The sequence below is a fragment of the Benincasa hispida genome, chromosome 5 (assembly GCF_027475165.1).
Source record: "Benincasa hispida cultivar pf3 chromosome 5, pf3_genome.v1.1, whole genome shotgun sequence".
Lineage (NCBI taxonomy): Eukaryota > Viridiplantae > Streptophyta > Magnoliopsida > Cucurbitales > Cucurbitaceae > Benincasa > Benincasa hispida.
Window position 1 is genome coordinate 68,021,480 of NC_143482.1, and position 72,089 is coordinate 68,093,568.

Sequence of the window (72,089 nt, forward strand, 5' to 3'; positions counted from 1 at the left end):
AAGCATCCCTTTTCTTCTTCATGGCTTGAGCTCGGGAACATCTGAAGAAGATTCTACTCTACCAGTGACATCAAACCCAGGTATTCATTCAACAGTTCCACCTCCAACCAACATCTCTATATCTTCTCCATCGTTTACCCCACCTACTACTCAACGCATCCCTCCCCCTGCTCGAAATCCATTTTACCCTCCTCAATATGGCCCTCCACCACCGCCCCTTCACCCTCAGTATGTCGGCTTTCCCACCCATCATTCTTTTCCAATTCAGGTACCGATTAATTTGTTTTCCACACTCCCATCCCCACAATCTCCCATAGCAAACTTCTCTCATATGTCCCAATCCCTTACTGTCAAACTAAATGATTCAAACTATCTTCTCTGGAAAAACCAGCTTCTTAACTTAACTATGGGCTATGGCCTTGAAAGTTTCATTGACGGAACCTATCCCCAGCCACTTAAATACCTCGATCCTCAGTAGACACATATTAACCCTCATTTTTCTTATTGGCAGAAGTACAATCGCACTATCATGAGCTGGTTTTACTCATTTTTCAATGAAGATAAAATGGGTGAAATTGTTGGGTACGAATCAGCATTGGAGATTTGGGAAGCACTTCGAACAGTTTATGAGTCGTCTTCAACAGCTCAGATTATGGGACTGCGATCTCAACTTCAGAAAATAAGAAAGGATGGCATCAATGATCTCAGTATCTCGTTAAGATTAAAGACATTGTAGATAAATTTGCTGCCATTGGAGAACCTCTATCTTACCGTGATCATCTTGCATATATTCTCGAAGGTCTCGGAAATGAGTAAAACCCTTATGTGACTTCCATTCAGAATAGAACTGACCACCCCTCCATCGCTGATGTCTGCAGCCTGCTCATCGCATATGACTCTCGGTTGGAAACACAATCTGCCTTGGATCAACTTCAACAAATCCAAGCCAATGTTGCTCATCTCTCTCTATAACCTCGACACCCTCACTAGCCACAAAATACCAGATCATCCTTCAGACCTCCTCCATCTCTTCCGGGTATTCTCCCTAATTCTCCTTTCTTTGCTTTGAATGCTACTGATCATACTTTTCCTAGATCCCCTGCCCAAGCTCAACGACACCCCCCCTCCTCCCCATCAATCATCACACTCCTCCAATAGGCCTCAATGTCAAATCTGCAATAAACTTGGCCATACAACCCTATCCTGTTACAATATTGATAACCCCAAATACAGAAATATTCACCCTCCCCAAGCTCATTTTTCTCAAACTACACGAACCCCAAATCAGCCTTTATCCTATGTCATTGCTTCCCAGATCCAAAATCCAATCATCCAGATTAAGGTTAATATATGGACTTCAGAGCTACTCATCATATGACCCTGACCTGTCCAACATCCAACAACCTACTCCATATTATGGTGGTGAACAAGTTGTGATAGGAAATGGTAAGTTTTTCTATGACTCATTTGTTGTGAAGGATCTTCAAACTAAGAGTCCACTCCTCTAGGGCACACTTGATCGTGGCCTATAAAAGCTCTCTGTCACTCCACCTGCTCCAAGCTCATCCACATCCTCCTCTCATCCAACTGCCTTCATCTTAGCACTTACAGACTTTTCCTTGTGGCATCGTCGCTTAGGACACCCCTCTACTCCAATAGTTCAGTCCATTATGTCTAAATGCAAACTGAAGTACAAAAATAATACAAATGTATCAGTATGCAAGTGTTGCCAAATGGCCAAGAGCCATCGTTTACCTTTCCATTCTTCAACTTCTCGTCCACCCTCTCCTTTTGATATTGTTTATACTGATGTATGGGGTTCTTCCCTTATCAATTCAGTAAATGGAGACAAATATTTCTTATTGTTTATTGATGCTTTCTCGCCATTCACTTGGATGTACACCATAAAACTAAAATAAGATGTTCTCCCCTGTTTCATCAAGTTTCAAAAAATGGTATCCAATCAGTTTTCCACCACTATAAAATCAATCCAAACTGATGAAGAGGAGAGTTCAAAGCTCTCTCACCTATTCTAGACAAACTTGGCATACTCCACTGTTTATCTTGTCCCTATACCCCTCAACAAAGTGGTACTGTTGAATGAAAGAACAAACATGTAGTTGAAGTCGGATTAGCCATGCTTGTCCATTCCTCTGTTCCACATACTTTCTGGCCCTTTACCTTCCACACAGCCACATACCTTATCAATCGGCTATCCACACCTCTCCTTGCAAACAAATCTCCCTATGAAACCTTATACAATAAACCTCCTAATTACCCGCTTCTTAAAGTATTTGGCTGTACCTGTTTTCCCTTTCTTCGGCCATTTAATGACCATAAACTTCAATACCGGTCTCATGAATGCACCTTCTTAGGCTATACCTCTTTGCACAAGGGATATCTCTGTCGTCATCCCACAATAGGTCGCATATATGTTTCTAGGCATGTAATATTCAATGAAACTGCTTTTCCTTTCCTAGATAACTCTCAACCAATCACTCCTTCTTCTCCTGTCATTTCCATTCCTATTCCCATCAGTCCTCTCTGCCCTTCCTCCCTAAATCAGTCTACTGCCAATTCTCAAAGCAACATTGTTCATCACCATGATTCCCTCCATTTATCTTCTTCCATTCCATCTCCATCCTCCTAGCCTATGCCAACCAGCCAACCTACTGCCTATCTCCTTCAATCACCTGAATCCTCAACCAGTCCACCAATTTCCATCATTCCCTCTCCTTCACCACCACTCAACTCTGCCCTCCCAACTCACTCTGCTTCACCACACCTTACCATTCCCAACACTTTAGACCCACCACAATCCCTCCCTCTCACAACCAATAACCATCCCATGATTACACGATAAAAAATGGGCATCTTTAAACCAAAGGCCTGGTTATCCGTTGTCATTGACTTGGACAAAACAGACCCAAGATCATACAAGGAAACACTTCTTCATCCAAGATGGAAGCAAGCTATGCTTAAGGAATATGAGGTGCTCATACGAAATAATACATGGTCTCTCACATCTCTGCCCCAGGATCGCAAGGTAATTGGCAGTAAGTGGGTGTTCAGACTCAAACAGACTCCATCAGGTGAGATTACTGGTTTCAAGGCCCGCTTGATTGCTCAAGGTTTCAGCCAAGATTATGGCATTGATTACTTTGAAACTTTCAGTCCAGTGCTCAAGCCTACTACCATCTGGCTTGTGCTATCCATTGCTTTATCTCACAATTGGGCCATTCGACAGCTTGACGTACACAATGCCTTTCTTAATGGTGACTTATCTGAAGAAGTGTATATCAAGAAACCACCTGGTTTTATAATTCACCAACATCCTAATCATGTCCTGCTTCTACATAAGGCCTTGTATGGTCTCAAACAGAGTCCTCGAGCATGGTTTTCAAAGCTCAATGCTTGTCTGATGCAGTGAGGCTTCTCAAATGCGAAATCTGATACGCTCATGTTCATTTTTTGCAATTTACACACTTTAATCATCTTTCTCATTTAAGTTGATGACATCATTGTAACTGGCAATAGTTCTGTAACCACCCAACACTTTATTACTTGTTTAAACACTCACTTTGCACTTAAAGATCTTGGTGATCTATCCTTTTTCCTTGGTATTCAGGTAGCTCGCTCATTAGACCATTTACACTTATCTCAGTCCAAGTACATCTACAACCTATTTGATCAACTCACTGACTGCAAGCCCATTCACTCTCCAATGGCCATTGGCACCACATTGTCCCTTACTGATGGACAATTATTGGACAACCCCTTTGAATACAGAAGCTTAGTAGGAGCCCTCCAATATTGTACGCTGACCAGACCAGACATCAGTTTCAGTGTCAATAAGCTCTGTCAGTTTATGCATGCCCCAACCGCTTCACATCTTCAAGCAGCAAAACACCTCTTCGCTACCTCAAAGGCACGAAAAATCATGGTATTCTTCTAACTAAATCATCTGTTTTGGCCTTAACTTGTTACACCGATGCCGATTGGGCCAGCTGCCCGGATGATAGAAAAAGCAAAGTGGGTTTTGTGTCTTCTTTGGTTCCAGCCTCATCTCATGGAGCTCCTCCAAGCAAAAGGTAACCTCTCGATCCAGTGCTAAAACAAAATATTGTGGTCTATCCAATGCTACCGTTGAGGTCCTCTGGATCCAATCGGTCCTAACTGAAATTGGCATTAACCGCATTTCCACTCCTCTGCTACTCTGTGACAACCTCAGTGCCACATACATGGCCGTCAATCCTGTGCTTCACAACCGGACGGAACATCTTGAGATTGGTCTTCATTTTCTCAGAGAAAAGGTTGCATCCAAATAGCTTTCAGTCAGATTTCTTCCCTCCGAAGATTAACTTATCGACATCATGACAAAAGCTTTACCAAGTCCTCGTTTTCTTAGTCTGAAGACCAAGTTTACAGTTGCGGAATCTCCTCGTTCGCTTGCGGGGGATGATAAAAGGGACGTCCAACGCTTGCTGTTAAAACAAATATTCTTCTCGTTTTTCCTCTGTTTTTATTCAGGATTTCGTTTTCCACTATTTGGTTGTTATTTTCATCTTTCTCTCTCATGGTTATTATGTTTAACCAATGTTATTGTGCCAAGTGGCACTATATGCTTTAATAAATAGCTACTACACAATGGGTACTATGTATCATAGAGGGCCTATCGTTTAGCAAAATTATTTCTTCTCTTCTGTCGTTTAGTCTCCCATCTCCATCGTCTCCGTCTCTTTATCGTCTACATCATCTTCATCTCTAATTTATCTGATCTATCATTTATCTGTTTTACTTATTTGTTTTAAATTTCTTCATCTCTAATTTCTTATAAATTTTTGTGCTTCTTCGTCTTCTTCTTTGGTTCGATCCACGATGCTATGATAATTCTTTCTATAGATGTATAGAGCTTGAAATTTTGTGATTTGTATACCAATTCTTTTGCGGTTCGTGAAAGTCATTAAAAGGTTAATACCAAAATTGCTATGTGACCTTTGGTTGTAGTTTACTCAAACTTTAAATTGTTATGTGGCAGGTGTAAACACATTCAATTGGACCCCTCCTTTGGAAAAGAATAACTAAATTGAACCTTTTTTAGTATAAATTTAATGTGAGTTCTAAGCTTTTTTTACTTTACTTGTGTGTTGTGACGACAATGTACTCTCTAATAAAATGCACTACAAGAAGAAAAATGAATTTTTTATGAAACAAAAGGAAAGATAAATTAAGAAAATATTTTGGTATTTTTTAGAAATTTATGGCAGTTTTGTAAGCCACCTATTTACGACTATGATTTATCGTATTAAATAAAAATAATTAATTTTTACAAGAAAATAATGGAATTATTTGTACTTCACTTGTGGCCATGGCCTCATATGTTTTTTTTAACTGGCCATTCTTTTTGCAGCTTTGCATCAAGGTAAATTTTACTTTTCGTCTATCACACGTGATCATGCGTATTACTTCTACTCCAAGCTGTAAATTTCCAGTTCTTCATTGTTCATTATATCTTATGAACTATAGTATATATGTATATATTATAGGAGAATGAATTGCATTTTTGCAGCCTTGGTTAAATAAAATGATTTCAGTGATAAACTTTTCATTACTCCAAATTGAATCATACAACTCAGATAAATTGATTGACATTACTACGATATATGGGGCTTTTCCTAATAAAATAGGTCACATTTTTAACATTTTTAATATTGTCGTTAATGTCTACATTTCTATTCAATAAAAAATTTTTAACTCATCTTTATGGTTAGATAACATGAGGTTTCATCTCAAATTGATTGACAATAGAAGAGAAATCCCAAAAAAGAGTCTAATTTGACTAAGTAGATATTGATTACGAATAAGATAATTATCATGTAGTCATCGTCAACTTAACATAGCTTAATTGATTAAAGCATTATAGCTTTAAAAACAAAGAGTTTTAGATTTTATTTAATTAATTAATTAATTAATTTATTTTTTTGAAGTTTTTAAAACTAGCTCAAACATTTTAAAAAAACATATATCAAGACAGAAATGTAAATGCAAGTAATTTCTAAAATTTAAATTTAAAAAACTAAAAAAAAACTATCACATGCCCTAACTTTCTCATCTTTGTAACATGGGTATAGCTTACGCAAATAGTTCAAAGTGATGATAGTTCAATTAATATAGATCATGTTCGATTTCGAGGTCAAATATTTGTTTCTCCACTTTACAACTTACTAAAAAAAGAAACTTATTTTCAGATTTTGTGTTGGATTTCATTGCGCTTTCTAAATTGCGGACTTGGTACAAAAACCCAAAACCAAAAAGGCCTTCCAAAGTAAAGCCCATGAAGAGATGGGACGAAAGCCGAGCCCAACTAAGGCCCATTAACTTTTCACAAGAATGGTCGCCGGGAAAATTGCCGTCGGCGGCTACGGAGTTCGCCACTCTACAGTCTATGGAGTTTTCGGAGAATGATTCCAGTTCCACGAATCTCTTCCGGTACGTTTTCTTGTTCATTTTAGTTAATGTGAAAAGAAAGGGAAACAATACAAGAATTAATCGTGTTCTCTGTTGCTCTATTGTTTCCAATAGGAACTCCAGATAAAGAAGTTTAGAAATACTTTCCGCAAAATCTGAGTTTCATCTTTTACTCTCCACAATCTCTCTGATTAATTGGATTAGCAATTCAACAATCTCATTATGCGAAAATCTATATATAGAGATTTCCCTGCACAGATTATGAGCACATTTCGATTTGAAAAGTTCCAGAAATCAAATTATCTTTAGTTAGGGGATCAGGATAGTTTTACAGAGAACAGAAGTATGAGTGTGCTATAGTTATGACTATGAGGTGACGCACTTCGCATCGACGGAGATGTTTTCGAGTGCTATGTTATCTTAAATGTCATTTACTTCTGATTGTTAGATGAATGTCATCGTCCATTCCGTATTTGATGTGCAGCTCAAAAGTTAGGAAAATGATGTGCGGTACCGACGTTCCAGTTACAGCCTTCACTTTCAGGAATGTATTATTACCTATATCTAAATGTGACCAATTTTCTCTACAGTGGAAGTGGAAGGTGGTGGAAAATTTGTCTGCCCAAAAATAGTAATAATCATGATGATAATAATCGAGAGCAGAGAAGATGTTATGTAATTAGCTGTTTAACTCGTGCTTTATTATTGTCTTGACTGGTATGTCTATTAATTCAATAAATGCATGAGTAATATTTTTACAAATTTGGATATTATTTGGGCAATTGATGCGACTTCCATTTTAGAAAGAAACGTTGCACCCACATATATGGCTCCTGAGTCCTGCCTCACATGTTTTCTATGGAGGATCATAATCTAAGCATTGCGTATTAAGCTGTTATGAAATTATCAGTTTAATATTGTTCTTCTCTTTGCGTAATGAATCTCTTTTGTGAAGTGATTTTAAAATACATGGTTAGTAGGCTTAAATTGAACAGTGACTTCTAAAAAAATTTAAATACTCAAGCAAAGTATTGAAATGTAACATATGATATCCATCTCAATGTAGCACTAGGGAATATAATATGGAGGACACGGAAGAAACGTAATATACTTAACAGAAACTGCAGGGCTTGCTACCTTAGACATAATGCACTTACAAATATGGTAAATTTATTCTGCTTCAGGTTCTAGGCTTGAATCTACCCTCGTTAGCCATCTGGAAAACCTGGGCCTGTGCTGCTGCTGCTTTGTTTGAGCTTAGTGCCGATACAAAACTGTCACGGACTTGATTGGTTGTGAAGGGGTACCTGTTGTTCACCATGGAGTTCAGGAAAGCCGCAGCTCCTTCTCGGTAAAGTGCTCCTAGGCCATCAGTTCGTGTGTTTGAGAGTGCTTGTGGTATGCTGAGAGTAGCTCCAAAGCCTGGAGCGTTTGTTATACCAAAAGCACTGCCCATTGTTCCCCACCAGCCTAACAACCCCCATATTATTCCTGGGTGCGTCCTCCAATAGCTGAAAATACACGATGATAGAAGGTTATTATCATTATTCGAAATGTGAAGGTATGCTCTTTCTTTCACTAACACAGTGAAAAAAGTATAGCATATATAATTGTAATTACTTACTTGCATGTGCCAGTGAAGGGAGAATTGGGATCTGGAACAAAAGGAGGTGCTGATGTGATTGGTGGGGTTCCGTAGAATGGTGTACCAGAAGTTGGAGGGTTGTAGTACCCACTACCACCTGAAGGAGGAGTTGTTGGAATTGATGGTGTCGGATCAAAAGTTGGAGGGCTACTGTATCCACTACCGCCTGATGGAGGAGTTGATGGAGTTGATGGGGTAGGATCATAAGTTGGAGGGCTATAATATCCACCACCACCTGAAGGAGTTGACGGAGTTGATGGGGTTGGAGTAGGATCATAAGTTGGAGGGCTATAGTATCCACCACCACCCGAAGGAGTCGATGGAGTCGATGGGGTTGGAGTGGGATCATTAGTTGGAGGACTGTAGTATCCACCACCTGAAGGAGTAGATGGAGTTGATGGGGTTGGAGTTGATGGAGTTGGAGTAGATGGAGTTGGAGTGGGATCGTAAGATGGAGGACTGTAGTATCCGCCACCCGAAGGAGTAGATGGAGTTGATGGAGTTGATGGGGTTGGAGTTGATGGAGTTGATGGAGTTGGAGTGGGATCGTAAGAGGGAGGGCTGTAGTATCCCCCACCACCGGAAGGAGGATTCGAAGGAGTTAATGGGGTTGGAGTGGGATCATGAGTCGGAGGGCTGTAGTACCCACCACCACCAGAGGGAGGATTCGATGGGGTTGGATTATATGTAGGAGGGTTGTGGTATCCGCCATCACCGGAAGGAGGCTTCGATGGAGTTGATGGGGTTGGATCATGTGTAGGAGGGTTGTAGTATCCACCACCACCAGAAGGAGGTTTCGATGGAGTAGGAGTGTGTGGTGGGTTCCCGCACTTCCCTGGTTTTGGGTTGTGTTTCTTACCACCATGCCCATGAGAGGGTGGTTTTCCTCCATGGCTGCCTCCCGAACCACGAGGTGGTGGAGTTCCATAAGGTGGACTCCCTTGTGAACCTACAAAGAGGAAGATACTGGATGAGTTAAAAAAAAAGGTTAACATTTGTCACTGATTTGAATAGTTCTTGCTACTTTTTGACACCAGCACGTACTTTAGATCCTTCCATCCACTTAAAAGATATAGATTTACAAATTTCAATGTGGGTAAGTGGTCAGGAATATCTCAACGCTATAAAATATTTTGGAACTGCGGAATGCGAGGGAATGTGTGTGTATATGTCGTGGGTGATAGAGAAACCTGAGGGGGGGCTTCCTGCATGTGGGTCTGGAGTGTAATATGTTTTCTGATCTTCGTTGCTCGCAGACGTCAAAGGGATGGCCTTGTTTTGAGAAACCAACCCAACAATGAGAGTCCATAGAAGGAGAGAAGCTAGTCTTCTTTCCATTATGTTCATATCCGTATGTTTTACTAAGAAGGGAGAAAAAGGAGGATGATGGATTATTGTTGATGAAAATGCATGAGAAGACTAAACGATGCATATAAAAGACGAAGTGAGGTAGAGAGTGTAGTAAATATTTGCAGGTAGAAGGTTATGTGGTTAGTTGATGCGTTCAGGTGCATTTATTTGCTTATTTACTTCTTGCATTGCTCGCATTAATGTTTGAACATTGGAGTCGACAATGCATATGAATTCAAATAAATTTTTCTGACAGTCTCAAGGTAAACTCTCCCTTTCATTACTTCTCTCTCAATCTTCCCCCGGACACGTTGCGGTCTGTCATTAGCCCATTAGGATATGCCTTTTTCTCTCTCTCTTTTTTATTTGTTAAACAACATGTAAAGTTAAATTTCAAGCTTCAAACTTCTTAGTAAAAAAATACACGCCTTAACCATTTGGTGGGTATGCTCAATGCTCATCCTTATTACGATTTACGTAGTAGCAACTAATTTCATGGATCACATTTTCTCTTTTAATTGCTAACAAGCATCTTATATGATTTATGAGTAGATATGTGAAGTAATACAAATGCAACATCTAGAGTCTGCGCCGTGCATCCCACACGGGGGATGCGCATGCCATGGAAATGCTATCAGCTCGTGATCCGATGAGGAGCAACTACTCTTAGTTGCTGGTGCTGCCTTATTCAGATATTCAGGCAGCGCAATAGATATTTTCATAGGAAAATTGGGAATTAAAATCCATGTGTATATGCATGGCTTTCTGGCAATTTAGGTCCCACTGCTCTAACAATCCCATTATTTTTTCCTCCCTCCTTATCTTATTAGTTACTACATTTACTTAACTGTCGCCAATGATAGCTGGAATCCTGTGAAATATAGTGTTCCGAGCTGGAATGACTTATTTAATCTCTATTAATGAAGGATCTGATACCATCCTGGCACCCATATCTCAAGCCTTGAACAAGCTGCTCAAACTGTAGCTCCCCTCCCTTGGCCTTATTTTTTCGCCTCCTCTAATGTACGACAAGTTTGATTTCTGGTTAAAACATGAATTTTGCTTATTTATACTTGAAGTTTATTGTCGGTAGGAAAAAAGAAAACTTTCCTTCATACTGGAAAAGATAGCTGTTGTTTTCATAGTGGGTCTATTTATTTATTAAATTTAGTGTAAATAAAAACATAGAAATTGACAGCATGAATAGGAGTTTAATAGTAGAGGGATTTGATAATGTCTCTTAAATATTTGTAAATGTAGTCTATAAGGAGTCTAAGATTTTTTTTTAGTTGAGAGCATATGTCTTAATTGGTTAAGCATTTAAGTTTGTCATTAGCGATTATTTGTAGCTAAAGAAAAGTAGGTCTTCATGGGTTGAGTTAGGTTGAATTGAAAGGCTTTTTAGACCTAACTCAATTGTTTGGGTTCTAAATTTCTTCAACTCAAATAACCCTTATTAAAAAATGAACACAACCCAATCCAATCATGAAATATTTGGTTAATTGGATAATCGTTTAAGTTTGTCATTAGCAACCATTTGTAGCTAAAAAAAAGTCGTGGTACTCATGTGTTGGGTTGAAGGACTTTTTAAACATTTCTTCAACCTAAATAACCTTTGTTAAAAAATGAATCCAACCCAATCCAACCATGAAATATTTGGGTTGGGTTGGTTCGGGTTAGCCGGATAATTTATTTAAAATTTTGTTTTAAAAAGAAACAAAACATAAATATGTAAAAATCTAATTTAGATATTTTAATATATTGAATTAAGATTAACAACTCAATCTCAATTTATATAATAAAATTTTTCTTTCCTAAGTATAAAAAAAAAAACTATTTTGAAGAGTTGTTGAAGAATAAATTATTCAAAAAATATTGAAATTAAATAAAATTAAAATAAATATATATAAATAATTGTATTATAAGTAACAAAAAAATTATTTTTAAAGTTAATAATAAGTTTGAGTTGGTTTGGATTGATTTGGATTATATTAGGTGAACTCATGAACCAACTCAAACCATAAAATTTTTATTTATTTGAATTCAACTCAACCTAAGTGAGTTGATAACCCAACTCAAATTGCACGGATTGGGTTGGGTTGATTGGTTTGATTGGTTTTTTTGGTCGATTTTTTGAACATCCAAAAGTTTGCCATATCTTTTCCGATTGCTACTAGTTGACCTAGATTCTGAAGGAAACGGATCTTAATTAACGAGGGATGGGACCACGAAATTGAGTGTATTATTCAATTTCAGCGCCACATTTGGACATGCATTACATTCATCATCTTCATTTGGGTCGTTGATTCTTTTCCATTATGGTTCAGATCAATTATGAAACAAAAACAAGATTATGTTGGTACGGGGGAAATCCAAATTGGTCGTAGGACTCGATCAATTATTGTCTTTTGATGGTTCCCTGGCTTGATTACCATATAAAGCGTAAGATCTTAACCATTTACATTTTCTTTATGAGCTCTTAATTGCTTTCGTTTTCAATCAACATGCTAAAGACCAAACAAATATATACCTAAACTGCAATAGCTAGAACCAAGAAAATGGAAGATTTGGAAGTTATGCTTATGCGTTATGTGTCTACTTGTGGGAATGATTTTTTAGTTATGAATTACTGTAGAACTTAACCTTGTCACCAGGGCTCTTTTGTGGCGAGTAGAAGTGGACGTGTCCACTAAAATTTATATCCCCACAGGGAATTAGGTGAGAGCCGCTCGAATGCGACAGGAGAGAAGTAAAGAAGGATAGACCTGAGTTGTCATTATTATGATTCTGAGAGAGATTAATCGATTTTCAGGCCTGTATTTGACTTGTTTTCTGGGATAGGAATGAAGAGGAGGACTTGAGGGGAAAACATCAATAAAAATTGAAGGTTAATAGTTGTCGATAAGAACTATGAAAAGAGAGCATATAAATACATTTTGTGTTGTACAGCTTGGCACTGCATGGTTAATTAATTTTTAAAAGTTTTATAGCTGCGGTCTTCCACACAAACTTGAAAGTTTAGAACCCATTATTATTATTATTATTATTTTGAAGATACTAAAGAAAAAAAATGGGATCAGGAGGCATACCGAAACATCTCAATTAGGTTGGTACCTTCTTAGCGCCCTCATCACATCGCAGACCCAATAGCACAAGCTTCATTGCCGATAAAAAAAATATATACATTCGAGTTTGTATCAAGGAGGCTAGAGGAAAGTCTTTCAATTTAGAGCAATGGAAGCAATATCATAATTAAAAAAAAAAAAAAAAAAAAAAGATTTTGAGCACCAAGAGGCCAGTCAGACAAACAACAAAATCCCACACGTGTCTCCAAATGCGCAATGTTGTTAAAAATTCGATGCTTGTTCCATATGCTCCAAGGAATGGTTCTAATCAGATACACCTGAGGATGTTTTCTGTGACATGAGGGGAAGTGGAACAGTTTGCTTCAAATAATCATCAAGCTGTGGTAAATAAAGGAAGTAGCAGCAGACTAAGCATCCTTCACAGACATGTTAGTTTTAGTGGATAAAGCAAAAAAAACGAGGCAATTTATCATAAAGTTGGCCATCAGAATTTCAATGGTTATACCAAAATAATGTATCAGCCCCATTTGAGATCTTCTAGTTTATATTTCTCATCATCTCAGCTTGGTACTTGGATATGTTGAACTAGGGGACTTTGGCACTAACAAATTTGCATTTACTTGGGACAAAGCCAAGGTTTATTTTGTCATATTTGTTGTCAATAAGAGCTTTCCAGAGGCTATTCTTTTCAGTGTGATACCTCCATATCCACTTGCTTAATAATGTCTCGTTAGTGATCTTAACTTTATCGATACCAAGGCCTCCTTTTTCTTTTGGAAGGGTGACAATGTCCCATCTCACTAGATGTGATCCTCCAGATTTATTAGCTCCCTCCCATAAGAAATTTCTCATAAGTTTTTCAACCTTCTTATAGACCGTAGCGGGAGCTTTAAAAGTGGAAAGCAAATAGGTGGGAAGATTACTCAAAACAGATTGGATAAGAGTTAGGCGACCACTCTTCGATATAAATGAGTACCGCCAAGAAACAAGTTTCTTCTCAATTTTCTCAACCATTGGGTCCCAAAACAATCCCAATTTTGGGTTGGCACCCAAAGGCATCCCAAGGTAATTCATAGCAATATTTGATGAGGGGCATTCTCAATGGAAACAGCCTACAGCCTAGAACAAAAAGGAGGGGAGGGGGAGACTGATTTCTACAAGTCGACTTTTAGGCCAAAAGCTTGTTCGAACGCTTTGATGATGTAAAAGAGATTTTGGAGCTTTTCTCCCTCGGTCTCTAAAAATAAAAGTATGCCATTTGCAAATAGAAAGTGCGAAATGTGTAGATTGCTATTGTCCAAAGTGAAACTTTTAATCAAGTATTTCTATTGAGCTTCAATAATGAGGCTAGTAAGATAGTCCATGGCAATGACAAATAGAAAAAGAGATAATGGATCTCTCTGTCGGATGCCCTTGGTCGCTTGGATAAAGCCTCTAGGCCTGCCATTAATCATGATAGAATAATTAACCAAAGATATGCATGCATGAATCCAACCAATCCAGCGGTTATTGAAGCCTTTTAGTCTTAAGACTAAGTAGAAAGTTCTAGCTGATCTTATCGAACGCTTTCTCAATGCCAAGTTTGATAATAAAGCCCTTACGCTTACTACATTTCCAATAACCAACAATTTTATTTACAATCAATATAGGATCTGTAATCTGCCTTCCATGGACAAAAATAGCTTGATTAGTTGCAATATTAGGGAGAACCAACTTTAAACGCTCTGCAAGGACTTTTGCAATAATTTTATAGAGGTTGTGATAGAAACCAAATCGTTTAGAAGAATTTTATTGATAATTCGTTGATATTCACTACACAATCGTTGCTACTTCACTATACGATTGTCTACTCGATGAGCTAGACGATAAGCAACACGTTTACAAATCTCCTTACAATCAAACTCCAACTCTAGCTTCCTCCCACATGCGAGAGTTTAGCTTCCCTTATTCCAAAATGTTTTGATTACTAAAAGTCCCTCTCATTTCCCACTTCCCTCTCCTTTTAAACAAAAACCTTATTCTAACTGAATTGAAGTTCACTAGTTGTGGTCCCCAACCCCCTAACTGCCGCAACTCCCTCTTTTTCCAAATTATCCTTATTCTTCCTTCTTTGACACTGCAATACAATCGGAGGCCTAATATTACCTCCCTCCATCACCTTTACCTTGTCCTCAAGGTAAAATTTGGAAACTGTCATTGGAGATCATCCAACACCTCCCAAGTAGCCTCGTGCTCTAGCAACCCTTTCCATTTCACCAAAACCTTACGCCCCTGCTGAGACGAGTGAGGTCGATAACCCAATACCTCATCTAGTTTAGTCACCCACTTATGATTCTCATTTACCAAAGGATCCACTGATGGATTCCATTCTTGCTGCCCCACCACCATTTTAACTGCAAAACATGAAAGACTGGATGGATTGATATAGTCAGTGGAAACTCTAATTTATAAGCAACCAATCCCACCCTCTCAATAACTTGCTATGACCCATAATACTTAGGAGACAGTTTGACATACCTCTTTTGTCTTACTGAAATTTGGTAATAAGGATGCAATTTCAACCATACCCAATCTCCTCCTTGAAACTCCACATCCCTCCGCTTATTGTCTGCATACTTCTTCATTTTATCTTGGGCTACCCGTAAATGCTCCTTGAGAATGTGCAAAGCTTCATCCTTATGTCGCAGCTATTGGTCTTTTGATCCTAAAGAAAACAAAGTGTTTGTATCGAAAAATGCTACTTTTCTTGAAGAAGACCACATAAGGGAGCATAAACTCAGAAGTAAGATTGTGTTGAATGAAATTTTCAAAGAAATTACTAATCTTCAACAAGAGTTGTTGAAGAATCGAGTACCTCCAAAAGAGAAGTCTAGTGGGTCAAATCCACCTCAAGTGTTGAGGGAACCTCGACGTAGTGGGAGGGTTGCGAACTCACCTATTCGCTATATGGGTTTAATAGAAATCTTTACTATGGTAGCTGATGGTGAAGTTGATGATCCATTGTCTTATAAGAAGGCAATGGAAGATATTGACAAAGATGGGTGGATCAAAGCGATGGATCTCGAAATAGAGTCTATGTACTTCAATTTCGTATGGGATCTTGTAGATCAACCTGATGAGATTAAACCTATAGTAAAATAGGGTGTTGATTGGAAGGTGCAAACCTTCAAGGTTAGACTAGTGGCAAAGGGTTATACCCAGGTTGAGGGAGTTGACTGTGAGGAGACTTTCTCACCTGTTGCCATGCTTAAGTCTATCCGAATCCTTCTGTCGATTGCCTTATATTATGACTATGAGATTTGGCAGATGGACATTAAGACTGCCTTTCTGAATAGTAATCTTGAGGAGACCATTTACTTGGAACTCTGAGGGATTCATAACCTAAGGTCATGTTTCCAAGTTTAATCGATCCATTTATGGACAAAAGCAAGCTTCTCGATCTTGGAACATAAGATTTGATACTGCGATCAAATCTTATGGCTTTGCTCAAAACGTTGATGAGCCTTGTGTATACAAGATGATCATCAACAGTTCAATAGTTTTTCTAGTGTTATATATAGATGATATTCTACTCATTGAGAATTATGTAGGTTTACTGACTGAAGTTAAGAACTGGCTAGCGACCCACTTCCAAATGAAAATTTTGGGAGAGGCTAAGTTTATTCTGGGTATTCAGATCTTTAGAGATTGAAAGAATAAAATGCTAGCTCTATCTCAAGTATGTATATTGATAAGATGCTTGTCAAATATTCAATGCAAAACTCCAAGAGGGGTTTATTACCTTTCAGACATGGAGTGATATTGTCTAAAGAACAGTGTCCTAAGACACCTCAAGAGGTTGAGGAGATGAGGCAGATACCCAATGCATCGGCTGTGGGCAGCTTGATGTATGCGATATTGTGTACTAGATTGCGATGTTGTGTACTAGACCTGACATCTGCTATACAGTGGGGTTAATCAGTAGATATTAATCTAATCTAGAATAGATTACTGGACTACCGTTAAAAACATCCTCAAATGATACACGGACTCTGATTTTCAGACTGATAAGAATTCTAGTAAATCCACACCATGATCAGTTTTCACTCTGAACATAGGGACAATAGTATGGAGAAGCACCAAGTAAGGATGCATCGTTGACTCCACCATGGAGGCTGAGTATGTAGCAGTTTTTTAAGTTGTTAAGGAAACTGTTTGGCTTAGGAAATTCTTGACTGATCTGAAAGTTGTTCTATACATGTCAAAGCTCATTACATTTTATTGTGATAATAGAAGTCACAAGTGTGGAAAGCATGTAGAGCGAAAGTATCATCTCATCCGAGAGATTGTGCATCGAGGAGACGTACTATTGCACAGATAGCTTCGAAGCACAATATTGTTGATCCGTTTACAAAGGCCTTTACTGCTAAGGTGTTTGAGGGTCACCTGCAGAGTATAGGTCTATAGGACAGGCCACGTCTAGACTAGGGCAAGTGGCAGATTTATACTGGGCACGTGTTATGCCCTAGTTTATTATTTGTGTACTTTGTATTTTGACTATATTGTATAGCTCTAGTTCTAGTGGGAGATTGTTGGGGTTGATGCCCTAAATCTCGTAGAGTTCTATAGTTTGTAAATGTATTGAACAAACACATTGTCTATTTAATAAATATATGATATTTTATTTGCATTAACCACAAACCAATAAACTAACATCCAATATTATCTTGTAACTTAAACATGTATGTAGAGACATACAGGTGGATCATGTTTAAGTGATAACCTAAATGTTCTATAGTAGATGGATAAGGTTAGATACCTTATCTTGATGACACTACGAATATGACTCACTTTGTAGATGTTACAATTTTTGTGAAGTACTAAAAATGATTTGATCCTGATCATTCATGTATAGACATGTGAACATGGATATTCTATACAAAGGAGTTTGTATAAGACCGAACCACGAAATGTTTAGTCTTATTATATAACGTCATTCATAATAGAGACTTACATTTCACCAGGATGACCATAGGTAACATGACTTGAATCCTAAGTGAGTTGTTACCTATGAGGGCGGTTCTTTGATTTGTATGTGTGAGAGTGGCCCGACTCAAGAAACGTATCATTTTGAGGATTCATCTAATTGGGGAGTTGGGAACACAACTACACAAGAAGGAATTCACTCATTCCCCGAGGTCGGGGTAAGTAGATAAATTTCTCCCTTAAGGCCTGATTTCGGGGCTTGAACAATGTGGCGCCACACCCTCTCCTGGCTCGAGAGGGGTTTAGTCATAGCTGGACTATGATCTTTTGTTCATTGGAAGGATTAGTGGTACTTAAGAAGTTAGATGTAACCACAGAGGCAAAACGATAATTTTGGCCTAGTTGTACTTACAAGCAATTTGTGAAGGGTCCTCGTACTGTTGATTGGTTATATCCAATGGACACAGAAATATATCTGTAGTGTAAATGGTGCAACTGTCAGTTTTTAGTGGAGTCCCGACAGTTAACCGATGGTGAATAATTTAATTAAAGAGTTTGATTAATTATTTATTTACCGTTGGAGCTTCAAGCTACAGGTCCATGAGGTCCTCTTGGTAGCTCAAGATTAAATAAGAATAAGTTTTCGGATTAATTTGAATTGTTCAAGTTAATAGAGGGTTTTAATTATATATTAATTAAGCTATTTTAATTATATGTGATATAATTATTATAATGTATTTGATACATTATAGATTAATTGAGAGGAAATAAATATTTGAATAAGATTCAAATATTATTAATATGAATTGGATTCATAATTGTTAAATTTAATATAAATGTGATTTATATTAAATGACATATAAGAGAGAAAAGAAACTATAGGTTAAATTGTATGTAATACAATATTAAATCTATAGATTATATGTTATATTTGATATAATATATCATTTAATATATATATATATATAATATAATAAGTTAGTTATTATATTTATATTTATATATTTATATTTATATTTTTATTTTAAATAAAAATGATGGAGGGAGTTACAACTCCCTCTCTCTCTCTTTTCTCTCCACCCACGTAAGTGGGTGGTTGTGGTTTTTGTTTTTTTTAAAGACAGGAGATAATCTCCTTCGTCCACAATCAGATCATCGAATTTGATAGTGAAAAAGATAGAATCATTCTATGAGTTTTGAATTGTCGGTGAACAATCTCAACTCTTCCTCATCTCTACTCAATTTTAATTCCCTCAATTCAAAATAGTTAGAGCCCACCACTCGTGGGTTTTCTACCTAAGAATACCAAGGAAGCCTTTTTGGTAGTGTTTGTGCTCTTGATCGAAGTTTTCTTGAAGAGAGTCTTCAAGACGTTCGTGTGTTGTTCGAGAGATTCTTGAAGAAAAGTCTTCAAAGGTAAGGTTTCTAAAACTTTTTTAATAGCATGCTGTAATTTATATAAATGCATATCTTGTTCTTGATTTACTGTAAAATTGACATTCAATGAAAAATGGGATTTTGGACGATCTTTTTTCTGCTCACGGTTCCTTCAATTTGAGCTCTTCACAGACAACATTGTGCATGATATTATACTTACGGTTATCGTGTACCATGTCTAGCCCTTTCAAGCAACTGAAGCTCGTCCTCTTGCTCCAGTTGGGTGATTATCCTGAAGTTGGTTGGTGTCTCGAGTGAAGCTCAACCTTGGTAGCTTGATGATTTTGTGGTTAACTACTTTTAAGGGCAGAACTCAAAATCTTTCATAAGGAGGTACACAATTTTGAATTTTAACTTTTCATATATATAATATAATATTTTTATTATGAAATTTTAAGGAAGGGGAGGCAAATTCTAAGTAACTTTAAAATCTTTAACTTCTTATATACATATAAAATTCCTGAAATGAGCCCAACAAGATGGCAATTGCCCTCCTTTTCCAAAAAAAAAAAAAAAAAAGAAAAAAAAAGGAAAAAGAAAAAAAAGAAAAAGGTAATTGCCCTCTTCCTTTTTAGCTCTTGGGAATTATTGGAGAATGTTGCTATATGCCGTTGACAATTTTATATCATTAGAGGTATGAAATCGAAACTACAAATTTTTTTTTTAGAACTTTATATCCCTTAGTTATTAGGAAGTACGTAAATTTGTAGATCTGGTAATTATATTTTGGGATTTGATCAATAAATTTTTTTCTTTGCTGAGCATTTGATTCACCCACTTACTAAGATAGTGGTGATTTATTATGTGACCTTACATTGAACTGTACTAAAAACTGAAAGGTGTGTTATATTAGTTGAATTTAGTATTTATGTTATTTGAACTAGCAAGTAGCGCGATATTTTAATACTTGAAATCTCTAAAAAGTTAGCATATGATTGTTTCTATGTAAACATACTTTCATTTTATCTTTACCCGCACAGAAAAATAAAAAAGGAAAGGAAATTCAAGATCACTATTACAAATTTACAATGTGAAAAAGTTGGTAAATGAGAGTGTATTTAGAATACATATTCAAGTTTTTAATTTAAAAATTAAGTCATTTTAGAAAAAAATTGAAATGTTTGACAACCACTTAAAATAACTTTTGAAGTGTTTTTTAAAACAGTTTTGTTCAAAAGTATTTAGATAAAAAAGAATTTTTTGAAAAACATTTTTTTTTCTTAAGTCAATCCAAACCTAAATATAGAGTGAAAGTCATTTTATAAACTACTAGGTGATAACTTGTAGAAATACAAGTTATTTATACCATCTTATTTAGAATATGCGGCAAAAAGAAGGAAAAAGTTGCGGCGAACATATAGAAATTGACTTATAAACACAAAAGTTGTAAAATGTTGGAAGCACACCCGCTGACCCCATTGCAATGGCAAAAAGGGATGTCCAAGTCTTTGTTTTGCAGGAAACAAGTATCATCGCATGCGACGATCGCTCGAGGACAAAAAGAGCAATGCATTCGCACCGCATGCGACAATCGACCGTGGACAAAAAGAGCAACACATTCGCACCGCATGCGATGATCGATCGTGGACAAAAAAGAGCAACGCATTCGCACTGCATGCGACGATTGATCGTGGATAAAAAGAGCAATGAATTCCCACCGCATGCGACGATTGATCGTGGATAGAAAGTGCGATGCATTCGCGGGAATTTCTGAAATTGTACAGCTTTTCTGATGTACGATCTGACAAATTGAATGTGGAGCAGAGCAGATATTTCACCAAGCCTCGACAGAGAAAGTAACTTTTCAGAGCGAGACCACTAACGAAGGAGGTGCTAAGGTTTATAAATAGCTACATCAACACCAAAGAAAAGAGGTTGGTCTGAAGAGACATTCATAGAGAATCTGAGAGAAGGCTGGTCTAAAGAGACAATCATAGAGAGTCCGGGAGATAGACAAGACAAGTCCGAAAGAAAGTCTCAGGAGCCAGATATTCATTTACAATCCTGAAGAGAAGCTCTGTGCAAGGTTCATTTTTACCTGGGGAACTATCCTGAGAAGGAAGTCCTCCACCTCACTCCTACACGTCGGCAAGCAAAACAACTCCGATTGGGATCCGTGTCAAGACATTGACACGTTGTCCTCATTTGTTCTCACTTTCTGTTCATCAATTGATATTCATTTCTGATCTTTCATTCATCTATTTGTAACAAACGCTTTATCTTTATCCATAATATCATTATCATGTTCATCTTTATCTCTCTGTTCACCACTATACTGTCATCGTCCACTTCTCTCACCATGTGTAACTAATTCTCCAGGGTAAGGGGGGAGGATTAAGCGAGTAAGTTAATCCATGTTGAAGAAGTCAACTCAGTTTAGCTAACGCACGCTCAACGACATCTTCACCTATGAGAGCAGAAGTGAAGATGTTAATCCACCTCTCGAAAGAAGGTTGATATAATGCATTAACTAAAGTAAGAAGTATTTTCAGAGATGGAAACAACCTTACGTTCGCAACATTCATCCCTGTTCACCATAGATATATGGGAACATGACCGATCATTGAGAAGTGTAAGCCAAAGGAAGGCGAAACCTTAGTTGCGTCCTCAACAGGATTGACAAACTTGCGATGTTCTTTCCCCCAACCCGTTCTCATTCTGATACCTTTCACAAGACTTGCTGTCACATTCCCTTATACACTTGTACAACTTCACATTTATTCATTTATTTGTTTGTCGCCGCATTTTACTTTTCAAACACAACACATTATTATTTTGATTTCGGTCGCATGTATCATATCAATATCGCATCTAGCATCGCAATCCCCATGTTCGACCTCAGATCACTCTAAGAAACTTGCGGTAGAATTATACTTGGTTCCAACGCAAGAAAACTTGTGACATGCACATACTACATGAACGCATTCTACAATGTTTGTAGCATCTCATATATTATCTAGAAGCGTGATTAAGACAAAGCAACGCATATCATACACGTCATCAACCTTTGCGGTGGTATTACATCCACCGTAAAGCAACAAGCATTTGGCAGCGAACAAGTTTTTGGCGCCGTTGCCGGGGTTGGCAATTTTAGTGCTGAATATTTTTGTGATATTGTGCAAGATAGATTTCTGGAATACAGTGTGCTTAAGCGAAGAGCAGCTGACGGTGTATGAGTACTGGAATGGATCCATAATTCAACGCCAACCCATAAATCGAGAGAACCTTTCGTAGAAGAGCACGCCAAAACCATACAAGCGTAGAAGAAATATGGAAAACAACAATGAGAGGCCCAAAAAGAATCAGGGAATGAATCGACCACCACAAAACCCAGTCTTTCTGGTCGCTGACCGCAACATTCCTATGAGGAACTATGTGGCACCCAATTTATACGACTTATCACCGGCTATCGCAAGGCCTACAGTAGCAAGGCCTACAGTAGAGGAGAACACCAGATTCGAAATTAAGCCTGTCATGCTCCAGATTATTCAAAATGTGGGTCAGTTTGGAGGTTTGTAAGGAGATGACCCGCATGCACATCTGACTAGTTTTGTAGAGATGTGCAACACATTCTCCATTGCTGGCGTGACTCCAGAAGACATCAGACTCTATCTTTTTCCGTACACACTTAGAGATGAAGCAAAGAGGTGGGCTCATTCGTTGGAGCCAAATGAGATAAATTCTTGGGATCAGTTGGTTGAAAGATTCATGAAGAAGTTCTTCCCTCCCGCTGTCAATGCAAGAAGATGAAGGGAAGTGTTAAATTTTGAACAAATAGAAAATGAAACTTTGAGCACCGCGTGGATGTGCTTTCGACGATTGGTGAAGAACTGTCTGCATATTGGGATTCTTGATTGCGTCCTCATGGAGACTTTTTATAATGGCCCGAACAGAGCAACACAAGTAGTTGCAGACGCCTCCGCAGTAGGAGAGTTTATGGATAAAATATATACTGAAGCAAAGGTCATCCTAGATCGCATCTCGTGAAATACGGATGACTGGGTTAATGACGGATATGGAGGAAGAGGCATAGAATGAAGGAAAACAGAGAGCGCCATTGTACCAGTGGATACAATGACCACACTGGCCGCCCTGTTGGCCGCAGTCACCTCGCTCCTCTAAACCATGGCTATAAATCAAGGAACTCTCTCTCAGAGTGCAGCATAAGCCAATGCGCTAATGCAAGTGGAAACAGTAAGCTGTATACAATGCAGAGAGTCATTCAATGGAAGTCTGCCCGTCAAATTAACAATCATTATATTCTACCCATAACAACCCCTTCAGCAACACATATAACCCAAGTTGGAGGAATCATCCCAACTTCAGTTGGGGAGGGAACAACGATCAGGGAGGCCAGAGAAATGTGCAGACCAATCATTCCAGGAATAAAGGAAATCCTCCAAGTTTTCACCACCAGGGTCAAGGCCAGAGTAATTATCAGAATAGACAACCGCACAACCAACCCTCTTCATCTAACACCTCATCCAATTCGTCATCCTTGGAAGTACTGCTCAAACAATACATAGAAAAGAACGATGCGATCATGCAATCAGAAGCATCTTCCATCAGAACTTTGGAGGTACAGGTCGGGCAGCTTGCAGCCGAACTTAGAAACAAAACACCTGGTACGCTGCCCAGCAACTTGGAAGCACCTGGACCAAGAGGGAAGGAGCAATGTCAAGAGGTGACATTGGGCAGGCAAGCCTGATCGCCTGCGGGGATGCGTTGCGGTAATGTTGAAAATCTTTTCAAACAACATCCATATGAACTCTCTTTATGATTTATTACTGCTTTATTGAATTACTTTCCATTTCAGTCTCTGATTGCATTGACTTTAATGAATTGTTGAATGAATTATTTGAGTGAACACCGCAATGTCTTATAATTACGATTTTGGGATAAGCATTGCGATGTTGGTGATACATCGGGTATGCATTGCGTTGACGAGTGTGTCTTGCGTTAATAGATATACATTGTGCCTGTCCTCCAAAAATAATAAATAAATAAATAAATAAATGATAAAATATTCGCGGAGAAGGTAATCATACGATCGTTTCAGCTCCCGATGTGAATTATTACATAGCAAACGAAAGGACGTTCTTGCCTGCTATGTCATAATGGGGAGGGGTGCGGCAGGCTTTTTGGATTACCGAAGCCTACTAAGTGCACTACCGATTGCATTGGGCCCATCAAGGCCCAACCTATAAATCCTCTCCTCAGCCTTGTCTGGGGTTCATTTGCATTCTTCTTTGCGAAAACCTTCCCAAAAACCCTCTGCATACCTCGACTGTGCCATCTGCTCTTTCTTCCTAGAAAAAAAAAATCACCACTATCTTCTTTCCTTTCACCGAACTTATGACCGGACAGTCGTCACACTCTTCTTCCCAACCATCATCCCTTTCCCAAGCCCCTGTCCCCGCACGGGAGGCGGCTTTCCTCGCCGCCAGCCGCCGCCTCGCTACCCAGCCCAAACCAAGTCCCAGAATTGCCGAAAAGCCCAGGCGAAAACCCTTAATGTTTGCAACACCATCTACCCGTCGAGAGGGGCCGAGCAAGGAGAGTGCTCCTGCCACCAGTCCTGAGGTGGTGCTCCCATTACCTCCAACCGAAAGTGAACAAAAGAGAAAAGACGATAAGGAAGTGTTTGAGAGCATCTTGAGTCACTTGGAGAAGGATAGGGGGTTGCTGGAAGCAGGAGTAGTAAACCAACCCCTACTGTCAGAGGAGAAGTTAGTTCCGGCTTCGCGGAGGATGGCCCTTACCATCTCGGATCCTAAGGAGAATGCCTCAACAGACTCCATTGATGGACCCATTAGGTCTGTTCAAGAGGTCGTGGAGGCAAGGAGGCGGATGGAGCAGTCTGAAAAAGCAGAGAAGGAGGAGAGAAGAGTCGACGAGCAATGGGCAGAGAAAGATGAAGTTGCCCGACTGGAAAAAGAAAAGAAGGAAGGAGGAGAAGTGAATGAAGGCAACGTAGGCGAGAAGAGAAGCGCCTGAGAAAAGAGGAAGAGCGGGGGAAAAGGGCAGAAAGCCCGGATTTCGATGGAGAATCAACCACCGCAAGGGTGGAAGGGGGAATGTCAGCGCAATTTGAACCATCAACGCAACAACAAACCTCATGGCCACATTCAAGATTAGTTGCGTTGGAGGCTCAACTCCGCGGTTCAGACGACAAGGAAGACCTTGACATCTCCCCGCTAATATGGCATCGCAAGGAGAATGTGCTGCAAGGGTTGACAGAAGACCCAGCAATCAACGAACGCATGGAGAAGGAGAAGGAAGAACAAAGAAGGAAATTAGAGGAGAAGGAAGAACAGATGGCAATGGCACGCCAAATCATCGCCTTGGCCGATTTGGCCAGACGACTTCATGATGAGGAGGTTCACCTTGCCAGTGAAGGGTAGACGAAAAAGAGAAAAGAAGGCTCAAGGATGAGCAGTGCATTGCGCTCGCCTCCGAGTAGTTTGAAAAAGAGATGCAAGAAGAAGAGAAAGCGGAGAAGAAGGAGAAGGAGAAAAAGGAGTTGTGCCGCAAAGTCAACATTCAACGCAACAGGAGCTAAAAGGAAAAGAAAAAGAAGAGTAGGAAAAGGAAAAGCAAGAGCAGAGCAAGGAACGGGAATGCATTCAACGACAAAAATCCCGTCTTGCGTCCGCTCAAGAAAAAAGAAAAGTGAAGGTGGAAGGCAGTCAGCTTTCGCCAGCCAGAAGGCGCCCAAAAACCTGGAAGAAAAACGATGATTTATTGATGGAAATGGGCTTCTTCCCTGCGTCAGCCCCACTACCAGATCTTGTCATTAGTATTATAGTGGAGCATGGGTGGGAAACTTTCTGCCAATGGCCATCCATAGTCATTCTAGTGGTAGTGAGAGCCTTTTACCACAACCAGCTCCACGATACCGAAGATGCGGTGGTCGTTGATGGGAGGGTAGTGCCATTCAGCACTGAGGATATCAATAAGCTTTATCAGTTGAAGAATTTCTCGGAAGCATCGGGCAACAAATTGATTGATGATCCTGCCGAAGCGCACATGAAGGATGCGCTAAGAACACTAGCGCAACCGGGCACCAAGTGGATGCTGTCTTTGACCGACATTAAAACCCTCGCCTTCAATCATCTGCTACAAAAAGCACACCTTTGGGTCTATTTGGTGAAGAGATGGCTCATCCCGACTTCTCATGATAAGACTATTTCAAGGAATAGAGTCATGGCCGCATACTGCATTACATGCGACATTCCAATCGATGTGGGGCAACTTCTTGCGAGACAAATCAGAGGTTATGTAGGCCGCATCAGGGGCCAATACTTCTTTCCATGGACGATCCCTAGCTTATGCCTATCTGTGGGCACGGGCATTGAAGAAGAGCCAATGTTAGAAGCCCATAGCCTCATTAGCACGAAAATCCTGAGAGTCCTTCTCAAGGATTCGCCGCATTGCCCAGAGCCTCCACCGAAGCGGCCCTTCATCAACCTAAATGCACCGCAACCACCTAGACCCAAGAGATGACGCCGCAATGACAAAGGAAAGGAAATAATCCAAGGTAGTACATTGCATTAGCCAACCAATTTATCCTTGGAAGATCCCTTACCCTTAGTCATCCGACCACCAAGTCGAACAACTGAGCCCTTTTCCCCTCTTCCCGATCATTTTACAAACCTCCTCCTTGCGCCTGACTCCAACCCCCCATCCCCAGCAACATCCATCAGCCATCTATCTCACCCCACCTTTCCCCTCAAACATCGCCGCATATTGATGACCCATACGGTTTGGGAGCAGGCCCTTCTACTCAGCCCCAAACCGATGCATGTGAGACATCGACGACACCACCCCTCACTAGATCCATAGTTGCTACCCTTGAGGACATGCAGGGCTTCTTGACACAAGAGTTATCTTCCTTCCGCCACACATTGATGGAGTTGTGAGAGAGTAATGCAGAGCTGCGCCAGGCGATGATAAACATTCAGCACAACATCTTTACTCTTCGTCTGAATCAGAGGCAGATGACAGAACGCAACCACGAGTACTTTAATTTCTTGACCGCATATTTGCATGGTTCTGTGGTTCCTTAGCATCTGCAGCAGCCTCTTTTCTTTCAAGAAGCGTCGCCAGGAGCTCCTCCGCAATGCCCTCCTCACAACGAGCCCCTGCCGCAAAGTTAAATTTGGGGGTGTACCACCTTCTCCTATACCTTTGTATTCTCCTTCACATTTTCGAATTTTTTTTGCGGTCATTACAATTCTTTTATATACCTATACATTTGTATTCTCCTTTACATGTTTGAAATTTTTGTGTTTGCGATCATTACAATTCTTTGTGTACTTAGACAATTTTTATATACATTGAGTGACTATTCTTTCTTTATGCATTGGCCTCTTTATTTATATCATCCTTTGTCAATTTAATGTGGTATTTCCTTTCTTTTCTTTTGCGTCGTTTATTTGCACTGCTATGACGAGTATTATGCATAACCTTAGCGTAATTTCTTTATATATTGCATTTTCTGCCTAACACTTAGACAATTCATCGCAATAGTTTCCACTTTACCTTCTCTATCACAAGACTCTGCTCAAACCTTCTTTTCAAATTTTGACTAAGTGTTTTGTCTTTTCTGTCCAAAACAACACAATGAGGACCTTGCGATTCTCTAATTTGGGGATGGAAAAGTTCTGAGTAGATGCGATCAAGCGGATGCTTTCATATCAAACAAATGCATTCTTCAAAAAAAAAAAAAAAAAAACTCTACTATCAGCGTAAGGGAAAATCCCAACATGATAAGAGTTAAGTCGTAAAAGGAACCTGCTCGTAGTTGGATGATCGCATGATACCCGTGGGAGCAAACCAAAATGAAGGTAGGTTACCAGGATCAACGCAATATATAAAAAAAAAAAAAAAAAAAAAAAAAAAGAGACAACTCCACAGCTAAAGTGAAAACTTGGCTAAGGGTCAAGAGTTGAAGTTGAGCTTGGTATACAATCGAAGTTGGATGTTTGCATGACACCCGTGGGAGCAAGCCAAAACAAAGGGTGTAACCATAATCAACGCTCTCTATAGTAAGACACAAACTAGGCTACCGCATAAAAAGCGCGCTTCGTTGTTTTTACAAGAACAGGAAAAACATTCTTTTCAAAACAAGAAAAGAACTTTGAGCAAAGGTCTGTCTAAGGTAAGAATAAAGTAGAGCATGTTGAAGAAATGTTCAAAGGATAGAAGAAATTAGTAATTTTGAGAAATTATGTAGAGTTAGAGCATTCGGAGTAGTTGATCGACGCAAAGTAAGGATAAGACTTGAGTTGAATTTCCTTAGTAGAGGATATGCTTGAGGACACGCATATATCTAAATTTAGGGGTGTGATAACTTAGAAATACAAGTTATTTATACCATTTTATTTAGAATATGTGGCAAAAAGAAGGAAAAAGTTGCGTCGAACATATAGAAGTTGACTTAGAAATGCAAAAGTTGTAAAATGTCGGAAGCACACCCACTGACCCCATTGCGATGGCAAAAAGAGATGTCCAAGTCTTTGTTTTGCAGGAAATAGGTATCATCACATGCGACGATTGCTCGAGGACAAAAAGAGCAACGCATTCGCATCGCATGCGACGATCGATCGTGGACAAAAAAGAGCAACTCATTCGCACTGCATGCGATGATCGATCGTGGATAAAAAGAGTAATGAATTCGCACCACATGCGACGATCAATCGTGGATAAAAAGAGCGACGCATTTGTGGGAATTTTTGAAATTGTACAGCTTTCTATTGTACGATCTGACAAATTGAATGTGGAGTAGAGCGGACGTTTCCACCAAGCCTCGGTAGAAAAAGTAACTTTTTAGAGCGGGACCACTGACGAAGGAGGTGCTAAGGTATATAAATAGCTACATTAACACCAAAGAAAGGAGGCTGGTCTGAAGAGACATTCATAGAGAATCCGAGAAAAGGCTGGTCTGAAGAGACAATCATAGAGAGTCCGGGAGATAGACGAGACAAGTCCGAAAGGAAGTCTCAGGAGTCAGAAATTCATTTACAATCCCGAAGTGAACCTCTGTGCAATGGTCATTTCTACCTGGGGAACTATCCTGAGAAGAAAGTCCTCCATCTCACTCCTCCTACACACCGGCAAGCAAAACAACTCCGATCGGGATCCGTGTCAAGACATTGACATGCTGTCCTCATTTGTTCTCACTTTCTGTTCATCAACAAATATTCATTTCTGATCTTTCATTCATCTATCTGTAACAAACGCTTTATCTTTATTCGTAATATCATTATCATGTTCATCTTTATCTCTCTGTTCACCACCATCCAGTCATCATCCATTTCTCTCACCATGTGTAACTAATTCCCCAAGGTAAGGAGGAAGGATTAAGCGAGTAAGTTAATCCATGTTGAAGAAGTCAGCTCAGTTTAGCTAATGCATGCTCAACGACATCTTCACCTGTGAGAGCAGAAGTGAAGATGTTAATCTACTTCCCGGAAGAAGGTTGATAGAATGCGTTAACTAAAGCAAGAAGTATTTCCAGAGATGGAAATAACCTTGCGTTCGCAACATTCATCCCTGTTCACCATAGATATATGGGAACGCGACCGATCATTGAGAGGTGTAAGCCAAGGGAAGGTGGAACCTTAGTTGCGTCCTCAACAGGATTGACAAACTTGCGATGTCCTTTCCCCCAACCCGTTCTCATTCTGATACCTTTCACAAGACTTGCCATTGCATTCCCTCATACACTTACACAACTTCACATTTATTCATTTATTTGTTTATTTATTTATTTATCGTCGCATTTTACTTTTCAAACACAACACATTATTATTTTGATTTCGGTCACATGTATCACATCAATATCGCATCTAGCATCGCAATCCCCGTGTTCGACTTCAGATCACTCTGAGAAACTTGCGGTGGAATTATACTTGGTTCCAACGCAAGAAAACTTGTGACACACACATACTACATGAATGCATTCTACAGTGTTTGTAGCAGCACATATATTATCTAGAAGCGTGATTAAGACAAAGCAACACATATCATATACGTCATCAGTCTTTGTGGTGGTATTACATCTGTCGGAAAGCAACAAGCATTTGGGAGCGAACACTAGGCATTTGAGTTTTATAGGAAGGTTTTGTTTAATAGGTTATTTTAGGCCTAGTAAGATACATATTTGGTTTTTATGCTTGTCTTGTCTCCATTTCTTTACTTTTTCTATTTTCATCTTTTTGAAGTAAATATTTAAATTTTTAGTTAAAATTCAAAAAATAAAATTATCAAGTTCTTAAAACAACTTTTTTAAAAAAAAAAAAAAAAATCAAAACTTGATTTGGATTTTAAGAATACTCCTATGAAATTAATGACAAAGGAATGAAAACAATAAATAGAAATAGTGTTTTTAAGTTTAAATTTTTAAATAAAAAATTAAGTCCCTATTTGATAATTATTTTTTTAAAAATTAAGTTTATGTACATTATTTCCATCTATAAATTTCTTCCTTGTTATCTACTTTTCACCAATGGTTTGAAAAAATAATCCAAAATGTGAGAATTAAAAAAAGTATCTTTCAAAAAATAGCTTCTATTTTTGAAATTTGGTTAAGAATTTAACCATTGTACTTAAAAAGATGCAAATCACCTTAAGAAATGTTGATAGAATATATTTAATTTTAAAAATAATAAAAAAAAAACAATTAATTACCTGACGAGACATAAATGATTATCCAATGGTTTTTCGTTGAGTTGTAATGAGCGAATTAAAGATGTATGCGAACAATTTTTTGTTTTCAACTTTGAAAAAAAAAAATGAAGATGTTTCGTAATTGTCTTTGGTTTCAGTTTTTAATAACACGGTTATTGGTAATATTTTAATTTATTTTGTTTTCATTAAAAGTATGAAACAAAAATATATTTGTATAAGAGGACAACTTGGCACACTAATGGAAGCACAACTAGAATCAACTTTCTCCTTTTTTTAGTTCTACAATTGTGAAAGTGAGAATCATTGACATTTGAGATGACATTAACCGTTTTTATCTATTGAATTATATTAATTACAATTAAAAAGCTGGAAGAAGACCTACATTTTTTAATATACGCTTTATTTTAGAAAAAGTTTATTAAATCTTATGAACTAAATAAGTTAGAGGTCAGAAGTTCAATCTTCCACCCTGCAATTATATTTAAAACAAAAAACATTAAACATCCACCTGATGCAATAACTGAGCACTTGCCTTACCACTCCATGGTGTGGAGTTCGATCATGCAATTATGCCGTTTATTATATATTTACTATTCTCCCACACCTTATTATTGATTTTTAACAAGTTACCAACCTAAGCATAATATTGACATTTATACTTGCTACGCAAGTATGCATGGTTATTTAATAATATAGAACTCATATGGAAGGGTAACGTTCCGCATAATATATATTACTTGAAAGTTTAGAGTTTGAGAAAAGAGTAGTACATAGTTACATCCATCTTTATCTATCTCTCTTAATTATGTAGTAGAAAAGAATTGAAAAAATTATTTTTTTTATCCGACAAAAGTTTACTATGTTACAGACAAATAATTTAGTGGACTACACAAAGATGAATGTAATACATGATACACCTAAATATTCCTTTTTTTAGAATAAAATGTATTTATCTTCATCCTTATAATACAAAGAGATACTCAAGTAATTGGTCGAAAATGTTATGGTTGAGTGGCTTACACATTGTCATCTTTCATTATATATTGAAAACAATACATTATAAAAATATATCTACGATGCTAGAGGAAACAAATTATAAGGCAAGAAGGTAGCTAGCTATAAGATAAGTGTTCCTCGGTAAAAAACTAAAGTTAATATCACACCATCCTAAGTTACTTGTCTTACTAATGACTTTATTGTTAATTATGTGATAGCAATGATTTAAAATTAGGGCTTTGACTAATGTGCTAAGAACTTTGAATAATATAATATATCCACTTTGGTGTGATGAAAATCAAAATCTACATGAATAATATAGCTTTGCAATAATTGATATGTACTTCTTCCCTGAGCTAGAGATTTTAATTTTTTGTCCAATAAAACTAACGGCCAAAATTTTTAAAAAATTAACTAACCTAACAATTAGATGTAAAATAAAATATTTATGTTTAATATGTTAATTTGAAAAATTATTGAATAGACATATTAAATACAAAATTGAAAATTTAAAGATATGTTAGACATAAAAGTGAAAGTTTAAAGATACTTTTTAGAATATGTCTATATTTTTAGAAATGTCCTATTTAGAGGAAAAGTCTGGAAGAAAAATATGGCGTGAAAAGTCATTTTATATAACCAACTTGGTATAAGGGATCTTCTACTTTGATCTATTGTAGGTTTAAATTTTTACTTTTACTTACAATATACGGTATATATCATCCTCACTAAAAATTTATTTTGTATACTATCTCTATTTATTTATTTATTTATTATAAAAAATATATACTTTATCTTAAATGATGAAGACTACTTACCATTATAAATGTGAAGGTGCCAACATCCACATGTCTCTAAACTAAAGAAAAATAGATCATTTGTGTTCATAATCAAGGTAGATATTTAAAAATGCATGATTTTCTCATTCCTCCCTACTACAAGTTGGAGTGAAGATTATATTTGCTATCTTTTGAATTCATGGTACTATTAACCATTTAAGTTATCTAAATGTATGATTCTCATCATTCTTAGGTCATGAGTTCAACCGATAGAAAAAATTTAAATTTGTGTCCACTCTTAATCGAGAATATATATTAACTTTTTCTTTTTCTTTTTTTTTTTTTTTTTTTTTTTTTTTTTTTTTCATTTTGGCAAATGAGAAAGCTTCTCAAGAATGTAGCCATCTTGGTGCAGGAAACTCACACGCAGACTTTACTCGGTCCTCCAGCCAATTCCTCTGATCTAGACACGTAACTAGAACTGACCTGTGTACGAGTATACTCACACCAATGTGGTGCTGAGTTGAGTACAATCCAAAGACTAAATTAGTACATGAAATATTTATTGCAACTAAGCACAAAGAGATTGTCTACCCCTTGAGGCGATTGGTATGAGATTATTTATAAGGCCTAGCTTCTAACTCTCACTTGGGGATATGTGCGATATCAACGGTGTCAGAATAAGTATGGCCCTCGAGGTTGCAGAGTACTAGAGCGACCTCGACTCAATCATTTCTTCTTTAATAACATTCCACATGCTCGATTAGTCGACTAGGTATACAAGAATTTGATTTTTCATTTTGGGATGCATAGACCCTTATGCAGGTTTTAGTTTCTCTTTGGACTTGGGTCCGCCAGTAGGCTTGAGCCTTACTTTAGGCAACCATAGCACTACAATAATTAAGGAGGAAATTCAAACCATTGACTATGGTCTAGAGTTAGAATTATATATCTCAATCAAATGTTCTTATTTTGGAGAATAGAGATACATAATTTATTAGGAAAGAAAAAGTTAGGTAATTCTGAATTGTACCCATCTTTTTGTCATCCACATTTTTTCAATCACAAATTTATAACATGAAAAACTTTTTTTTCTTTTTTTCTCAATATTTTTACTTTTTTTTTTTTACTATATAATTAAAATAAAATACAAAAAAATGAGTGTAGTTCAAAATAGTTATATATTTTATATTCTATATGCACATGCAAACCCCACGATTCTAGCTATACGATAACTTAATTGGTTATGAAAGTCATGTTTCTTCGTCAACTTCAATCGAAAGAATTTGACCATTTATTAATTTAAACATAAACCAAACAGCAATGCTGATTAGTTGACTTTCTACACCAATCAAATCTTCTTCTATCAAAATGTGATCTCTCTCTCTTTCAAATTCTTCAGTACATAAGGCTCAAACAAATTTAGCTGCTTTCTATTGACAATAAAAATGCTCTCTTTTTTCGCTGCAATGCTAATAATATCCATTGCTTTTGTCATTAGAAGCAAGAAGAGAAGCAAAAATGTACCACCTGGGCAAATGGGTCTGCCTTGGATTGGTGAAACAATGGCTTTTTACAGAGCCCAAAGTAAAAACAGATTGTTTGAAGACTTTGTTGAGCCACGAGTTGCTAAATATGGTAAAATCTTCAAAACAAGCTTAATGGGATCTCCAACAGTGGTTGTAAATGGAGCTGAAGCCAATAGATTTTTCTTGTCAAATGAGTTTAAATTGGTGGTAAGTTCATGGCCATCGGCCTCTGTTCAGCTGATGGGTGAAGAATGTATTATGCAAAAGCAAGGTGAAAGCCACAGATTTGTGCGTAGTCTTATTGCTGCAAGTCTTTCTACTTCGAGTCTTGAAGTTATGATGCCTAAATTGTTCACTACAATTAGGGTTTATTTGGATACTAAATGGGTTGGTCGTGACACAATTGGTCTCTTTCACTCGGCTAAAGTATTGACATTTACCGTAGTGTTCGAGTGTTTGATGGGTATTAAAGTGGAGCCACGTGTCTTGACGACATTCGAGAGAGTTTTGGAAGGTGTTTTTGCACCACCGATCAGGTAGTTTGTTACAAGATTAAGCTGATTGGTTATATTGAAGCTAATATCGTTTGTGAGTTATATTGGATGAGATATCACATGTTATATTACTATTGAACTAAAAGTTTTTATTTGGTAGGTTACGAATTATTATAAATTTAGGTTCCATCTAATAAAGGTTTGGTTTTTGAGTTTTCTGCTTTAAACATATGCTTTGTTTCTCCTCAATTTTCTTGCTATGGTATTTACTTTTATTATGTAAATATTTGAATTCTTAGTCAAATGTTAAAAACAAAAGCTAAGTTTTGAAAACTACAGTGTTATGTAACTATTTGGTTTTTTATTTTTAGTTTTTGAAAATCAAGTTTATAAACATGTCTTCCACCTCTAAATTTTTTGCATTATTATCTATATTTTACCAATATTTTTGAAAACTAAGACAATTTTAGAAACCAAAAGAAGTAGTTTTTAAAAACTTATTTTTGTTTTTTAAATTTGGCTAGAATTCAACTCTATTTAAGGAAGTTCCAAACCATTGTAAAAAAATTGGAGAAAAAAGGCTTAATTTTCAAAAACACAAAAAACCAAATGATTATCAAATGAGACCCATATGTTTTAATTTTTAAAATTTGGATTGATTGGTTAACACATTGGTGGAACATGAATAACATGGGTAAAAAGTATAAAATTGTTATCAAAGACCTGAACCTTAATTTTTTGTTAATATTCTCGACCCAGGTTTCCAGGTACAAGGTTTTCAAGAGCCAAGAAAGCAAGGTTGGAGATAGAGAAAATGCTAAGGGAAGTGGTGAGAGAGAAGAGGAGGAGAATTGAAGGAAAGCTAGAAGAAGAAGAAGAATGTGGGTCATTGCTTTCAAGAATGGTGAGAGCAATGATAAGAGGGGAAATCAGTGAAATGGAAGTCATAGACAATGTTGTTTTGTTTGTTTTTGCAGCTCATGATACAACCTCCTTTGCCATTGCCATGACTTTCAAAATGTTGGCTCACCACACAAACTGCTACTCACTTCTTCTCCAGGGTAATCTTTTCATTCTTCAATCTTCTGAATTATATTCTAATACCACAAACAGTTCAATTCGGTAGATATTCCCTTTTTTATTAAAAACAAATATGTCGCTTTCCGCACCCCTTTTTGGAATAATTACCAGCCACAAATATCTTTTCATGACAAAAATAAATCAATGAGTTGAGTGTCATTTCAATATTCTTTTCATCAGAAGGCAATTTTGATTCAACCAAAAACGACTATTCTGATGGTTGCCAGAACATCATTTCACTGGTTTGAATAGGAATTAAGTTGTTTTTACTTCTAAACAGAACAAACGGACATTGCGAGAAGCAAGGGGTCAAACCAGAATTTGACAATGGAAGATATAAAGAAGATGAAATATACTTGGCAGGTAGCTCGTGAGAGCATTAGACTGTTTCCCCCTATATTTGGTTCTTTCAGGAAAGCCATTTCAGATATTGAATATGAGAGATTTTTCATTCCCGAAGGATGGAAGGTGAAATTTTCAATCAATTCTTTTGCTGCTTCTTTACATCAGTTTATACCCCTGCAGTCAAATTCTTGTCCAGAAATGACCATTGTTTTACCTCGAATCATTTTGGTTGCGTGGCAGGTCTTGTGGACGACATATGGAACACATTACAAAGAAGAGTACTTTGAAGATCCACTGAGTTTCAAGCCAAGCAGATTTGAGGAACCTGTTTCCCAGTATGTCTATGTTCCATTTGGAGGAGGGCCAAGAGCTTGTGCAGGCTACCAGCTGGCTAAATTGAACATCCTCATCTTTATACACTTGGTTGTAACTCGTTATGATTGGAATTTAGTTCACCCAGATGAGCCAATCATAATGGATCCTCTGCCTGTCCCTTCTCAAGGAATGCCAATGAAGATTTCTCTAAAATCAGACGTTTGTCCCAATGATCACCAAATGTAAGCTCATCACTCTCTATGTCAAAAAAAACAAAAGTTATAAAGAAGTTGCATTCATCAGCAAATCAGCATTTCGATTCTGAGTGTGGGTTAACAGAAGGCATCCTCAAGGAAAGCTCACCCTTTGAAGCAACATAATCTAATTATGTACAAAGAAGATGCACTTCCTTGAAACTGAAGAGGATGTAAAAGCTCTAGATATCAGAACATATAATTTACATAATTGTGATTCTTTCCAAAAGCAGACATCAAGATGTCATAATAAGAAACCCTTCTACATTTCATTATTGTTGCCGATCCACTAATACAAGGTTTACCAATGTATTATATTCAACTCAGGTGCTAATACCATTAGCTAATGAATGGTGGACAAAAAGAATGTTTCTTTTCAGTCGTTCATGAATATCTACAGGGCAAAATTTTCAAAAATACTAAAGAGGTTACAGATCTTTAATGCACTGTTTAGTGTCTGGCAATAGGCGATGACTAATGGGTCTTACTCCTTGCTTAAGCCAACAGTTCAAGAGGAATACTTCTAATTTCCTTACCTGCGATCACCAAAAATCACAGAATTGAGTGAGCAATGGATTAGCATTTCCAATGGTCTGTATAGTAAAATGAATGCACACTGATAAAGTAGAGGAACAAAAGTCATATTAGGACATCGATTATTCTTGGTTATCAAAGACCATACATCAAATGCCAAAAGGTGAGTATTACGGCTGTTCAAGTAAACTGGAAACTCAGAAAAATTGAACCCAACACAAACCAAGGATTGGAATGTGTCAGGTGAATGTTTGTATCAATCTGGGTCAACTTTTACTCTTTTACTCGGATCCCTTTCCACACCCCTAAACACTATATTATTTCTCTCCCCCCAATATTCCATAACATATCAGCACACACACCGAGCCACAAGAAGCGCCTCTTCCCAAACAACACACTTTACATTTACTACATACAAAGGCTCTATCGCCAAAACTACTGATGCTAGGTTTCAACACACTTTAGCTTACTACTTAGAAAGGCTCAAGAACTAATAATTTGAAATATATATATATATATATATAGTAAAGGACGAAAACTATAAAGGAACATAAATTGTTAACAAATGTCCCACATCTCTACACCAACCCCATAACCTAACTCATCTCAATCCCAAAACATAGGGGTAGTGTTGAGTGTTGCATGCAGTTTATTTGGGTAGGTGAACTAAACAACCCGAATTTTCATGTTAGTCCACAAAATATCCCTAAACTGACCCAGACCATGCAGTGTAAACTACTAGTACACACGTAGGTATCAAAGGTTGGGACAATATTTCCACAGCCCTTTCGCTTGAGCACCCCATTTTCAATCCCACCTTGGCTTATGACCTTCTTAGAGCAACTTTTGAGTGTCAATGATAACACAGTAACAATTAAAGAAACTTAATTGAGGTACTAAAAAGATTAAGTATGACTTTCAACCAATACAATCCATTTATTGCGTACATAGACTGAATAAAATATAAGGAAAAAATAGAGAAGGAAAACCAAACCTGCCTAACAACAAATGTCTCCCCAGAAACACTCAAGGGTTCAGTTAAAATAGTTAAAAAACCATTACGATTCCCGAAAACCATATCAGTGAATGGTCGATCACCAACCTGAGAAAAGATGGATTTTCACTTTTAAATTATATAAATAACCCAAGAGACCAAAGCATTCAAGCAGTTCAGCTGATCCTTACCATAATAAGTTGTGAAGAAGTAAAACCAAAGTGTTTCTCGATTTCTTCAGCTGTACCGGCAGGTTTCTTCACCCCTAGGTCAAAATACATACCAATGTTTTATATGTACTATGCAGAAAGAAAGCAAAAACCTTCCACACGCATTAAAAGTAATACAATAGCCTATATTTATCGTGGAATTCATTATTAGCATTGACCCTAACATTAGTTCATTATTTAGAAACCAAAAGATTTTTGGCACGATATATCAAATTATCATCCATAAAATGGAAAGAGATGACAAAAACTCGAAGTCCAAATTCTCTACTGCTAAAAGTTGGTGGTTTTGCAATATGGCGTTTACACACTAAGCTTTTTAGTCTACAGCAACAGCTATAAATTTCTTCATGAGCAGGCATATGTTACAGAAGTAGGACTAAGGATGGAAAATTCAAACTCACTATGCCTTATAACTTTAATTCCAATCGACCCCTCGAGCGCTTTAGCTTTTGAACCATCATGATCATACTCACAAAGCCCTATAGCACCAGATTAAGTCAAGGTAAATATTCACATTGAAAGAAATAGAAAACAAACTATTAATGTTGTTAAAGTAAGCACATTGCTAATGAATTTAGTCTATATTACCAGCAGAGTTACTGAACACCGCTACATTGTGGCCAAAGACAGATTTACACTGTTCAAGTGAGGATTTAAGAGGTGCCCAAATTGTCAAACAGTAAGGAGCTGTAATTGTATTGTCCTTATCAAATACAACGCCCTTGAATCCCCTCCTGTGCAGTTCAACCCAATCAATGTACCTCACATCAGGCACAACGACATGTGGAAGCGCCAAATGCCGGTCCTTAGTAATAACAGCTGCAGAAGAAACAATACCTTCTATGTTTAGTCTCTGGCCTATTGCTGATTTCAGGTTCACCCACCACATGTTTGTGAAAAGTCCCTTGGATTTTTTAACGCCCCTGTTCTGATCCTCTTGACCCAGATCTTTCTGATTGTTAGTTGATGGGTTTTTATCAGGGACGTTGTTGGAGTTGAAAGACAAGTAGAACTGCTGAAAAAGCCTCTGGTTTCGACTCGGATCGGGCTCGGCGTTGTTGGGGTTGTGGTTTTTGCCGCAACTGGTTGCTGGAGTTGGTGTAAAAGAGTGTACGCATAAATCATTGAACTGAGAACAATTTCTGATAAGGGAAATGGAAGCAAAAGATGTATTCTTTCTTGGGAGATGCGTTTGGTGGAACGGAATCGAACGAGAAGAAGAGCAACTGGGCAGAGAAACTGCACAAATGGAGTGCGTTATCATGTTAATTCTTCTCCCTTCTGATATAAAATTACAATGTGGAATATAAAATTTCTTTGTGGGCCTAAGATGTAAATTTGGGCCTGGGCTGATCATCACTTAAAAGCCCAAATGAAGATTGTTTTGGATCTCCTTGAGTTCGGTCAATTGGGAGGAGCCCATTAAGTAATGGCCGAACACAGAGGGAAATTTGTACAGATAGTCTACAAATATTTGGAAAAATAGAATTTAACCGACTTTTTCGAATTATTTTCTCTCGTTCAAGCTTACTTTCTCAATTATGCTCTCTTTTTTTTTTCTCATTTTTTAACTCTCTTTTTTCCCACTTTCTCTATCTTCCCCTCTGTAATTAGTTCAGTTGGCATATGGAAAAGAAAAATTGTAGAAACAATTCCACTCGTTGCAACGGTTGCCATGTCGTTATCAGAGATGAAATACTAGGAAGAGGTCTAGAGGAAGAAGATGGAAGAGAGAATTTTAAAGAGTTGTAAAAACTTATTTCGAAAAACCAGGTCAAATAATATTTTGACCCAATTTCTTAAGTCAGTCTATCAAATTACTCGAACAACAATCCATCAATGGCGTACTACAAAAAGTTCCATCAAAATTAGGTTTCATTTTTGTTTTTTTTTTTTTATTATCATGCAATAATCTATAGCTTATAAATATATTTGTGTTATGGATGTCCAGCTCACTTGTTGCACAAGCAAAATTTTATTTTAAACTTGTGTTTTGTGAGTCCAATTGGAGTTAATTTTTCATATTGGTTCATTTTGAAAGCCCTAAATTTTCTTTTATGTGATATGGGGATGGCCTAAGAGAAGAAGAGTGAAAAAACTAGAAAATCAAAGAGAAAGACAGTTGTTCGGATGTTGTTGATTTCCAAAGTTTGAACCATTGAATCGTGCTAAAATTTAGTTATCTTGTTCAGGACGCATCTTGTTTTGAACGATTCAATCATTGTTTGGAGCTTTGGTTTGCTTGTAATCGCTGTCGAATAGAATCTGTAAAACTAGATGATTTTCATCCTATCTCAAGTGTTCATCTTTTTATGTATGAAAGTATTGGTAGATAGTGAACCTTTGTAGGACTGATTTTGGTTTTTTCCCCCTCAATTTTAGGAGTTGACAAGGGTTGAGGAGTCCCATAGTTTTTACTCTTACATCGAAGGGGTTTTCCACCTATAATTCGTTAAAAAAACAATTTATCAACTACATAGGTAAGGAATACCATTCAATTTTAACAATATTTTTCATGATATGAATTTTATCACAGATTACATAGTACATGATTTAATTAATAATAAAATTGAAAGTTAAATCAATTCAGTTGAACAACTGTTAAATTGTTGCTTTCAGAAAACTTCCCAATCTAAAAATATATAAAAAGATGCCAAAAGAAGTCGATTATTTCTTAATAGTGAATTAAAGAAACTCAGATTACTTCACTTATAAAACAATCATTTGGTCCGGTCCAGCGAGGAAGGCAATGGCTTCTTCAAAATTTTCAAGTTGCCAGATTTGGGAGCGATCTCTTGTTATCTTTCCGATTTTGTTAGTTTGAATATTTTCTTTTCTGATTTAATTGGAAACTGACTTCAACAGTGGTATTTTTGAATTAAACATTTTTGGAATATAGCCAATATGAGTATCAATTAGCAATAACTTGATAGGACCCAAAATTTTGGAAGACTAAAAACAAATAACACCCGTACACCACAAATAAATCACCAAGTTATCACCAAACAATCAACTAATAATGGACAGCGATAAACCATAAAATTTTAAAAGACTAAAAATAAATAACACACACGATTTATACTTGAAAACCACTTTGATGTGAAGGGTAAAAATCACGAGACTTGTAATGAGTCCACCTTGTCAACTTTTTTTATTATGAAAATATGAGAGAAAAAGAACCCAAATCGATCATACAAAGATTCACTACCCACTGATACTTTCACATATAGGAGATCAACACTTGACCGATAAAAGGACTGAAAAACACCTAGTTTTAGAGATACTGTTCAACAATGATTACAAACAAACTAGCTACAAACGATGATCCAACCATTCAAAACAAGACCCAATGTCAATGTGTCCTTCTGTTTCTCTCCATTTTTTTGTATTTTTTCACTCTCTTTCTCCTTAGATCATACCCATATCACATAAAGGAAAACCTAGGGCTTTCAAGATGAGCTAACCCAAAAATTAGCCGCAATTGGGCTAAACATGTACCCAACATTTTGGGCTTACATAACACAAGTTTAAAAGAAAATAATTTTTTGCTCGTGCAACAAGTGGGCTGGATACCCACAATAATCTCCTCAACACAGGGAAGACACAATCATAACCATGATCACTTGAACCTCATCCTGAAGAGTTTACTACAATACTCAACCTTTCTTTTAGGAACTAACTTAGTCAACATATTTGCACTTTTCTTGTCGGTGAATTTTTTTCAAATTCATTCTCTTCTCTTCAATTACATCTTGTAATCAAAGATATATGATGTCAATGTGTTTGATATGAGCATGACACATTGAATTCTTGCTCCAATCCATAGCACTGACTACCATAAAATATTACATATTCATTTTGAGTTAAACCTAACTCTTGAAGGAACTTTTTAAGCCATAAAATTCTATTGCTTGTCTCCACTGCTGCAATATACTTTGCCTCAATTTTGACCAATGCTACGCATTTTTGTAGCTTAGATTGCCATGAGATAGGTCCCCCTGAAAATGTAAACACGTAACCTGAGGTAGACATTCTGTTATCAAGATCACCTATCATGTCGTATCAGTATAGCCTTCAAGTATAGGTTTGCCACCTCCATAACACAAACTCAATTTCGAGGTGCCCTGCAAGTACCTGAAGATCCATTTCACTCCTTTCCATTGAGTCGTACCTGGATTGGATAAGAAATGACTCATTAAACTGACTGCATATATCAAGTCTAATACACACCATAGCATATTGAAGGAAATCTAAATAGAGATCTCCATGAGCAATGGAAGTGGATCGTTCTAAATTCCAAAAAGAATGAACACAACAATTACAGTATAATCGGAAACGAACAGATTATGCATCAATAGAAATTACAGCATGCTACAAGAGGATACAAGGGATACCACCTTTGAAGAACAATCCCTCGATTAATCTCCAATGCATCCAAAGCAGCACTCGAACACAACGAACAGAACAAGACCTCCTCGAACGTCCGAATGCACCTCGAACCCAATCGAGTCCAACTCCATTCACGAACAAATAGGAACATTACCACAAGTATTACCTTGGTATTCTCGGTGTGAGAATCCAGGAGTTATGGGCTCTGTATGATCTTGGATTGAGGAAGACATGAGGTATACAATCGAGTAAGTGGGAGATAAGAACACTGTCTATCTTATAAACGATGTACTTGATCGTTTAGAAGATGAAGCCTATCGTATAGGCTTTGCTACTCGATCGTGTAGCAATAATCAAAAGAGTAACTATCGTATAGTCAACTCTTAGCTCGATCTTTAGACTCTCAACAACTATCGCTTAGTAAAAACTCTTTTTACTTGATAGCCTATTCCCTGAGATTCTTTCGAGTGAATCAACTTCTAATTTTGGAAAATAATTTTCCTTTTATCTCACAGTTACCATAAAACTTTCAATAACGTCCCACTCAAATCGGTCATTACAGAAAAAGAATTAATTATCATATAATTAATATATTATAAATAAATATGATAACCAACTTATCATATTATATTTATAACCTATAATTTTAATATTTCATCATATGAAACATATAAACCATAGTTCTTTTTCTATTTTATGGTACTTAATATAAATCATATTTATATTAATTTCTCCAATTAATGTATATAATATATCACACTAATTATATCACATATAATTGAATTTTCTCTTGTTAATTTGAACACTTTAAACTAACCCAAAATCTTGTTCTTAACTTAAACCCACCAAGGGAACCTCATGGACCTGTAGCTTGACGCTCCAACGATACGTGAGTAACTGACTAAGCTTTTTAGTCACGAGATTCACTATCCATTAACTGTCAGGTACTCCACTAAAGACCGACAACTGCACTCTTCTGACTACAGATATATTTCTATGTTCATATGGCCAATCAATAGTGCGATAACCCTTCACAAATCACTCATAAGTACAACTGGGCCAATTTACCATTTTGCCCCTGTAGTTATATCTAACTCCTTAAGTACCACTGATTCCTTTAATAAACAATGTCATAGTCCTACTATGACTGAGTTCTCTCTTGCAAAGAGAAGGTGTGGCCACTATGTTCAAGACCCGGAATTAGCCTTTAAGTGAGCAATTTATCTACTTACCCATGCTTCGGAGAATAAGTAAATTCCATCTTGTGTAGCTAAGTTCCCAGCTCTTCAATTAGACGAATCTAAAAAAAGGTAGGCTTGTTGAGTTGGCAATCTGGCCACTCTCACTCATACTAATTAAAAGGACTGCCCTCATAGGTAGGAATTCCCAACACACTTAGGATTAAGGTCATGTCACCTATGGTCATTTTAGTGAAATGTAAGTCTAAATTATCGACGACGTTATATAAAGAGACTAATCATTTCGTGGTCTGGTCTTATACAAACTCTTTGTATAGGACACCGCCGCTCGCATGTCTCCACATGAATGATCAAGATCAGACCATTTGTAGCACTTTACAACACTTGTAAATATCTACAAAGTGGGTCATATCCGTAGTGCCACCAGGATAATGTATCCCTCCTTTATCCTTATATTACAGACCATTTAGGTTATTACTTAAGTCATGATCCACTTGTATGTCTCACATACATGCATAAGTTACATAAAATAACCACGGATCTTAGTTTATTGGATATGAGTAAATGCAAATAAAATAACATTTATTTTATTAATGACAATGTGTGTACAAAATGTTTACAAACTACGAGACCACCGGGAGAATTAAAACACCAATCCCAACAATTTCCCACTTGTCCTAATGCCTCGGGAGGCTAATGTACAGTACATAAAAATAGTACAATATACAATAAACTAGGGCATACTCTATACTCAATATCATCTCCTACTTGCCCTAGACAAGGTGCCGCATGTCTCGTAGACCCAGACTCTCCAGATGACCTTTGAACACCTTAGCCGTGAGAGTCTTTGTAAACGAATCAGCAACATTGTGCTCCGATGCAGTCTTTGTGATTATCATTTCACTGCAATGCACAATCTCCATGATCAAATGATACTTCCATTCAATATGCTTGCCTCTTCGGTGACTCCGACGTTCCTTAGAATTTGCCACAGCACTACTATTATCACAATATAGAGTGATCGGTAAAGACATATTTGGAACAACTTCTAAATCTGTAAGGAACTTCCTAAGCCAAACAGCCTCTTTAGCAGCTTCACAAGCGGTTACGTATTCGACTTCCATAGTGGAGTCCGTGATGCATCCTTGCTTGATGCTTCGCCAACTACAACCCCTTCATTTAAAGTGAACACTGACCCTGGTGTCGATTTTCGATAATCTATATCAGTCTGAAAGTCAAAGTCTGTGAATCTTGTAAGGATCAAATCCTTATCTCCATACACGAGCATATAGTTTCTCATTCTCCAAAAATACTTGAGAATCGTTTTAACCGTTGTCCATTGATCTAATCTTGGATTGGACTGATATCAACTGACAATCTTTACTATATAGAAAATGTCAGGTCTAGTACATAACATTGCATACATGAGGCTTCCAACAATCGAAGCCTGGGGAATCTATTTTATTTCCTCAACCTCTCGAGGTGTCTTAGTGTTAGGATTGGTGTCCTAATTCTCCCAGGGTCTCGTAGTTTATAAACTATACACATTATTATGAATAAAATAAGAGTTATTTTATTTGGCATTTACTCATATCCAATAAACAAAGCTCCATGGTTATTGTATGTAAATTTAAGCATGTATATAAGATATACAAGTGGATCATGCCTTAAGTGATAACTTAAAAGGGTCTGTAGTATAAGGATTAAAGAGGGATACCTGATCCTAGTGACACTACAGATACGGCCTACTTTCTAGAGGTTTACAAGTATTGTGAACTACTACAGATGGTAGATCCTGATCATTCATGTGGAGACATGCAAGCAGGGGTGTCCTATACAAAGAGTTTGTATAAGATCGGACTACGAGATGACTAGTATCTTTATATAATGCCGTTGATACTTGAGACTTACATCTCTCCTAAACAACCATAGGTGACACGACCTCAATCCTGAGTGTTTTGGAAACACCTGCCTTTGACAGCGGTCCTTTGATTAGTATGGGTGAGAATAGCCAGATTGCCAACTCAACATGCCTACCTCTTTGGGTATTTGTTTGATTTAGGAGCTGGGAACTCAGTTACACAAGATGAAATTCACTCCTTCCCCAAAGCAGGGGTAAGTAGATAGATTGATCTTTTAAGAGTTGATTCCAAGTCTTGAACATAGTGGCCACAACTTCTCTTTGGAAGAGAGAACTCAGTCATAGTAGGACTATGACTTATGTTCATTAGAGAGATCAATGGTACTTAAGGAGCTAGATGTAACTACAGGGGCATAACGGTCATTGGCCTAGTTGTACTTACGAGCAATCCGTGAAGGGTTATCGCACTGTTGATTTATTGTTATGGACACAAAATATATCTGTAGTAAGGAGAGTGCAGCTGTCAGTCTTTAATGGAGTGCTTGGCATTTAACGGATGGTGGATCTCATGACTAAAGAGTTTAGTCAGTTATTCACGTACCGTTGAAGCTTCACGCTACAGGTTCATAAGGTCCCCTTAGTAGCTCATTGGATTCAAGTTAAAAATCAGGTCTTGGTGTTGATTTGAAATGTTCAAATTGACAAAAGAAAATTCGATTATATGATCGGTGTGATGTATGGATACATCAAGTGGAAGATTAATGTAAATGAGATTTACATTAAATACCATAAAATAGAAAAAGAGCTATAGTTTATATGTTACATGAGATGAAATATTAAAACTATAAGTTATAAATATAATATGGTATGTTGGTTATCATATATATTTATAGTAATATTAATTATTGGATAGTTATCTCTTTTTCTCTAATAACCAATTGAGTAGAAGGTTATTGGTGGTTTTATGGTAACCGTGAGATAAAAAGAAAAAGGTTTTCCTAAATTTTGTAGAGTTGCCATTCTCAGAAAAACTCATGGATCGTTGTTAAGTGAATTGGATTCACTAAACGATAGCTAAAAGAGAGACTAAACGATCATGGAGTGACACTATACGATAGTTACTCAGCTGGTCGTAGCTAAACGATTGGGGGGAATTTGCTATACGATAGTTTACCTTCTTCTAAACGATTGAGCATTCGTCTATACGATAGACTACTGTCATCTTCTATTCACTCAATTGTCTATACGATTGTTATTTCTTCGGTCTCTTCCTCTAACTAAGTCCATACAAAGCCCACACTTCTGGATTCTCACACCGAGAATACCAAGGTAGCCATTGTTGTGGTGTCCTCATTTAACTCGACTGAGTTCGAGGTTTTGGAGACCGTTTGTATGGTTCGTGATCTTGGAGATTGTTGAGTTCGTGTTTACTGATTGATCTTGTTGTGTTGCGGTCACTGTGTTTGAGCGTTCGTGTGTTGCTATCTTGGAGACTGATCGAACGTTCATGATCGAGGGAGTTTGAAGCATGAGTCTTCAAAGGTATGTATATTCTTTCCCTTGATTTCATTGTTAAGCATGCTGTAATTTCGTATTGTGCATGACCTGTAAGTTTTCTTTCTTCTGTTGTAATTGTGTATATTCAAATACGAATAGAATTTGGAACGATCATTCCGCTGCTCATGGAAATCCTCATGTCTGATTTCATTCAATTGGTATCAGAGCCAGGTTGTTCTCATATTCCAAATTTCACTTCTGTTTCGAACTTCTTTTATAGTCGTGGTGAATTTTCTACATTTGCATTTAAGTGTTAAATGTGTTTGTAGATGGCATTGATGAATATTTATAGGTTAATTGCCTCTGTTTAAAAGCTTTCTTTTGATTACGAAGTGTTAATTTGTAAGGGCCCCTAGGTTTTTTGGGCATAATTAACAAGCAATTGAGTCTGTAATTCAAAGTGTTTGAGTTTTTCCAGTCGTTCATGGTGAAGTTTCAAAGCATGGAGATGCGGTTCTTAGCGAGGAAAAAGGCTAAGAGTTGGTCGTATTGTGTAGCCTAAGGTAAAACGATCATGTAGATCTTTCTAAGTGATCATGTAGTATTTACTAAAGATCGTTTAGCTAATACTAAACGCTGGGGTAAAGTGTTTGCTCTATCGCGTAGCGTTAGTTGCCCGATCACGTAGACGCTGGAGGTAAATGGTCGAGTGGGAGCATTTGATCCTCATCGTTTAATAAAAGACACGTGCACTAAACGATCGTGTAGTTAGCATGCCTCATCGCATAGTCACTGACTACACGATCACGCAGTATACGATACTTAGGCACTTGTTCAGCGGTCGTTTAGACAATTGTGCTTCACCGCATCGTTGTCGTTTAGACGATCGTTTAAGGTTTGCGTTATGCATGGTGCACTGCCTGATCGCGTACCTCGTGCTTCATCGCATAGTAAAAGATACACGATCGTTGGAACGTAGGTAAACGATTGAGTAAAGCGTTTACTCTTTCGTGTAGGCGATCACTCAATTTTGGTGCACGATCAGTAGAGACGCAGACTTCGACCAAGTGGTTCAAGACCCAATTAGCCTGTTTGAACTGGTGACTCTTTGCTTTTGTAATAGTTAGCTTTAGTTTTGTGGTTTTGAGGCTAATTATCCCGGTTCATCAATTTTTGTTTAATATACATGAGATATATGTGGTTTATATGGCATAGTATATGACATATAGATTTGAAACCCACCTTAGGTTGTGCAATTATTCATGCATCATGTATTATAAGTGTTATAATATGGCATGATGAATTACAAGAAAGCATGTGCATGCATTATGAAATAAAAGAGTTATATTTATGCATGCAGTAAGCATATTTATGCATCAACTTTATACTATAAGCATTATAGTATAAGGGTGAATGGAAGCATGTTTGCTTGGTTCATTGCTTATTTGTATTAGAGTTACATAAAAGTAGAAATGAATGAACAATGCATGGAGCATGACATTTAGGCTAATTTATAGATGTTATGAATGCCTTGTATATGTTTGCTTTGCGTTGTGGATGGTTTTGGTTGTTGCTGTTATAAGCGTTATAAAAGAAATTAGAACTAAAATCGATAAGAAAGAGTTGGATGCAGACTTGGGGTAAACTCATGTTTTAAAAGGGTTTTAAAATTGGATTGAGATAGACCTAAGTTCAAAGGTTCTAATGGGATTAGTAACCTAAGTTTAATCCTTTAAATCGGTTTAATAGGATTAAATTGATTTCCATAAAAGATAAATTGTATTAAATCTATCTTTAAGGGACCTTTTGTCTAAGACGGGTTCTGTGTAGGATGGGGTACTTAAGTTGATAGAAACGGAACACCCTTATCTGGGAACCTACCTAAAAAGGTGAATTAGATAGATTTTCTACAAGCATTCGACAGTTGGTCAAAGACTCCGTTAAAGGGTTTAATGGATGATGATCAAAAGTTGTTCAACTATCCAAGGTAAAAGTTACTCTTGAGCAAACCTAAAAAGTCACTTAATTAAAATTCTTATCGTGTTTTTTCTAAGTAAACTAAACCTAGGTTTAAAATACTCAATGAGAGGAACAGATGTATCTGATATGTCAATGATTCCACTCACGTTTCTGTCTGAATGTTCACGTCGTGAGATTCATGCTTGGCCTCTGGTGCCCTGGGAGCATCCCCCTTCGGATGGTGTTTGCATGAGTCAATATTAAGATGGACGGAGAGAGTATTTATAGTAAGTGGGTGAAGGGTGTGTGTCAACACGTCTTACAGTCTCCTTCATTGGTTTACACCGTAAGATTATTCTGCACTCCCTCTGGTGCCCTGGGAGCGTCCCCCTTCGGATGGGTTTTGTGCACTTGGTCAATTTTAAGGTGAACTCAAGAAATGGATAGGGTCACTTTAGTTTTTGCCCCAATCGAATTTTTTCCCTTCGGATTGGCTGCTTGGGACAGAACTCTAGGGCCTAAAATGACGAGTCACACTTACGGAAAATTGTTAAGTAAGTTAATGATTTCTTGACCAAATCAATGATGGCTAGTCGTTATAAAAGCAAGAGTTGTTCTTGTATTAATGGCTGGTTGAGAATATCTCAATTCAGATGAGGGATAAATTGACCACCCTTTGGTGGATTTTGTCCTAAACCTTTGAAATGTCATTGCGAAACTAGATGTCACACGGGGTTTATGTTAGTTTTGCTAAACCATATTGGATATTTATGTGATATAGGGGTATACCCTAGTTTATTGTATATTGTACATTTTTATTCGTATTGTACATTAATTTCCCGAGTCATTAGGACAAGTGGGAGATTGTTGGGATTGGTGTCCTAATTCTCCCCGAGTCTCGTTGTTTTGTAAAGATACACATTGTTCAATGAATAAAACTGTTATTTAATTCTGGCATTTACTCATATCCAATAAACAAAGCTCCTTAGTTATCTTATATGAATTTAAGCATGTATATGTGATATACAAGTGGATCATGCCTTAAGTGATAACCTAAATCGGTCTGTAGTATAAGGATTAAGGTGGGATACCTGATCTTGGTGACACTACGGATACGACCCGCTTTGTAGAAGTTTGCAAGTGTTGTAGACTACTACAGATGGTAGATGGAGCGGGGGTGTTCTATACAAACAGTTTGTATAAGACCTGGACCACGAGATGACTACACTTTGTATATAACCGTTGATACTAGAGACTTGCATCTCACCTAAACGACCATAGGTGACACGACCTCAATCCTGAGTGTTTTGTGAACTTCTGCCTTTAAGGGCGGTCCTTTGATTAGTATGGGTGAGAGTGGCCAGATTGCCAACTCAACATGCCTACCTTTTTGGGGACTTGTCTGATCTGAAAGCTGGGAACTCAATCCACAATATGGAATTCACTCCTTTCCCGAAGCAGGGATAAGTAGAGAGATTGCTCCCTTAAGGGCTGATTCCGAGGCTTGAACATAGTGGCCACAACTTTTCTTTGGAAGAGAAGACTCAGTCATAGTAGGACTATGACTTATGTTCATTAGATGGATTAGTGGTACTTAAGGAGACAGATGTAACTACTGGGGCATAACGGTTATTAGCCCAGTTGTACTTATGAGTAATCTGTGAAGGGTTGTCGCACTGCTCATTGGTTAAGATGGACACATAATATATCTGTATTGAGAAGAGTTCAGTTATTGGTCTTTAGTGGAGTGTCTGGAACGAGATGAAATATTAAAACTATAGGTTATAAATATAGTATGATAAGTTGGTTATCATTTATATTTATAATAATATTAATTATCAGATAATTAATATTTTTTCTTTTAAATAACCAAACAAAGTGGGTGGTTATTAGATCATGGTAACCGTGAGTATAAAGGAAAGTAGTTTCCTATTTTTTAGGATGGACACATAATATATCTGTAGTGAGGAGAGTTCAACTGTTGGTCTTTAGTGGAATGGCTGGTAGTTAATGGATGATGGATCCCGTGATTAAAGAGTTTAGTAAGTTCTTCACGTACGGTTGGAGCTTCGGATCTATAGGTCCATGAACGATCGTACAGGTGCGAGCTAAACGATCATGCAGTGTCTACTAAATGATCATATAGCTTTGCTAGACGATCGTTGGCCCAAGGTAAATGATCGTGTAGAGTCTGTAGAGCTAAACGATTGCCTAGCTTTTACTAGACGATCGCATAGTTTTATCTAAACTATTGGGCATTGACCTATACGATAGGTCTCCGACTTCTCCCACTTGCCCAGTTGTGTATGCGATCGTTGTTTCCTCCATTCATCTGCCTCACACCAAGTCCAAACAGAGCCCACCCTGTGGATTCTCACACTGAGAATACCAAGGTCGCCTTGTTGGTGGTGTCAGACTTAACTCGACATCATCGAGGTTTTTTGGAGGCCATTCGTGGTTCTGTGGAGGCCGTTCGCTATTGCGGAGGAGTTCGTGACCGAGGAGATTATTGAGGATGAGCGCAAAGTGTTCGTGCGATGTTGCGGTCGTGTAGATCGAGCGCTCGTGGTTGCTGTTGTTTGATCAGAGTGCACATCGGAGCCTAGAGATGCTTCTGCCATTGTTAGTATAGTTTTTCCCTCTGTACATTTGTTGTTTCATGCTGTAATTTCTCTGTAAATTGTATAACCGCTTGTTTTGAAGTCGACTGTAAATGATTTGTTGATTCAAGATTGTAATTTGGAATAGCCTTGTTCCGCTGCTCACGGAAATCATCGCTTCCAATTTCCTTCAATACGTTTCTTCAACGAGTATTTGCTTAAAACCTAACGTAGGTCAATGTGTTTTTGTTTTCAGCAACATTTTTTATTTTCCGTTAAACGCCTTTAGTTTGACTGATTTCAACAGTGGAAAGAGTCATGTAAAATGTATTTTGTGGTAAATGACCTCGAATTTGTTATGGTCAAGGAATGTTCTCAAGTCCCGACCCTTGATGCACCGCGAAGTGTTCGTAATGCATATGAGTTGTGGATGAAGGCTAATTCATTGGCCCTACTTCACATATTGGCTAGCATACCTGATGCTTTGGCCAAAAAGGTTGGGAACATGGTCAATCCATACGAGATCATGGACTCGTTGCAAGATTTGTTTGAACGTCAGTCCTTACTTTTTTAGCACAAAGGGATGGATGACAATACCAGTAGTGTCAGTTCCCAAGTTAAACTCTAGAAAGAGAAAGCAAGTGTTGCTGATTCTGTTAAAGTTCATCAACGAGAAGTGTTCTCTGAAATGGAACTTGGAGCTTATTTAGGTTCTGATACTGATCCCACTACTCTCCAAAAGAGGAGGATGTCTAAAGGCAGTAAATATGATTTATTGGTCTTGGAGACATGTTTGGTAGAGAATGATGATTCTTCCTAGATTCTAGATTCGGGTGCTACTAATTATGTCAATTCTTCTTACCAAAGATTTAGTTCCTGGAAAACATTGCCATAAGGAGAGTTGACTCTACGAGTCGGTACTGGTGAGGTTGTTTTAGTTGTTGCTGTAGGCAGGCTGAAGTTATTTTTGGACAAGAAACGTTATTTGTTACTGGATAATGTTTTCATAGTTCCTCATATCAAGAGGAACTCAATCTCGGTTTCTTGTCTCATTGAACAAGGTTATACCGTCTCCTTTTCTGAGAGTAAAGTGTTTATTTTAAAAAATGGGATGGAGATTGGTTTTAGTTCAATGGGGAATAACTTGTATGTACTAAGGACATTAGTCATAAAAGCATTGTTTAATACTGAAATCCTCAGTACAGCGATAACAACTAAAAGACCAAAGGTTTCTCCTAAGGAAACAACCATCTTTGGCATCTAATATTAGGTCACATCAAACTGAATAGGATTAAGCAGTGGTGAAATGTGGACTTCTAAAGAGTTTAGAAGAAAACTCCTTGCCGGTGTGCATGCCTCGAAGGCAAGATGTCCAAACGACCTTTTACTGGAAAAGGTTACAGAGCCAAGGAAGCCTTAGAGCTTGTACATTCTGACCGATGAGTGTTAGAGCTCAAGGTGGGCATGAATATTTCATCTCTTTCATAGATGATTAGTCAAGGTACAGGTATCTCTACCTAATGCAACATAAGTCTGAAGCCCTTGACAAGTTCAAAGAGTATAAGGCTGAAGTTGAAAACTTGTTAGGTAAGAAGATAAAAACACTATGATCTAATCGTGGTAGAGAATATATGGACCTCAAATTCCAGAACTATATGATAGAACATAGAATTACGTCCCAACTTTCGACCCCAGGTACATCTCAATAGAATGGTACATCAGAAAGGAGAAACAGAACCTTGTTGGACATGGTTCAGTCTATGATGAGTTATGCTTGTCTTCCAGACTCGTTTTGGGGTTTTGCAATGGAGACTACATGTTACATTCTAAACAACATTCCCTCGAAAAGTGTTTCTAAAACACCTTTTGAGTTGTGGAGAGGCCATAAAGGTACTTTACACCATTTTAGGAATTGGGGGTGTCCGACCCATGTGCTTGTGACTAACCCAAAGAAGGTGGAACCGTGTTCGAAAGTTTATCTCTTTGTAGGCTACCCCAGTAAAACGAGAGGTGGATACTTCTATGATCCGAGTGACAACAAAGTGTTTGTTTCTACAAATGCTATCTTCTTAGAATAAGACCACATTAGGGATCATAAACCACGAAGTAAGCTTGTTTTACGTGAGATTTCTAGTGAGTCTGAGACTACTGAGGTTTCAACAAGTGTTGTTGATGTCGGTACATCTAGTCAACCAGCTCAAGAGTTGAGACTGCCTCGACGTAGTAGGAGGGTTATGAACCCATTGGATCGATACATGGGTTTGACTGAAGCCCATAATGTCATTTCTAATGATGGAATCCAGGATCCATTGTGGATGTTGACAAGGATGAGTGGATTAAGGGAGTTTGAAGCATGAGTCTTCAAAGGTATGTATAATTTTTCTCTTGATCTCATTGTTAAGCATGCTGTAATTTCGTATTGTACAAGACCTGTAAGTTTTCATTTCTTGTGCTTTAATTATGTATGTTCAAATATGAATGAAATTTGGAACGATTATTGATGAAGGAAAATTGGAAGTCAATTTTACTCGAAAACCAACTTCCCTTGGACGCTGTATGTGATGCATGTTCCTAAGATATGCATTGATAGTCATACGTCGATGATCATGCGTTGGAATAAATATGCGTTAATAAATGTATGTGATGACCATGCGTCCTGCCACAAGTTTTTTTGCATTCACGCCAAATATAACATGGACACAAGTTTCTCGGGTAATCCGAGGTCAAACACAGGATTTTGTAACTATATGTTTGCGGTGATATGCATACGACAGTTTGAATAAAAGAATGGAGGGGATGTTGCTATGTTAATCCTACTCCTACTTCTATTTATCAGACAACGTAATGAGAATATGCATGAAAGGTAGAGATGCAACAAACCTCGACATGAAATAAATGTGTGGGAAAATAGATAAAATGCGGAGATGTTTTCATTACAAAACTAAGAGCGATTGCAAGGGCAACCCTAGTCAACGCAATCCATGCAATCATGCTACAACCATGCACGACAAGTCATTTTCCAATGGAAATGTGGTGCTCCTAATTCTAGGTTGCATGTATTGAACACAAAGTGTCCATAGAGCTTATTCCTAAGTCTCTACTCTTGTCCTATGCGATGATGTAGAATGCATGAAAGCAAAGTGACCGCATTCAATGTATCTTATCTCTAGGATGCATGCGATGCGTTAATAACAAATAGTGCTCATTCCTAAGCGCCTATCTCTTGTATTATGTGTTCTAATCTGGCTCTCCCAAGCCTAGATTCTGACCTGACCTTCCCAAGTCTAGATCCTGTCCTTAGACTACCCTCTCGAGTATCCCTAATGGACGAATGAAGCATACATAATACAAGACAATCGCATAAATTTTGCTCATCTAAGATTGTTACTATCCCTAGTGAACAATGCATAACTTACTTAATGCGTCCAACCACTTACCCTCTCGGGCAGTTGATTGTTGTTGACTTCACTCATAGACAAGCAATGCGTTAGCCCATAGACAGGCGTTGCAGTAGCTTCACACTAAGCAAATAAGATTACTCACATACTCGCACAACGCACACCTCTCGATGGGTTGCTACATGCTTTATATTCCTAATCCACATGACTAAGTATGTAATACCCAAGCATCCCACTAAGTGTTGCAATGAAAGTAAAGATGCTAAGCAAGAAGATGGAGATGAAGTCGAGGGAATAGAGAAATGCATCGAAAAACACATTGTATTAATTGTTTAATTCCAAAATATCATACAATACAATATAGAAAAAGAAGGAAAAAGAAATGACCGGCTAGAAGCAAAACTTTACTTCCAGCGGATGTGCGTCAAGGCTTCTGGTGGTGCCATGGATGGGTGGAGGAGCTGACTCTCTCGAGATCTAGCTTCAGTCGAAGGCTCCGGTCGTCACTCGGAATGGATGAAAGAGGTGAAGAACTCTCAGCGTCTTTTCACGTAGTTTGTCTGGATCACAAGGATCCGCCCCAGGCGAACCTCAGGTGAAAACCTTGGATAAAATGAATTTCAGCTCATTGGCTTCTATTTATAGAGCTTGGGTCGCCGATAGCATTAATTGGACTGTCTGAGTCTGACGTTTGGCACGTTAGTCTTTTTCTGAACCTCTGCCACTAACGCGTGGTAGGTGAAATATCAACATCAGCTTTGGATTTTCTCGAGGTAGATGCGTTGATGTGTTCATTCCACCTACCTTACGTTGATCCCATTAGAATGCATTGTCGCTTAGCCGCAATCATCCAATGGCCACATTCGCTTAATACCGCAACTCTACATGATGACTGCAATCGTTTGACAAGCGCAACTTCCATGCGATGGATGCATACGGCTGATTACCACAACATCCATGCGTTGATCGATGCGTTTGCCTTGCGATGGAGTGTTTCTCCACATGCGGTCATCTATGCAATGGTTCAGTTTCCACGTTTGCCTTCATTTCCTACATTGGCTACAAAAATAGAACATTAAATGTATAATTAATGAAAAATAAAGGGTTAGCTGAGATTCGACATGCTGATCGATGCAAACTCATATTCTTGTGAATTCGTATCATGATCGACGCATATTCTACCTAACAACCTTCATAATTCTAAATAAAAGGCCTAAGATGACATGCATTTCTACATGTCGTCAATCATTCCACTGCTCATGGAAATTCTCATGTCTGATTTCTTTCACTTAGGACACTATTTCTTAGACAAAATAATTCCATGCTTGAAGGGTAATAAACCCCTATTGTAATTTTGTATTGAGTACCTGATCAACATCTTGTCAATATACGATTCTTGAGACAAGGCCAACCTCTTGTTCTTACGATCCCGAATGTTCTAGATCCCTAGAATATATTGCACCTCTGCCAAATCTTTCATTTGAAATTGGACAGCTAGCCACTTTTTAATGTCAATAAGAAAACCTACATCATTCCTAATGAGTAGGATATCATCCATATACAGCACTAGGAAAGCTACTTAGTTGTTGATGATTTTCTTGTAAACACAAGACTTATTAACATTTTGATCAAAGACAAATGATTTGATCACACTATCAAATCTAATGTTCCACGATTTGGATGCTTGTTTCAACCCATAAATGGACCTAGTAAGCTTGAAAATCTTTTGCTCTTGATTTGGAACATTGAATTCCTTTGGTTGAGCCATGTAGATGATCTCCTCAAGATTACCATTCAGAAAGGCAGTCAAGATGTTCATTTGCCATATCTCATAATCATAAAATGTGGCTATGGACAAGAGAATCCTGATAGACTTCAACATGACAACAGGTGAGAAAGTTTCCTTATATTCCACTCCCTCGACCTGGGTATAACCCTTTGCCATGAGTCTAGCCTTAAAGGTTTGCACCTTTCTATCTACACCTTGTTTTCTCTTGTAGATCCACTTACACCCTATAGGTTTTACCTCATCAGGCTGATTCACAAGCTCTCAGATAGAATTGAAGTGTATAGATTCCATTTTCTGATTCATGGCTTTAATTCACTCATCTTTGTCAACATCCTCCATTGCTTGCTTATAAGATAATGGATCCTCAACTCTATCATCAGATATGATGTTTTGGGCTTCAGTCAAACACATGTAGTGTTCTGGTGGGTTCGAAACCCTTCCACTATGTCGAGGTAGTCTAAACTCTTGAGATAGTTGACTAGATGAACTGACATCAACAACTCTTATTGATCTATCAGTCTGTTCAACAACTCTTATTGAACTCTCAGTAATCTCACTAGAAATCTCATGTAAAACAAGTTTACTTCGTGATTTATGATCCCTGATGTGGCCTTCTTTCAAAAAGATAGCATTTGTCAACACAAACACCTTATTCTCACTCGGATCATAGAAGTATCCACCCCTTGTTAATTTGGGGTAGCCTACAAAGAGAACAACTTTCAAACACGGTTCTAACTTTTCAAGGTTAGCCACAAGCATGTGAGCCAGACATCCCTAAATCCTAAAGTGGTGTAAACTACCTTTACAGCCTCTCCATAACTCAAAAGACATTTCAGAAACACTCTTTGAGGGTACGTTGTACAAAATATAACATGCAGTATCCACTGCAAATCCCCAAAACGAGTCTGGAAGATGAGCATAACTCATCATAGACCCAACCATGTCTAACAAAGTTTTGTTTCTCCTTTCTGATACACCATTCTGCTGAGGTGTACCTAGGGCCGAGAGTTGGGACGTGATTCCATGTTCTATCATATAGTTCTTAAATTCGTGGTCCATATACTCTCCACCACGATTAGATCTTAGTGTTTTTATCTTCTTATCTAACATGCTTCTATTTTTTCGTATACACTAGCATCAACTTAATTTTAGGACAGTCACCTCATGAAATATTTCTAGAAGTTAGTGGTCTGCTAGCTTTCTTTCAAACTGACCCTTTACGAAAGTTCTTAAGTACATCGCATGACTTCTTTCAATATTTTGGCAATGAGAACATTGTCGCATTTTAAATTTGGGGGTGTAGTATTCATTTTTGACCTTGCTAGTTTTAGCCTTATAGAATATATATATATAATAATAATAATGTGCAATTGGATTCTACTCGTAGTTGGATGTTCGCATGACACACGTGGGGGTAAGCCAAAACGAAGGTAGGAATTGTGATCAATGCATAAATAAAATGAATGCAACTCAGCATGAGTTTAGTCTGAGAAAGGGCACCTTGCTCGTAGTTGGATGTTCGCATGACACACGTGGGGGCAAGCTAAAACGAAGGCGAGGAACTTAGATCAGTGCAAGGTCAGAGAGAAAAAAATTAATAATGTCTAAAATATGCAAGGATAAAAAAATCATTTAACACCCAATGAAAAGGTTTTTTTGAAAAAATCATGCGATGTCCTGGAATCTAGTAAAGTCTTTTTGAAGGTTAAACTTGCGGTCCCTAAATTTTAGAAATATTTTAAGAAGGGACCTGGACAAAAATTAAGGAAATTTTAGTGTATAGGATTTGAATAAGGCATCCTTGAGAAATCTAGGAAAAGAGATTGCGGTCGACTTTCTAAAGAAAATCTTTAACTTATGCTTGAGGACAAGAATTGTTCAAATTTGGGGGTGATAATGGGCAGAAATGCACGTTATTATATTGCTAAGTTATTAAACAATGCAGGATTGTGTTGATAAAAATATACAAGATTGCATCCAAAAGCATTAAGTTCACAATATTATGGTCGCATGCGTCCATTGCATTAAAACAGTTAATTTATGTATTTTTGTTCAGAATATATGTTGACGCAAGGCGAAAAATGTGATCCAAAGGAATCAACGGTCGAGCGCATCAAAAGATTGCGTTACCGCAAGGCTATGCGATCATTTGCGCTCGCAAATATCTACTCAAGAAGATTGCCGCATAGAGCCGGTGAAACTTAGTGGGCGCATCCGAGTGAAAAGCGTAATAAATCATGATGGGACAGAAAGCTGATGACGGTCGATTTCGAATTAAGTTGACTAGCTGTTAACGAACTACTGTAGCAAGTACATTCAACTTTTCGGTGACAAATATTCGGAGCATCAGACAGAGAATTAATGCCATCCCATCAATGCAATCATAAGAGAGAAGAAGTCTTTCACCCCGAAGCTTTATAAATACCGAATGCAACCTTTAGTGAAGGAGTTCGATAGTTAGATAATTTTCCCTTAGATAGAAGTAGCCTTGTTCATAGTTTTTTTATTTTACTTAGAAGACGGAGCGAGAGAAGGGAAGAGATGCTGGAAGATCGCTCTGGTTAGCTTGAGAGAGAACCCAGAAGGCATGGAAAAGCAGAGAGAGGGCCGACTCTCGCGAGAGCGAGATTATCTTTTGAGCAGAGTAGAGAAGAACAGTGTAAAAGCCTTGGGAAGCAAGAGATTGCTACCAGGCTCTTTATTCTTATTCTGCATTGTTATTCTGTATTTCAATTCTATATCTATAAAATGGAACTTACTTATCTACATCTGTTCACTCTCTTAAAAGAACAGATGAGTAGCTTAATTTATCGAATGGGTTGAGAAAAACTTAGCTAACATGACCTAGGATTTTCATTGCATGCGATCATCTTGTCTTATGTTGTTCCCAACACCCCTTTAGAGCTACTCGAGAGAGAGTCTAAATAAAGAACCTAAGACTTGAGAGAGCTAGGTTAGAATCTAGATTCGAGAGAGCAAAATTAGATCTGCATAAGTAATAGATAGAGACTTAGAGATAAGCTCTGTTTGCCAACATGCATCGAATGCACCCTAGAGATAGGTTATGGCATAATGCGGTCGCCTTGTATGTGTGTATGTCATTTGTCATCGCATAAACAAGAATAGAGGCTTATGTGTAGGTCCTATAGACTTCATCGCATATATCACATGCGTTCTAAAACTAGAAGCCGTAGCATTTACGTTGAGAGATGATTTGCTATTGTATGTGTGTTGCATGATCGCATAACATGAACGCAATCCTAGGAAGTGTTAGTTGAACCCCTTCTCAACCTGTTCCCCGCATATTCATCGCATCTTCCGTAATATTAACTCTTTTCTTAACTCCGCCGCATACATTTTATACCGCAAACAACAAACCAACCAATCATTAATTTATTTGTTACCGCGAAGTTATCTTAAGAATTACCACCGTATATCGTTTTCCTTAGTCCCTGAGTTTGAACCTGGACTTACTAGGAAACTCAGTAGGATTTATACTTGGATTCTGCTGAGAAAACGTGTTGCACAACGCATTTCCATCATTGTAATTCCTTTCATTGTTTCACCGCATAAAATAACGCATCAAGTTTTTGGTGTCGTTCCTAGGACTTCGGCAATTCAGTGTGCTAACGGTAATTTTTCTGATTTCTTTGCAGCTTTCAATCTCTGGTGAATTACGACCCAGAGATTGAAAGAACGTTCTGACAAAGATTGAGAGATAGCCACCAAAAATGACAACTACAGGAAGACAATATGGCGGAGCAACCTAGAAACGGAGCACCAAATGAAAACAATGTCATGGCGAATCCAATCCTACTAGCTAACGATCGCAATAGGCCCATTCGGGACTATGCATCGCCCAACCTCTACGATTTCTCCCCAGGAATTATGAGGGCTGCTCTTGATGGATCTCGACTCGAAATGAAATCGGTGATGCTGCAGATGATCCAGACTACTGAATAGTTTGGAGGAAGGCGTGGCGATGACCCGCACGCCCACCTCCGGAGCTTCATAGAAATCTGCAACACTTTTGTGTTCCCGAATATCTCTACCGAAGAAGTTCGACTAACTTTGTTTCCATTTTCTTTCTGTGATTAGGCACGAAAATGGGCGTAATCTCTCGAACCGGGGGAGATTACTTCTTGGGAACAAGTAGTAGAGAAGTTTATGAAGAAATATTTCCCACCAATTGAGAATGACAGAAGAAAGAAATTAATAACGAATTTTGAACAAGAAAATGACGAATCGCTCAACGATGCTTGGGCGAGGTTTAAGAGGCTGGTAAGAGACTGCCACATAACGGCTTACCAGACTACTTGCAAATGGAGATTTTTTACTAAGGACTGAACCCTGCTTCGCAGATTGCTGCCAATGCGGCAACAGTTAGAGGTCTGCTGGATAAAACTTATAAGGAGGCCAAGAATATCCTTGATTGCATTTCAAAAAATCACGAGAATTGGAGAGAAAGCGATCAAAGATTAAGAATTAGAGAAAATGACGTGAACAATGGGATCATTGCATCCCTTCAGAACCAAATGACCGCGATGATGAGTTTGATACAAGGCATCGCAATTAACAGCACGAGAGCGAAAAAAAGGCAGGTCAACGCAATTGCTCAAACGACCGCAAGTTGTGTCATCTACGGAGACGCACATCCGATGGAAGAATGCCTAGGAAATCCGCAGTCAGTATGCTTCATAAAGAATAATCCTTATTTGGATACGTATAACCCTGGGTGGAGAAACCACCCCAATTTCGCGTGAAAAAATCAACAACAAAGCTTTCAACCAGTGGAGCAAAAAGAAGGGCCACCTGGATTTTTCCCACGAACCAACGGTCTAATGCATAACCAAGCCAGCAGTTCACAGGCACTACAATCTTTGTCCTTAGAGAGCTTGCTGAAGCAGTACATTGAGAAGAACGAATCAGTGCTTCAGAATCAAGCAACATCCATCCGAAATCTCAAAATTCAGCTAGGACAGATTGCGGGCGAGCTAAAAAATAGACCGCAAGGAGATTTACCGAGCTCAACTGAGCTCCTTCGCAACGCTGGGGGTACGGGGAAGGAACAATGCTTAGCAGTCTCCTTGCTAAGTGAAACAATGACCGCGGAAGGAAGGGAGGAACCTATCGCGACCAACTTGAATATGGTTACAACCGAGGACCCGTTGACTCATAATTCAGAAGAGCCCGAGAAGATAAAACAAGAAGTTGTGTCCACTTTTAAGCCTCTAGAACACAAGATAGAAGAAGTCTAGCTACCACCATTTCTACAAAGATTGAAAAAGAAGCAGAATGATGAAGATAAGATCGCCACAGAGGCAGTAATGCAAAATACAATGATCTCACTAAAAATGTGTGACCCAGGAATTTTCACGATACCATGCTCCATTGAAGGGGTTTATAGTGGCCAAACACTATGCGATTTTGGGGCGAGCATAAACGTAATGCCGCTATCAATCTTCAAACGATTGAATATGGGCAAACTCACGCCCACGAGGAGACTCTCTTACTTGCGGACAGATCCCAAATACATCCTGAGGGAGAGTTGAAAGATGTCACAATCTCAATTGATAAATTAATCTTGCCGGCAGACTTCATCATTTTGGATTATAAAGCGGACGAAAATGCGCTAATCATATTGGGACGACCATTCCTCTCATCCGGTCGCGCTCAAATTGATGTGCATAAAGGGAAAATCGAAATGAACATCAATAGGGAAAAACTCCAGATTAAGACAGTCAAGATTCCAGAAGACCGTAAAAAGAAGAAAAAGCCACCATGGACGTGAAAAGTTCAACTTGAAATAAGCAATCCTGAGTTACTATGTGACTCAACCTCAACAGGGACACAATCCTTTTGAATATCCTTTTTGTTTCATATCAATGCTTCATGAACTCTCATTACCTTGCTGTTATCTATTATTGCATATTTATTTATTACCTAAATAAAAATAATAATGCTATCGTGTTGAACGATTGTGGTAAACAATTTTGCTAACTCGTTTTCTTAGTCATTTGACCCTCAATGTTTTTCTTGCAATGATCGAGGTGAACGATTGCGGAGGTGCTACACGAAGACATAACTACTTTATGTCGTCACCGTAATCCAAAGGAAGTAGATTGACGCAAAGCAGGATGCGTCAACAAATAATGCGGGTGACAATGCAAATTTGGGGGTTGTATCTTTCCTTGACTTTATTCCAAAATTTTCACTACAGCATCGCATTTTAATTTTGAAAATTTTATCACCGCAACCTCTTTGATTACTGCAATCATTTAACATTGATCAATTTAGTAAGTCATCGCATGATTTCCCTTTGCCAATTATGATTTCAATGATGAAAAATATGCTTCTATTTATTCGTATACACTAGCATCAACTTAATTTTTGGACAGTCACCTCATGAAATATTTCTAGAAGTTAGTGGTCTACTAGCTTTCTTTCAAACTGACTCTTTACGAAACTTTCTAAGAATATCACATGACTTCTTTCAATCTTTTGGCAATGAGAACATTGCCGCAATTTAAATTTGGGGGGTGCGGTATTCATTTTCGACCTTGCTATTTTTAGTCTTACAAGATATATATATATATAAATTAATAACGTGCGATCGGATCCTACTTGTAGTTGGATGTTCGCATGAGACACGTGGGGGCAAGCCAAAACGAAGGTAGGAATCGTGATCAATGCATAAATAAAATGACCACAACTCCACTGCAAAATGGGTATGAGTTTAGTCTGAGAAAGAGCGCCTTGCTCGTAGTTGGATGTCTGTATGACACACGTGGGGGCAAGCCAAAACGAAGGCGGGACACTTGGATCAGCGCAAGGTCAGAGAGAAAAAAATATGATGTCTAAAGGAAATCTTTAGCTTATGCTTGAGGACAAACATTGTTCAAATTTGGGGGTGTGATAACGGGCAGAAATGCACGTTATTACAGTACTAAGTTATTAAACAATGCAGGTTTGCATTGATAAAAATATACAAGATTGCGTCCAAAAGCATTAAGTTCATAATATTGCAGTCGCATGCGTCCATCGCATTAAAACAGTTAAATTATGTATTTTTGTGCAGAATATGCATTAATGCAAGGTGGAAAATGCGATCCAAAGGAATCAACGGCCGAGCGCATCAAAAGATTGCGTTACCGCAAGACTATGCGGTCATTTGCGTTCGCAAATATCTGCTCAAGAAGATTGCCGCATAGAGCCGGCGTAACTTCATGGGCGCATCCGGGTGAAAAGCGTAATAAATCACGATGAGACAGAAAGCTGATGACGGTCGATTCCGAATTATGTTGACAATCCGTTAACGAACTACTGTAGCAAGTACACTCAACTTTTTGGTGACAAATATTCGGCACTTTAGACAGAGAATTAATGTCATCCCATCAGTGCAATCATAAGAGAGAAGAAGCCCTTCACCCCGAAGCTCTATAAATACTGAAGGCAACCTTCAGTGAAGGAGTTCGACAGTTAGATAATTTTCTCTTAGATAGAAGTAGCCTTATTCATAGTTTTTTTTTCTTTTACTTAGAAGGCAAAACGAGAGAAGGGAAGAGATGCCAGAAGATCGCTCTGGTTAGCTCGAGAGAGAACCCAGAAGGCGTGGAAAAGCAGAGAAAGGGCCGACTTTTGCGAGAGCGAGATTATCTTTTGAGTAGAGTAGAGAAGAACAGTGTAAAAGCCTTAGGAAGCAAGAGATTACTACCAGGCTCTTTATTTTATTTCACATTGTTATTCTGTATTTCAATTTTATATCTATAAAATGGAACTTGCTTATCTACATCTGTTCACTCTCTTAAAACCATGCATGAGTAGCTAAATTTATCGAATGGGTTGAGAAGAACTTAGCTAATATGACCTAGGATTTTTATTGCATGCGATATTCTTGTCTTATGTTGCTCCCAACACCCCTTTAGAGCTACTCGAGAGAGAGTATAAAGAAAGAACCTAAGACTTAAGAGAGCTAGGTTAGAATCTAGACTCGAGAGAGCAAGATTAGATCTACATAAGTATTAGATAGAGACTTAGAGATAAGCTCTGTTTGCCAACATGCATCGCATGCACCCTAGAGATAGGTTATGGTATTATGCGGTCGCCTTGTATGTGTGTATGTCATTTTTCATCGCATAAACAAGAATAGAGGCTTATATGTAGGTCCTATAGACTTCATCGTATATATCGCATGCATTTTAAAACTAGAAGCCGTAGCATTTACGTTGAGAGATGATTTGCTATTGTATGTGTGTTGCATGATCGCATAATATGAATGTAATCCTAGGAAGTGTTAGTTGAACACCTTCTCAACTCGTTCCCCGCATATTCATCGCATCTTCCATAATATTAACTCTTTTCTTAACTCCGCCACATACATTTTATACCGCAAACAACAAACCAACCAATCATTAATTTATTTGTTACCGCAAAGTTATCTTAAGAACTACCACTGCATATCGTTTTCCTTAGTCCCTAAGTTCGACCCTGGACTTATCAGGAAACTCAGTAGGATTTATACTTGGATTCTGCTGAGAAAACTTGTTGCACAACGCATTTCCATCACCACAATTCCTTTCATTATTTCACCGCATAAAATAACGCATCAGTGCATCAAGGGTCGAGACTTGAGAATACTCCTCAACCATGACAAACCCGAGGCCGTTTACCATAAAATATGTTTTAAGAGACTCTTTCCAATGTATGTAATCAGTCAAATTAAAAGAGGCAACTAACAGAAAATCATACATGTTGTTGAAAAACAAACACATTGATCTACATTAGATTTTGGCAAATACTCTTTAAAACAAAATCCAAACTGGTTTAGCAAAATCTAAATGAACCCTGTGTGACATCTAGTTTTGCAATAACGCTTCAGTGGTTTAGGACAAAAGCCACCGAAAAGTAGTCAATTTATCCCTCCTTTGAATTAAGACAATCTCAACCAGTCATTAATACCAGAATAATTCTTGTTCCTATAACGACTAGTCATCATTGATTTGATCAAGAAATCATTAACTTACTTAACAATTTCCTATAAGTGTGACCTTTACTTTAGATCCTAAAGTTCTGCCCCAAGCAGCCAATCTAAAAGGAAAAAATTCGATTGGGGCAAAAACTAAAGTGACCCTATCCATTTCTGGAACTCACCTTGATATTGACCAACCGCACAAACTATCTAAAGGGGAACACTCCCAGGGTTCCACGAGGCCGTGCAAGAAGATCTCACGGTGCAAACTAATGAAGGAGACCGTAGGATATGTTGACACATATCTTTCACCCACTTACTATAAATACTCTCTTAGTCCACCTTGATATTGACTCATGCAAACACCATCCAAAAGTGAATGCTCATAGGGCACCACGAGGCCAAGCATGAATCTCACGGTGTGAACATTAAGGGAGAAACGTAAGTGGAATTGACATATCATATATATCTTTTTCTCCCACTGAGTCTTTTATAACCTAGGGTTTAGTTTACTTAGAAAAAACATGACTAATGATTTTAGCTAAGTGACTTTTTAGGTTTGCCCAAAAGTAACTCTTACTTTGGAAAGTTGAACAACTTTTGATCATCATTCATTAAACTCTTTAACGAAGTCTTTGATCAACTGTCGTATTCTTATAGTAAATCTATCTAATTCACCTTTCTAAGTAGGTTTCCAGGTAGGGGTGTTCTGTCTTTATCAGCTTAAATACTCCAGCCTAGCCAAAACCAGCTTTAAACAAAAGGTTCCTTATAGATAGATTTAATATAAATTTAATCTTTTATGGAAATCAATTTAATTCTATTAAACCGATTTAAAGATTAAACTTAGGTATGAAATCTCATTAGAACCATGAACTTAGGTCTATCTCAATCAAATTTTAAAATCATTTTAAAACATGAGTTCGCCTAAGTTCGCATACAACTCTTTCTTATTGATTTTAGTTCTAATTTCCATTATAAAATTTATAACAGGAAACCACTAAAACCATCCACAATGGAAAGCAACACATACAAGGTATTCATAACTCTTATAAATAAGCCTAAGTGTCATGCTCCATGCATTGTTCATTCATTACTATTGGTATATAACACTATATAACAAAGCAATGAACCAAGCATACATACTCTCATACACCCTTATACTATAACACTCATAATATAAAGATGGTGCATGAATATGTTTAATGCATGCATAAATATAACTCTTATATTTCATGATGCATGAGCATGCTTTCTTGTAATTTCATCATGCCATTAACTATATTATAACTCTTATAATATATGACGCATGAATAACTGCATAACCTAAGGTGGGTTTTAAATCTATATGTCATACACTATGGCATATAAACAAACATACATCTCATGTACATTAAATAAAAGTTGATGAACTGGGATAATTAGCCTCAAATCCTTAAGAAAAATAAAAGCTAACTATTACAAAGAACAATGAGACCACCGGTTCAAACAGGGAAATCGGGTCTTGAACCGTCTGGACAAAGATCGCGTCTCCTTGACCGTGTAACAACTCCTTATGATCGTCTAGCAACGCTGTATAAGCATAAACGATCATTTAGAAACGATCATGTAGCTTTGACTATGCGATGGAGCATGAAGGTCACGCGATTGTGCAACACACATCGTGTAACGCATGCCTTAAACGATCGAGTAGACGACAATGAGACGGTGAAGCATAATCGTCTAAATGATTGCTGAGCAAATGTAAGGTATCATATAACGAGTGATCGTGTAGTCAGTGACTATGCGATGAAGCATGCTGAACTACATGATCGTTTAGTGCTTGAGCCTATTAAACGACGAGCATCAAATACTCTATGTGATCATTTACCTCAAACATCCACACGATCGAGCAACCAACACTACACGATAGAGTAAACTCTTTACCAATTTGTTTAGCATTATCTATATGATCGTTTAGTAAATACTACATGATCAGGTAGAACTTTTCTACACGATCGTTTAGCCTGGGCTACACGATGCGACCAACCTTTGGTCTTCTTCCTCGATGAGAACTGCATCTCCATGCTTGAAACTTCATCACGAACTACTCAAAAACTTCAAATACTTTGAATACAGACTCGATTGTTTATTAATTATGTCCAAAAACGCAGGGGCCCTTACAAATTAACACCTTGTAAACTTAAAGAAAGCTTTAAACAGAGGCAACCACCCCATCCATCAACACATCCACAAACACATTTAACTCATAAACGCATTGCAGAACAAGCTTAAAACCTACCACGGCTGTAAAAAAATGTTCAATACACCAATGGAATTTGGAATATTAGAACAACCTGGCTCTGATACCAATTGAAGGAAATCTAAATAGAGATCTCTATAAGTAGCGAAAGTGGATCGTTCCAAATTCCAATCAGAATGAACACAAAAATTACAGTCTAACCGGAAACGAACAGATTATGCATCAATAGAAATGATAACATGCTACAAGAAGATACAAGGGATAGAGTATGCGTACCTTTGAAGAACAATTCTTCAAGTATCCATCGATTAATCTCCAATGCGTCCAAATCAACACTCGAACGCAACAAACAGAACACGACCTCCTCGAACATCTGAATGAATCTTGAACCCAATCGAGTCCAACTCGATCCACGAACGAATAGAAGCACTACTATAAGTGTTACCTTGATATTCTCGGTGTGAGAATCCAGGAGTTGTGGGCTTTGTATGATCTTGAATTGAGGAAGACATGAGGTATACGATCGAGTAAGTGGGAGATAAGAACACTGTCTATCGTATAGACGATGTACTCGATTTTTTAGAAGATGAAGCCTATCGTATAGACTTTGCTACTCGATCGTGTAGCAATGATCAAAAGAGTAACTATCGTATAGTCAACTCTTAGCTCGATCTTTAGACTCTCAACAACTATCACTTAGTAAAAACTCTTTTTACTTGATAGCCTATTCCGTGAGATTCTTCCGAGTGAATCAACTTCTAATTTTGGAAAACAATTTTCCTTTTATCTCACGGTTACTATAAAACTTCCAATAACCTCCCACTCAAATCGGTTAGTACAGAAAAAGAATTAATTATCATATAATTAATATATTATAAATAAATATGATAACCAACTTATCATATTATATTTATAACTTATAGTTTTAATATTTCATCTTATGAAACATATAAACCATAGTTATTTTTCTATTTTATAGTACTTAATATAAATTATATTTATATTAATTCCTCCAATTAATGTATCTAATCACATATAATTGAATTTCCTCTTGTTAATTTGAACACTTCAAACTAACCCAAAATCTGATTCTCAACTTGAACCCATTGAACTACCAAAAGGACCTCATGGACTTGTAGCTTGAAGCTCCAACGATACGTGAGTAACTGACCAAACTCTTTAGTCACGAGATCCACCATCCATTAACTGTCGGACACTTCACTAAAGATCGACAATTGTACTCTTCTCACTACAAATATATTTCTGTGTTTATATGACCAATCAATAGTGCGTTAACCCTTCACAAATCGCTTGTTGCGAAATCGACAAGTAAAGAACACAAAAAGGAACGTAGAGTAAGGAAGATCGACACATAGATATACGTGGTTCACTAACAGTGTGTTAGCTATGTCCACGGGCAGAGGGAGAACAATATTATTTGAGAGAATTTTTTCAAAATTACATCAAAACGGTGCCTCTAGGGTTAGAGAGTTTATATAGTGCACTGTTTTTATTGTATTCAGAAAACATTTTCTCTAATAATATTGTTCTCCCTCTACTTCGTGCATATAGCTAACACCGTTAGTGAACTACGCATATCTGTGTGTTAATACTTTTTATGTTTTTTGTATTATTTAATTGTTGATTACGTAACATCAACATTCCAATAAACAAGATGGTTAATTCATCAAAAATAATCTCGTTAATTCTCATCCCATATTTCTATTGGTCAAATGAAGTAAGATACTACTTAGATCTTTTTTTTTTCTCAAACTTAAGATTATGTATCTTTTGAAATATGGTTCAAATAGATATAATCTAATCTTTGGGGAGGAAAAATACATTTTGCCAAGTTAAAATACCATTTGGTATTTCTTCAAAAAAAAAAAAAAAATCATTTGGTTTTATAATTAATTTTTTCTAAAATAAGCATAGCTCAACTGACATCCACTACCCCTATGTACTAAAAAAAGTTCCAATTTAATCTTCATATATTAAAAAATATTTAACCTCTAAAAACCTTTCTTCTATAATTTTTTTTCAAGCAATAATATTCCAGACTTGATCAAATTAACTTGAACTAACATTAAGACTCAATACTAAGAATTAACTTGAAACTAACATTAAAACTTAATATTAAGAATTAACTTGAAACTAACAAGAATGGGTCTAATGATAGTTGGGACTTCTTGTGGGGCGGGGATACTATGCCTGAGACTAAAATTGTTGGCCGGAGTTTCATTCATGATATTTTCCCACAGCTTTGTAACTTGCTTAATAAAGGGATTTCTACTCATTTGAGCAGTTCTTCGTAAAGGGTGTACTAAGAAATGACCAGTCGTTTGATGTGGGAGTGTAAGATCTTTAAAAGGTTGTGAAATATGTTCTTTTCCTCTAATATTACTTGTTAGTGTGTTTTACGTGGGCAAGGTTTGTTCGTCGAGGCTTGTGTACTTGGATTGTTTGAGTAAATCAACCCTAAGGGAAATCCGGGTAGACTCTTAACGTTGATGTGGAGTATTTAGAACCAAAGAAATGCATTCAGATTCAGTAGAATAGAACTCCAGCATACTCAAACTCCATCATTTTCACTATTGAAACATCTATGGAAATACAATGTTCAAAAGGGGATTTGTACCAATCGAATAGGCCAAGATCTACTATTTAATTGGAAACTTAATGTTGATGCACCTTGGTTAGAAATCTCTCAGCGAAGGGAGTTGGTTGGATCATTAGTATTATTAGTTATAACAATCTTTAATTATTAAGTTTATTATTTCATAATAACTCTGTTGTATATATTTTCTTTGAGGAAGCATTAATGAGAAGTCATTCTCTTCTCTGTTTACACTAGCTTAATATGATATCAAAAGTTTAATTCGCTTCCGCTCAAGATCTATGGATTCCTAACTCCACCTGTTCTCGCAACCACATCGATTGAATCTCTGTCGATTCCGCCTATTCTTCCGACGAATATTCCAGCCTCTTCTACTACGATTCAATCGACTGATTCTTCCATTCTTCATCATGAGTAATACAGTTATGGATCCTCTTTGAATAATCTCTATCTTCTTCACCATAACGATACGTTGAATCTTGTTCTTGTTACTGAACCGCTCACCGGTGACAATTACGTCACTTGGAGACGATCTATGATTCTAGCCCTATCGATTCGCAAAAAATTTAAATTTCTTGATGGATCAATTCCTCGGCCTACAGGTGAATTTCTCCCTTTCTGAAGTTGCAATATAGTGTCATGATTGCATGGATTCTAAATTTTGTCTCTAAAGGCATTTCTTCAAGCATATTATTAACTAATTTGGCACGTGCGATTTGGATTGATCTGCAAGATCGATTCCAAAAACGTAATGGACCTCATATTTTTCATTTGAAGAATGGTTTATTGAATCTTAAACAAGAACAAGAGTCTGTTGTAATGTATTACCCAAATGTGAAGAGTCTTTGGGGCGAGTACATTTCTTATCGACCAGGCTGCACCTGTGGTAAATGTATCTGTGGAGGTGTTAAATCAACTGATGATTTTGTTCAATTTGAATACATACTTTATTTTTTTTATAGGATTGAACGATGAATTTAGTCATGCTCAGTCCCAAATCTTACTTATGGATCCACCTCCGGCTATTAACAAAGTTTTTTCACTGACTGAGCAACAAGAACAATATCAATTTGTTTCTCAACAACCTTCTACTTTAGCAATTTACGAGAAATGTTGTTTGTTGCTTTTTTTCACTTGTTTCTGGTTCTTCGGCTGAAGCTGAATATAGGACACTTGCTCTTACTACTTTTGAGATTGTTTTGCTTATTCCATTGCTTCATGATTTGCGTGTCCTTATTATTCAACCATTTCTTCTGTTTTGTGACAATCGAGCTGCTATTCACCTTGCCACCAATCCTATTTTCCATGAGATGACCAAACACATTGAACTTGATTGTCATTTCATCCGAGATAAGGTTGCTGATAATTCTTTCAA

At 37.5% G+C, this 72,089-nt stretch overlaps 3 protein-coding genes and 2 long non-coding RNA genes across 7 annotated transcripts; 3 read left to right on the forward strand and 2 right to left on the reverse strand.

The window, feature by feature from the left end:
- Nucleotides 1–6,387: 6,387 nt before the first annotated feature.
- On the forward strand, nucleotides 6,388–7,238 carry LOC150036373 (uncharacterized). Its single transcript, XR_016529554.1, has 2 exons — nucleotides 6,388–6,489; nucleotides 6,953–7,238. It is a non-coding gene; the product is annotated as an uncharacterized LOC150036373 (long non-coding RNA).
- Nucleotides 7,239–7,497: 259 nt separating this feature from the next.
- Nucleotides 7,498–9,595, reverse strand: LOC120078684 (uncharacterized). The gene is made up of 3 exons (XM_039032984.2): nucleotides 9,304–9,595; nucleotides 8,093–9,062; nucleotides 7,498–7,979 (listed from the first exon to the last, which is right to left on the reverse strand). The coding sequence occupies exons 1-3, from the start codon at nucleotides 9,458–9,460 to the stop codon at nucleotides 7,649–7,651; spliced, it is 1,458 nt and encodes a 485-aa protein (XP_038888912.1). The 5' UTR covers nucleotides 9,461–9,595; the 3' UTR covers nucleotides 7,498–7,648.
- On the forward strand, nucleotides 8,961–10,412 carry LOC120078685 (uncharacterized). The gene is made up of 2 exons (XR_016529553.1): nucleotides 8,961–9,100; nucleotides 10,016–10,412. It is a non-coding gene; the product is annotated as an uncharacterized LOC120078685 (long non-coding RNA).
- A 23,413-nt stretch (nucleotides 10,413–33,825) lies between these two features.
- CYP718 (cytochrome P450, family 718) lies at nucleotides 33,826–36,713 on the forward strand. Of its 2 annotated transcripts, XM_039033055.2 has the most exons (4): nucleotides 33,831–34,485; nucleotides 35,203–35,504; nucleotides 35,804–35,991; nucleotides 36,109–36,713. In XM_039033055.2, exons 1-4 carry the CDS (start codon nucleotides 33,869–33,871, stop codon nucleotides 36,427–36,429), a joined length of 1,428 nt encoding a protein of 475 aa, XP_038888983.1. In that variant the 5' UTR covers nucleotides 33,831–33,868; the 3' UTR covers nucleotides 36,430–36,713. The 2 variants fall into 2 exon arrangements, with proteins under 2 accessions (XP_090170365.1, XP_038888983.1); XM_090314239.1 differs by having other exon boundaries at nucleotides 33,826–34,485; nucleotides 35,804–36,490.
- On the reverse strand, nucleotides 36,682–39,485 carry LOC120078748 (haloacid dehalogenase (HAD) superfamily protein). 2 transcript variants are annotated; one of them, XM_039033058.2, is made up of 5 exons: nucleotides 38,784–39,485; nucleotides 38,597–38,674; nucleotides 38,157–38,230; nucleotides 37,970–38,073; nucleotides 36,682–36,973 (listed from the first exon to the last, which is right to left on the reverse strand). In XM_039033058.2, the coding sequence occupies exons 1-5, from the start codon at nucleotides 39,457–39,459 to the stop codon at nucleotides 36,970–36,972; spliced, it is 936 nt and encodes a 311-aa protein (XP_038888986.1). In that variant the 5' UTR covers nucleotides 39,460–39,485; the 3' UTR covers nucleotides 36,682–36,969. The 2 variants fall into 2 exon arrangements, with proteins under 2 accessions (XP_038888986.1, XP_038888985.1); XM_039033057.2 differs by having other exon boundaries at nucleotides 37,966–38,073; nucleotides 38,784–39,484.
- Between the last annotated feature and the right edge of the window lie 32,604 nt (nucleotides 39,486–72,089).

What these genes read in the sequence shown, in the direction of transcription:
- LOC120078684 (XM_039032984.2), bottom strand. Translation starts at nt 9,460, where the DNA reads ATGAACATAATGGAAAGAAGACTAGCTTCTCTCCTTCTATGGACTCTC. An exon ending in TGCAGGAAGCCCCCCCTCAG is followed by an intron (nt 9,063 to 9,303) that starts GTTTCTCTATCA and finishes TCCTCTTTGTAG; the next exon opens with GTTCACAAGGGAGTCCACCT. An exon ending in CCCTTCACTGGCACATGCAA is followed by an intron (nt 7,980 to 8,092) that starts GTAAGTAATTAC and finishes GTGTATTTTCAG; the next exon opens with CTATTGGAGGACGCACCCAG.
- CYP718 (XM_090314239.1), top strand. Translation starts at nt 33,869, where the DNA reads ATGCTCTCTTTTTTCGCTGCAATGCTAATAATATCCATTGCTTTTGTC. An exon ending in GTTTTTGCACCACCGATCAG is followed by an intron (nt 34,486 to 35,202) that starts GTAGTTTGTTAC and finishes TTCTCGACCCAG; the next exon opens with GTTTCCAGGTACAAGGTTTT. An exon ending in CTACTCACTTCTTCTCCAGG is followed by an intron (nt 35,505 to 35,803) that starts GTAATCTTTTCA and finishes ACTTCTAAACAG; the next exon opens with AACAAACGGACATTGCGAGA.
- LOC120078748 (XM_039033057.2), bottom strand. Translation starts at nt 39,459, where the DNA reads ATGATAACGCACTCCATTTGTGCAGTTTCTCTGCCCAGTTGCTCTTCT. An exon ending in GGTGTTCAGTAACTCTGCTG is followed by an intron (nt 38,675 to 38,783) that starts GTAATATAGACT and finishes CTGGTGCTATAG; the next exon opens with GGCTTTGTGAGTATGATCAT. An exon ending in AATTAAAGTTATAAGGCATA is followed by an intron (nt 38,231 to 38,596) that starts GTGAGTTTGAAT and finishes ATTTTGACCTAG; the next exon opens with GGGTGAAGAAACCTGCCGGT.